The sequence below is a fragment of the Pteropus vampyrus genome, unplaced genomic scaffold (assembly GCF_000151845.1).
Source record: "Pteropus vampyrus isolate Shadow unplaced genomic scaffold, Pvam_2.0 Scaffold181, whole genome shotgun sequence".
Classification (NCBI taxonomy): domain Eukaryota; kingdom Metazoa; phylum Chordata; class Mammalia; order Chiroptera; family Pteropodidae; genus Pteropus; species Pteropus vampyrus.
The window spans coordinates 3401475-3473563 of NW_011888962.1; the positions used below are offsets into that span (position 1 = coordinate 3401475).

Genomic DNA, 72089 nt, shown 5'->3' on the forward strand with positions numbered 1-72089 from the left:
ATAACTTTATGCAGTAGGCAGTGTTGCTATGCCCACTTAAGAGAAATCAAGGCACAGAACAGCTAAGCAAATTTTCCCCATCCACACCACTAGGAAGTGATTGAGTTGAGATTCAATCATAGACAGTTTGATTTGGAAGCCTGAACCATTAGGCAAGAGTCAGTGTTGGGAGGATGTAGTGAAATAGACACTCTTCTGTGTGCTGCTGGTGGTGGAATAAATTGGCAACGCTTCTTTGAAAAGCAATTTGACTCTAAGTAGCAAGGATCTTAAAACCATTTATAGTTTTCGATCCAATAACTTCACTACCAAGATTCAATTCTAAGGATCTTAAAGATAGAGAATCATGTTAAGAATACTTACTATGTAATTACTTATAAAACTAGAAAATTAGACACAAACCTGTGTTCAATGAAAGAAAAGCATTTAAATAAATGGCAGTGTGCTCATAAAATAAATATACATATTTTAAAAACATTTAGTGACATGGGAAAATGCAGTAATGCTAAATGAAAGAAAGCAAGACATAAAATACTATGTTTATAGCATGGTCTAAGTATTCTAAAGACAAAAAGACTTGAGGAAGCATATCAAGATGTTCACAGTGATTATCTTGGAAAGGTGGAATTACAGGTGTATCTGATTTCCTCCTTATGTTTTCCTGTACCTTCTAAATTTTTCATAGAAGAAATCAATTTAAAAAAAATTTTATAATCAGGAAAAATCCAATGAACATTAGATTATGTTTTAACAGAATTATCTGGAACATTATTTTAAAAGAGTGAAGTTTATCTCTTTTCAGGAGATAAACTAGATATGGTTAGAGATACCCCCAATCTTATTCACTCAACACTAAGAGTTGTGGCTGTGGCCCTTGTTCATTTCTGTCAAAGGCAGAGCTCAGAGGGAAAGGGGCCGCAACTCTGTCCTCCTGAAAACAGAAGAGAGAGGTGTGGGAACTACTTGGACTTCCCAGGCTCTGAGCAAAGAATATCCACAAACTTAGAACCCTATTTGGAGAAAAGAAAATATATCAGCTTTCTTTCTTAAAATAATTTCATTTGATAAGCACAGCTGTAGTCTGAATAAGATATGCTCTATGTTTTATTTTTACAGCATACTACAGTGGATTTGAAGCCAGATAACATGAACTCAACTCTTAATTTATTAGCTATATGACTTTGGGCCAATCCTTTAATTAATCTCTCTGAATCTTAATAGTGTCACTTGTCAAATACGAGTAATAAAAGTACACAGCCAATCAATTTGAATGTGTTCGAATGTGTAAGAGTTATTTGAAAATGAAAATAATCCTAGATAAATGAAAATTATTTTTATAATTAGACCTTTCTCCCTGCCTGACAGGACTGTCATTGTTATTGGTGGAATAGGTTGCCTATTGTCAAAGGAAGGACAGAGGCTGCATAAACTACAGTTGTGCTGGATGCTAACCCTATTTCTTTAGAATGCAATCCTCTGAAGTCCTTATTGTCTCCTCTCCCAACCCGCTAAGCCCTTAGGAATGTGAGAAGATATAAGCTCCATTACTGAACTACAGCTTGACAACTCTTGCCCAATTTCAAAAGTGCTTCCTTCATGTGACCTGAATAGACTTTTAATGTAAGCAAACATTGCCTTTGAACCTCAAAGGACTATATTTGCTGTTAGTCATATGTTTGTCTCATTGGGGTGAGTAACAGTGTGTAAATATCCAAAGATTTGCTCCAAAAATTTTATGATGCACTTTTTCTTTAGTTAATAAGTATAAAGAGAAACACAAATAATTACATGGTAGCTATGTATGTTTTTCAACCAAATGCTTTTGTCTCATCAACTCTTGAGTCAAGCAGTCATGAGCAGCTCTGGCCTGCAATGAGGCAAGAATTCTAAAGCATTCTCCAAAGTTCTTCTAGCAAATTCAGCAGGCCTCTGAAACACTGGGAAACTTAACCTAACAAATGAAAGGGTATATGTCTAAGATTTTAGAAACACAAGATCTCAGCAAGTTTCTATGCAACCTATGGAAAGTCTGTAGACTTCAGTTTCTCCAACAATAAAATGAAGGTAATTTCTAGCTAAATTGTCTATGACCATAACTGTCACAGTCCTCTTAGTTCATGGCCTAAATTTTCATACTGAGTCTCTCTGCCTAGATGAAGTACAAATGGAATTCAAAGTTTCTCCACTTCTCCCTGAGTGTTTTTGGGGAGAGGTACCATCCTTTGGGCTTAAGGGGATCCCTGCCCTGAGGCCCACTCTTAAGAAGGACTCGGCTCTTCTCTGGTCAACTTTCCTCCACACAGATCGGGGAGTCTGCAGGGCCAAGTGGTGTGCCCACCAGGAGCTTGCCCCACACCCTATATTAGTCAACTCAGGCTATCATAACAAAATACCACAGACTGGGGGGCTTAAACAGAAATTTATTTTCTCAAGATTCTGGAGGCCAGAAGTATGAGATCACCGTGAGAGCATGGACAGTTTCTGGTAAGAAATTTTTTTCTGGCTTGCAGATGGCTATCTTCTCTCTATGTCTTTACATGACCTTTCCTTGGTGGGTGTACATTAAGAAAGAGAGAAAACAAACTCCCTGGTAGCTCTTCTCGTAAGGACACTAATCCTATCTGATCAGAACCCCATCCTTATGACCTCATGTAATATTGATTACTGTCTCAGAGGCCCTATCTACAAATACAGCAATGCTAGGGGTTGGAACTTCAACATATGAGTTTTGGGAGAGCACAAACATTCAGTCCATAACATCCCCACTCCAGAAGTTTCATGAGTTCCTGATATCCAAGACTCTAGAGTTTTCTGCCCAAAGAGCCCAGGCCACCTTACAGAACATCTCCCTGGGACTTCCCTGGAGATTTCCAGATGGTACATTGCCACCAATGGGAAGTACATGGAGCAGGGCTGGGGGTATACCTTGGACTTGAGGTTAGGTGAAGGAAGAAGCTGGACAAAGAATGAGGCTGGAGGCCAGGGGCAAGGCATTTGCTCTTTGTATACCTCCAATTTCTGGCACGGAACTCTGAGAAGTCTACATTCTAACCTGAACTTCCAGGTTGTTATGAAGGTATATTTGTCAACATTGGAGGATAGAAAATGTTTTAACAGTTTTTTTAGCTTCATCTATAACTTTTAAGTATTTAAAATATGGAAAGCGAGCCTCATTTATACCCTCTCCTGGTGCCCAACAAATGTGAGGAGCAAATCTGATGGCACGTTGTCCCAGTTCTCTCGGGACTCCTTTTTCAACTCCATCTCTGACGAATTTGCCAGTGTTAATCTGGTAATAAAGTTAAGGAGAGTAATATTAGTTTTAGTCGATCTGAGATCAGGTCCTTAACCCATTACTACTCCATCCTGACAGAATTTCTCTCATGATTCTTGTATCATAGTACTAAATAATATTTAATCCCGGTTTACTATATGCCAATTACCATTCTAGCACTTTGCATATATTAACTCATTTGATCCTTCCAGCAACCTGTGATATAATGTTATTACTATCCTCATTTTATAATCAAGGAAATACAAACACAGAAAGATTAGGAAACTTGTCCAAGGTCACCCAGCTAATAAGTGGCAGAGTTAGGATTGAACTAGATCGTTTGATCTTAAGATCCTGCTCTTAACCTTTCTGCTATAGCTCCCTCAAATAATATTTATTGAGCACTCTCAATATACCAGACCCAGTGCTATTGCTAATACTATGAGGTCAGTACTAGTATTTCCCCCACTTTACAAGTGGGGAAACTGTACTTGGGAAGATTAAGAAATCTATCCAAAGGTGTACCCCTAATAAGCCATGTTGGTAGATTTCAACAGGGTAATCTGATTCCAAGCACATGCTCTTAACTAAACAGCTCTACTTGCTTGATGACCTTTCCTTGAAGGAGAACACACGGATGGCGAGGAAAGCCTGACCATGTCATTGGGTCAGATTATGACAGTTACCACACAGGAAATTCATCTATGGTCAATGAAGAAATAGGCCGTTTTGAGTAATATAGCAATTTGAGGAAGTTAAATGGATTAAGATTACAGGTTGTGTTTCACATTGGGAAATATACTTGCATTTTTAGTTCCTGTGGCTTGATATGAAATCTCAGAGTGAATCATTACCATCACATTCTGACTTCAAGCATATCTTCGGTCCCAGTAAGATGAATGTATTCCTCAGGAATTTATAAGCTGTTTGAAACAGGTAAGCTCTGAAGAGAGCTTGAATCTGTTTCAATCTAATCCAACATGATCTGAGGTGTCTGATAATATAATAAATTCCCCTATAAGAAAGAAGTTTGATTTTGCATGGAAGTTTGTCATCTAGGAGGCTTTTCCTATGATTTCACAGTTCTCCTGCTTTAGGACATTGTTCAAATCCTCATCAGTATGATTGAAAATGGATCAGAAAACTTCATTCTCTGCCTCAACTCTGATCACCACAGTAGTCTGGCACCACAACAATGTTATTGTTGCTTTCGAGAACCCAGTGAATATTCACAGAGACATCTTGGCTCAGGGTGGATTTGAATGTTTTTCAATTCCTTTGTCTAGTGCAGGGTTTTGTTTGCTGATTTTCCCTGCCTTTGAAAATCCCGTTTGATTATGGGGAAGAAACTAACTAGAGTAGGTTAAAATATAAACTCATAGTTAATGCGAAAACAGCTTTAAAAACAGACTCACAGATATACAGAAAACAAACTAGTGATTGCCAGATGGGAGCGGGGGTTGGGAGACTGGGTTAAAAGGTGAAGGGATTAAAAAGTACAAATCTGTAGTTACAAAATAGTCTTGGGGACGTAAAGTACAGCATAGGGAATATAGTAAATAATGTTGTAATAACTATGTGTAGTGCCAGGTGAGTACTAAACTAATTGGGGAATCACTTCAAAAATTATATAAATGTCTAACCACTATCCTGTAAACCTGAAACTAACATAAAATGATATTTGAATATTAACTCTAATTGAAAAATGAAGATGAAAATGGAGAGTTTTAGCTCAAGAGAAGATGGCTGCACAAGTGGTGTGATTTCCCAGAAAAGATCCTGCATCTCAAAAAAAAAAAAAAAAAAAACAACCAAACGAACAAACAAAAACATATATACAACCTCTGTCCTTACCCCCAGAATAATGTCACACTTTAATTTCTTTATCTAAACAAAGCCCTATCTATGCTTTTGTTTATAACTAGAATGTTCTCTCTATCAGAAAAGACAAGTATCTGACTCAATTATATTTAAATTGCAAGTCCAGAATACTATAGATTAGGCTGGGACAGTGAATCTCAAGTTTTACTACATATCAGAATCACCTAAAGGGCTTTTTAAAACAGATTCCTCGCCTGCACCCTGAGAGTTTCTGATTAAGTAGGTCTGGTGTTAGGTCTGAGAATTTGCATTTCTAAGTTTTCAAGTGATGCTGATGCTGCTGATGCTGCTGGCGTGTGAACCATACTTTGAGAATCACTGAATTGATGGTTCTCAAGCTTTCTTCTCCACACTCATCTACAGGTAGGACACTTGGGATAGGACACTCTTCTGTCAGTAATACGGTATCACCAGGATAGTGATCCTGACAGCGCAATAAAAGCACATGGAGCTTTAAAAATATATCAGTCATGAATGTACCTTAGACCAAAGGACTCAGAATGCCTGGAGGAGGGCCCCAACCCTGGGTATTTTTTTTTTAATTTCCCAGGTAATTTTAGTGTGTAGCCATGGTTGAGAACCTTTGCCACCATGAGATCCTCTGGGGTGGGGAGATAGGGGAGGCAGATTCATATTTTAACACCCTTTCCCCAGGAATTTTTAATACCTCCCCACGGAGTAATACTTCTGCTCATTTTGTAACCAGGTTGAAAATCACCAGGTAATAATGCCTCAAAACTTCCAAAAAGCTAAGGCCTCACCTGACTTTCCCAAAAGCTAAATGGTCAGGGTCACATGTCTAGAATTCTTTTGTGGTTATAATTTTCCTTTTTTTTTTTTTTTCCTATGATTGTGATGCAAGACAGGGCAAATTTCCCTGAGTAGAGGGGAGACCCAGCCCTGCACTGAGAGGAGAAGAGGGTCCTTTGACAGAGAGTGTCAAAAGAATTCAACACACACACCAAAGTTAGAATCAAAAGGAAAGTTTATTAGAAAAAGGGGTGACACTCCACAAACAGAGTGTGGTCTCCTCTCAGAGGCTGAGAGTGAAAGAGGGAGGGAGAGGGAGGGAGGAAAGAGAGAGAGAGAGAGAGAGAGAGAGAGAGAGAGAGAGAGAGAGACTAAAGGCACTGAGAAGGACTCCAAGTGTTCAGGAAATTCCATTTATATGTCATTCTTTAGTTCCCATTTCCTTTGATATGGACATATCAAAGGGGAAAGGGGAAGAATATATATAGTGAAAAGGTAAGACTATGTAGAGTGAAAAGCCTGCTGTCAGTTCTCAGTCTTTAATCCATAGGTTCCCCTTGGTTTTAGCCATAGGGAATGATTCTTGGTTCCTGTTTTCCCCTTCACAAATTGGAGAATGAGTTGTTAGTAATCCAGCAGAAATCCTCCTTTGTTCTGAAGGTGTCCACCTGGCCTGGCTGCAGGGCTGATCAGCATATTGCAGTCTCAGTTTGTGGCTTTATTAACATTTTAATTATCTTGCCTCCTCCTTACATTAATTAAATAAGAAAAGGATAATAGCAAGTTGAGGACAAGCAATATGATAAAAGAGCTGGAATAAACGGGTTTGGTTCCTTCTTTTAGCCTTTGCTCCTGCTCCCTCTTTTACCCCTACATCCTACTTCTGCAATTGCTGAAACCTAAATCAGAGGGGAGGACTGAACTTCACTGAGGGCTGAGACAGATGACCTATAGCACTCTGAGAACTTTTCATACCTGAGCGCTTTTGTCACCAAGGATGTGGATGCCAGAAACAGGAGAGGTCTGGGTGGTCATTACAGAGAATGTCCCCTGGATCCTAGAGAGACTGGAGACAAAGCTGTATGACCTCTTATAATAATTGTTAAGGGTGGAAAATTTTCAAGTGAGCCAACTAGCTAAGTCAGCTATAGGGAAGAAATATCTTTAGATACCAGAAGTTGTCCTACTTGCTTGTGTGTGGTTTAGGAAGTGTATTGTATAAGATATAAAGATGGCCAGTGTCTGCTTCTGTAATCCATTTACTTGTTAATTTAGGGTGTTGTTCCGGGCAAAGATATGCTAACAGCCAACTTCCACTTCTGTAATCTGCTTGCTTGTTCAGGAGACCACCAGGATATGGCCTTAAGCTTTATCAGCTCCCTCCTCTGAAAGCTCGGGGCTGATCTCCTCTAGCCCTGTGTGGTAGAGAGTCAGTCGCCGGCCGGCTAATAAAGGCTCATAATTAATCTCAATTGGCTCCGTGGGTCTCAGAATCGTTCGGACCATAACATAATCTGCTCAAGATCAGATGTTAGACAATGACCCCAAAACCTAAGGTTTCCATTCCAATATTAACATTACCCAAGTGACTAAGGGTAAGGCACCTATCTTCCTAGAATCTCATGTTTCCTTACATACACAATGAGCAAATCACGCTAACCTATCTAGAGTGGTATTGTGAGACCAAATAACATTTTCTTATGTAATCAAAAGGGGAAAAAAAAGCTCATACCACAGCTGTATTCTTAGGTTACAAAATACTGCCATTTTTAGCTTACTAATATTTCTAGGCATCTAATTCTACCTTTATGAATACCCAGAAATTCTAGAGTTCATAATTCTGTTACTATACCTTTAATATATGCACATATAATTCAGCCTTCTGCATAACAAGTAGTCCATAAATGTTTGTTGACTAAATGATGAATAATTAATCAATTGATTAAATGAAGGTATTTTCAAAATCAGATACACCACTGATGTATAGAATCACAAGCTGTTATTCTAAATGAATAACTCAGTGACTATTTCCTTAGCTAAATTAATTACCATAGTCAATTATAACCCTGCATTAGAGATATTAAATATGTGAAATATGTAATAAATTTCTAAATTAATTAATTTATTCACGGCTTGATTTGATGTAACAGAAGCAGAAAAAGTGACAATCACATTAGTGAGATCCAAGGTTTTTTGCTATGCTGTGACCAGAAGAATGTCATCCAAAAACACATACCCTGCTCTACTTTTTTTTGTTTCCTTAGCATTTAGCACCTTATATGTTATGTAAGCCAATTGGCTCTTGGAGTTCATATCTGTATGGTAAAATATCAGGTTTTTTTCTTTAAACATCTACATTTTTCCATATGGTCTCATACTTGGTAATCCAAAAGCCTAGTTAATTACAGGGCCCAGGATGAAGCTCATCTGAAAAATATGCAGATTTTAGGTGACCTCAAGTTTAATGTGCATATAATGTGTTTTCTGAAAAAACCCAAACCAACATTATGTTATGTATGACCCATGACAACATACAGAATCTAGCTTATAGAAATAATGTCTTAATGTATTTTGCATTGATCAGAATGCACTTATACAGTATTATGTTCAATTCTAGACAACATTGTTTTGATGAGACACACACAAGCTGGAAGGATCTCAAAATGTGCAATCACTCTGGACAGCGATCTGAAAATTGTATCAGATAAAGAACATGGAACTCATTGTGAATTTTCATTTTAAAGGATATAAGTATTAGGATGGGCATGATAGTTAAGAGTTCTGGTATCCCAAAGGCAGTCTACCTAGTCAATTCAAGCTACTATAACAAAATAGACTGAGTGGCTTAAATAGCAGAAATTTGTTTCTCACAGTTCTGGAAGCTAAAAGTCCAAGATCAAGGCGCCAGCCTATTCAGTTTCTGGTGAGAGCTCTCTTCCTGGGTTGCATATGGATATCTTCACATGGCCTTTCCTCTGTGCATGCAGTGGAGAGAGACTTTTTTCTCTTCCTCTTCTTATAAGGCCACAAATCTATCAGATTAGGACTCCAACCTTATAACTTCATTTAATCTTTATTACCTCCTAAAATCTCTGTCTCCAAACATAGTCACACTAGGGGTTAGGTCTTGAACATATGAATTTTGGGAGGATGCACTTTAGTCGATAGCATCGTCTATAGTCCTCTAAAATAAACATACTGGAAGACAGGTTGTAATTCACTGTAAAAGTGAGCTAAAGTTGTTCAACAGTGAAACCAATTGCCCACTTTTTGAGGCTGTCCTTCCTATCACTGGAATTAGTAATTCAGTTTAAGGAACCATTTCTCCGTGGTATTAGGGAAGGGATTCCTACAACGAATGGAAGTTTAGAACAGAAGACTGCTAGGATCTCTCCAATTCAAAAAGTCTACCATATTTAAACTTTTAAAATGTTGCTCATCTACGAGATTCACCCCAAATTGTCCTTCTCTTATAGGATTGAAACCATATGTGGTTATTTTGGCATAAGAAGAAAAGTCTAATAAAAGGCTTAAAACAACAAAAATTAAACAATTTGGATTAAGTAAAATTTCACAATTCTTGGTTTAGCAAAGAGATGTCTGTGATTCTCATAGGAACTTTGCTTAGGTTTATGATTTTGTGTGGGGTTGGGAGGAAGTGGTTTAAGTAAACTTTTAAACTGCCTCTCAAACACTACTTGTTATCGGTTTTTAAAGAAATTTAAAGAGGTTAAATCTGATTCCATGAGTAAGACTGAAGGTGTCTCATATGTAAGATCATTTCAAACCTAGTCTTTGGTAACTTTAGGTAGAAAGAGCCAAGAAAAAGAAACTAGATTAAGAAAGAAAAACAAGAATATTCTTTTACTACTTTTCTTCCAGAAATTACATGGCCTCCTACAATGACTGCCAGATGTAGTAAATTTTCAATAAAAACTTTTAGTTCTGGGTGAACCAGAAATACTTGGCAACTAATACTATTAACTAATTCCTAACTCTGTTTAACTGTGAGCTTCATTATGGTCAGTTTTTAAAATATGATAGTTCAGCTTAATATAAAATATGTTTCGTGTTTTCATAAAAATATAAGTCAATAAACATAAGGCATGAAATAAGATAGTTGCAATTGATGCTTTACTATTTAGTAAAATGAGTTATTAAAGAATGTTAAACAAAAAAGTTATCAAAAACTATATTTATGATGAGTAGTGAATAGTTTCCATATAAATTAAGAACAATGTTCCTAATACATACACATCAGTCAGGAGTCAACAGTGTAAAATATAATTGTTACTGATGGCTCTTTTCCTCTCTCTCTTTTAGATCCTTGAATATAAGACAAAGAAGAGATCTCCCAATTAGAACATACATTTTATTGTCGAATCCTAGTTCACTAGCCTGTGTACACTTGTAGAGAAGGATTGTTGACTTGAACTCAAAGTAAGATTTAATTTATATGTGAAAATGACCAAGGCACTTTGAGAGTGAAGAGGAATTGTGCCAGGAAAACCAGGACATTCGGTAGCCATACCCATAGGAAACATGGTGGTTGATGCCCCCAACCTCCATTCCATCTCAAGTAATTATTCTAAGATAGTGGTCCTCAAAGTATGGTCACCCACCAGAAGTACAACTTGTACATCATGTGGCAACTTGTTAGAAGTGTAGACTGCTATACAGCCCTAGACCTACTGAATCAAAACTCTGAGGTAGGATAGGGTAGCAATATGTGTTTTACATGCCCTTCAGTTTGCTCCAATGCAGGCTAAAGATTGAGAGCTACTGGTATAAGCCAATCACAATATTCCATTTCCTTCATCAGTGATGGGTTTAGGAACAGGCAGGCATAAAGCCAGTTTGAACCAATGAAATACAAAGAGAGGCTAGTTTGGGATTTCTGGGAAAGATACATCACTTTCTCTTGTAGGATGGGAACAAAGGAACATATTGCCTGACTGTTGAAAATGACCTTGTGAACTGTAGAGCAGAGACGTAAAAAAAAAACAAAACAAAAAAAAAACAAAAAAACCCCCTGGAACTGTTTGGCTATTGGATCAGGCAATCCAGAAGCCCACCCAACCTCCAGATTATATGAAAGAATTAATTTGTGAAAATCATTTCTGTTTGAAATGATGTTCATTCCCACTTATCTTGAAACTACCTTTGCACTATACTTTCTCCCACAATGCCATCCTCTCTCACATTTCTCCCTTCAATCCGCACTACTTTTCACATGGTCAAATTCTACCCCTCCTTCAAAGTCCAATTGACTCTTTCCTTCATAAAGTTCACCCTGACTATTCCACCGCAAATTGTCTCCTTCTCTTTAGAATTCAATTTCACTTACTTCTGAGCCACTGATCTGTTTTCATTATATACTGACTTCCACTGCTTTCTTGCATGCCTTATCATGTGTAAGTACCTGCCACCTGGTATTGAGTGTGGCAGAATGCTCAGAAAATATTTGCTATAGATGGTGATTCCACTGGTCTATGGAGATGAGGTATTTGGTTAGCAACTGCCCCCTAACCCCAGGTCACAGACATTCCTTGGGTAGGACCACCATACCAAACCCTGACTTAATTATGACTCTAATCCTACTGTGGCCTAAAACTAGACTTGACAACTTTATGATATCTAGTAGCCAGAATCTCCAGGAGAAAGAGATACAAGTTACCAGATAAATGCTTGGCCACCTGCACAGAACAGGACATTACTGTACTGAGGGGTGTGGAATGGTCTGTGTGGTGATAGGAAATGGACTTGTCAGACCATCATTAGCACCCAACCTCCTTCTCTACATTTGCTCTCTTTAGAAACTGGATACCACCAATGTAGTTGTATTTGGTGTCAGGAAGCTGACAGTGTACATGAGCCAGAGGTTACTCTGGCTTCTAAGAAGACAGAATAGCTTAGTGTTTGAGGATGTGGGTTTTAACATCAGATCACTGGGATTTGACTCTTCATGGAGACTGCCGTCTATTTATAATCTTGGGCAAGTTATTTGACTTCTCTAATTCTGTTTCCCCATCTGTAAAATGGGGTGAAAGTCATACTTGCTTCAATTTCTGACATTAGAAATAAATAAGATCTTGTATGTAAAACACTTCACATCATTCCTGGCACTTAGTAAGCACTCAATAAATAGTAGTTATTATTAGTGATCCAATCTCTCTGTCACTCAGCGCTGGCTTCTCTCCTCCCTGCGGTTGTGAGAGGTGAAGCGCCTTATGCTTCCCTGTTCATAGGCAGAGCAGTGAATGAATAGTAAAGAGAGTAAACTGGAGTCTCAAATGCAGTTAGAGAGAGTAGGCTTTGCCCTGGCTTTCTGCCTGGCCAGCAGCTGTGGTGTAGCATCTGAATGTAAAAACTGACAGTATCCTTCTTAGCACAACACTCCTCACACCACCTCCCCAATGCAACATCCTATCACAGTTACACTCAGCTAAAAAGTTCTGTGGTTGATATTAACAACTTATATTTGCCAATGCTTTATAATTTAGAAAGCCCTTTCTCATCTGTTCTCTCATTTGGCCCTCATACCATCCTTGTGCTGTAGCCAAGGTCAGCCTTTGTTTATCCCATTTTATCCATTAGGAAAGTGAAATTCAGAGTGATTATGTGACTTGCCAAAGGCTGTATAGTCAGGAAGTTACAGAGCCAGGACTCAGCGATGTTCTGACTCCAACTTAGTCATCTGTCCACCCACTTCATGGCTGATGTGCCCTGCACATAGAATGAGGTTTTACAAAGAAAATCATAATGTGTATGTTTTACATGTAAGATTATTTCAGCCAAATGTAAGATAATGAAAAACTTCTCAGCTCCTTCTCTAGAATCCTTTGCTTAATGTTTAAGTATGTATATGGTTCTCAAGAAAAAGATGGGACAGTTCTGTCTTTCAGTTAGTTATCCAAAAGGTGTTTTTTTGGCATGCCTTAGCCCTAAACAATAAACAAATCCTATTTAACTTGAGTGTTCGCCCAAATCTCGAACTTCTTATGTTTGTTCAAATCAAAGTTTCCATATGTGACTTGTTGAATGAACTCAAAAAGGGTCTGGAGGCTTTTCCTTGAAATAAATGATAAAGGTTTATCCAAAGATCTTGGAGTTTACAAACTGGGAGCATAGCTAGACAAAAACACAGAAGAGTTCCAAAGAAGAAGGAAAAGTTAAAAGTTCTTATTATAAAAGTACATTCTTAAGAATTATCAGTACTGAATTCTTAGCCCTAGGATTGTGTTTTCAGTAGGCATTGCCATCTTCCCTTGAGGAGACAGACACATTTGCCTAAGCCATTATTTAATACAATTAGTACTGTATCTTTATCCAAATCCTAGGCAAGGGGCCATACAAGCCCACAAGATGTTTATAAAATAATTCATGTTGGTACTTTCTCACTTATCTCGTTTTAGTATAAGTATCAGACTTGGAGCCAAAGAATCTACTTTGTAACTGAAAAGTATTCTTTCAAATGAGCAAAGCTCTTGCTTCTTTACTAGTTGTATCAGAGTTAACAAAAGCAAAGTATGTTCAGACTCCTCCGGATGGTATTCTGGAACTAGACTGGGTCATTCCAAAGCTGCAGTCCCAATGCCTGATTTTCTTATCCTATGTATGTGTCTCAGAAGAGGTCACACTTGACTGTTGGTTGCACTTCTACATTGGTCTTTCCTTCTCCAAAGGCAAGCTTCCTGTGAAAGAAGGGAATGCAAGGTCACCAGTCCAAGGTCATTTGACAGGGTTTCCCAGAGGTCCCGGGAAATGAGAAGTTAGACTCCTTCCACTTAGGTTTGCATCTGTGTTTAATCTTTATACAGAGTAGCTTATTTCATTTTGAACTCTTTGCTCTCCTATAGTTATTCATTAAAATGAAATAAAATAAGCAAATACTAATAACACTAAGAAATTTCTCTAAATTCTCAATTTTAAAATGATAGCCATAAAAACTCTGATGTTAGAAGTCAGAATAGTGGTCACCAGAGGCCTTCCAATAGAGGGAAGCTTGAGGGGCCTTTTGGGGTTCTGGTCATGTTCTGTTTCTAGTTTTGGATGCAAATTACATGGCTGTATTCAGTTTGTGAAATTTTTCCAAGTTGTACTCTTATGGTCTGCTCATTTTTCTGAATATATATTATTCTTTGGTAAAATTTTTGAAATGGAGTCATAATATTGCTTAGTTTTGTTGCTATGAAATGAATTTTTCCTGTTTTCTAGCTTGGAAATTTAGTTACAACTTGATTTAAGTTCATATTTCATCTCAAACTTATTTTCCTAAGTGGATTACAGTGTGACTTAAACTGCTTTGAGATGCGTATTGAATTAATATACTTTTTAAATTCTCTTTGGTGACTTAGATGCTATTAGGTTACAAAGATTTTAACACATACAGAAAAGCTATCCATAACTCACCATTGAGTTAATAATTTAAAAAATTTTTCTAAGGTATTTTATGCTAATAACAAAAAATATGAAACCAGGGGACTGAACTCGGTAGAAGTAGGACCAAGAACATAGGAGGAAACCTTTTATAGGAATAAGGGCTGTTCTTCCTCTTAGGCAGTAGGGGGGCTGGGGGTAGGTAAATAGTTGACTGCTTACATGGAGAAAAGTGAAGGATGCTCATAAATGATGGTCTTGGTTTTTAAAATATGGCTGAAGGTCAAGGAATTGAAGATAGTAGTGTGAGTACAGTTAAAATGGTTAAGAGTTTTCACAGCTTAGGAAGATAAGAGAAATTAGGAAATAACTGACAAACTATGAGAACAAAGACTGGAGGTCACTGAGGACAAACTGCAGACTCAGTGGGAGTAAGATAGAAAGGTAGGTGGCTGTGGGTAGAGAGAAACTTACAAGCCAAAATTTTGCAGGTGGCATAAACTCATGTGATGACTGGATTCAAGGTGTGGCTACATCTGTGAGTTTCTGATATAGAGCGAAAACAAAGATCATTGGAAAAGAGAAGGTTGAGAAATCATGAAATCAGGGTGCTAACTGAGTCATTATCATGGATGCTCAAATCATTAGGTTGTTGCAGGACATGGGGATAGTTCCAAGGCTGACACAGAGTTTCGGAAACACAATTACGTACAGGCAAGGAAGTAAATGGTATCCAAGTCAGAGCCAGATTTAAGCAAATAGCAAGGCAGGCAGAGTTTGTCTTCAACATTTATCACCTTTGGTCTGTAGCATTTCTTCCTAGCTTTGTTCACTTACTCTCAAATAACCTGCGTCCTCATGTAGCCTTCTCAATGTACAGTTCCCCACCCTCTGCTTTTGACTATCTAAAATCCAAAATGGTCCAAAGGGATAAATGGAAAGTTCTCTATTTATATGCCACTTCCTGCCACTTTTCTTGGCATTTTGACAGGGCTTTCTAATGACAAATCCTTACCCTAAAAGTGATCACTTCATGGCCAATATCATACAGAGGTGTCTGCAAAGTTATTTAATTCTAGCTGAGGGGAGAAGAGCTCTTGCTGTTCTGAAAAATCTTTCTCCGATATTGATTCATTCTTTTAGTCTAGAATTCAACCATCCCCACGAAATGTGTTTCTTGGAAGTTAGGGCTGGGCTAAGCCAATACAAAGATATCCACGAAATAACTAACTCAGTCCTTTTTCTGACCAGTGTACAAGGCAGGCTAGTGTGCTGTGAATTACTGATCCCCTCTGTCTACTCCCTGAGCCAGAGAATATAATTTTTAATATATGCTATGATGTAAAAAGGTTTGGGAAGCATTGATATAGTAGACATTCAATAATAATAAAAGCTGACATTTATTGAGCACCTACTATGTGCCAACCATTTCCTACATTTTAACTCATTTAGCCCTTGCAGCAATCCTATTAGGTTGGTGCCATTATTCTCATTTTGCAGATTAAAAACAAAAACAAAAACAAAAACAAACTGAGACCTCAAGGTCACAGTCATGGGAAGTTGTAATACTTGGATGTAAACGCTGGCAATTTGGAACCAGAAGGTACACTTAACCACTGTAAATTTCCCCTAAATCAATGTTTGCTAGATCTAAATAAAATTTTTAATTAAAAAATTTTATGGAAGTTTGTTTTAAAACAACCACCCCGTAAATGGCAGAACTAGAATACAATCCAGTCACCCTCCCTCCGTTAGATATAGGATGACAGTAGAAAGAGCTGAACACAGAGGAGCTTTGTCTCTCCTGCAGCACCATCTCCAAGCTTGCGTGGGACTCCTTTAGCACTAGACACACAGCAAACTCACTTTTCTGTGTCTTTTAAAAATCATATGATAGCAACTAAGAGGTCATAACGTGTTGTACTCTATTCGAATCTTTAATATAATGAAGAATTTTCTAATTGTGCTACCATATGGGTATAATTTGTTCAAGTCCATTAAATCACTATTGTCCTCCTATAGCTTGCCATTCTTCCACTAAAGGCTCTGGCCTCGCCTGAAGGTCCATTTACCAGGTTTGGGGGTGGAGTGTGTGTGTCTGTGTGTAATGGAATCGGTTTTTACTCAGTATTTTTTATCACAGATTGGGAGGTACAAACCGCAAAGAAAACTAGTTTCTTGGCGTGTCACCAGCTCTGGGGTTTACTAATCAATCACGCTCAAACTCATTTCCTAGCTTAAAATATATATATCGCGGCCAGGTTCATTTACATAAGACTTGGACCGAAGCCGCCGCGGACATAATCTGCGGTAATCTCGTGTGGAGTCGCGGTCACCGAGTCCTTCACTTTCCCTTAGGAGTTCCCACGCCTCTCCCGTCCCCAAGGGAGGCAGGCGGTTCCTCGCGGCTCTGATTTCCCCCGGGAAAGACACGAGAGGAGGCCAAAGGAGCCACAGCGAGATGGAAGGGCGGCAGGCGCGGGTAGCACCCGGGCTTCAGTTCACGACCCCGTTTTTCCACAGAAAAATGGAACATTCCGCTTCTTCCGCCCGCAGAAGGGAGGTGGGGGAACCCTTCGCTCTTGTCTAGTAGAGGCGACGCGAGCGCAGGCACCGGAATCCGGGACGTCGGGAGTCGCGTTACGGGAATCGCAGCCGCCTGCGTCCCGCCCCCTCGCCGTCGGGCCGCTGGGCCAATGCCTGGGCGCGCTGGTTCTCTTGGGGGCCAATCAGCGTACAGGTCCCAAGTTCGGGGGCGGGGCGCTGCGGGGCGGAGTCGAGGGGGCGCCTTGCCCCGCAGCGGGAGGAGGGCCGCGTGCCGCGTCTGCGGGAAAGAGTCGGGAGCGAGCTGGAGCCGGGCTGAGGAGGCCAGAGGCCGGGGGAGCCAAGCGGGGGACGCCCCCGCGCAGCTGAGCGGTCGGTCGCGGTTGACCAGCCGACTGGCCCGATAGGACCTGGCGCCGAGGGAGACGTGAGCTGTGGAGACGCGGAGGAGCGAGGCGCCGCGGCCTGAGGTGAGGAGGGACCGTGGCCGAGAAAAAGGCCGCGTTGCGGGAGGGTGAGGCTTGGTCAGGGCGGGCGTGCCGTGGGACCTGGCACTCGTGGAGGCCGCCCTTCTCCGTGAGAGGGGCGTCCTGACTTGTAAGCCCCAGCCTGGAAATCCCCACATTCCTTCTCCCTAGTCCCACACCTCCGAATTTGATTTCCTCAACTTTGTCACCTAGCTTTCTCAACGCTAACCACAAGCCCTACCTTCAACACACCACACACACACACACACACACACGCACGCACTCTCCTTCCCTCAATCTTCCTTTTGAAGCCCCCGCCCCCAAATTTACTTCTGGATTATACCCCAGTTTGGTTACCGAATCCCCACTTTTTTCTTCCCAATCCCCTTTCCATTTCCCCTTAAATGACACTAACTGGGCACTTAACGCTTCATTTTCTACCCAGAGGTTAATTTCTCTTCCCCCAAAACCATCTTTTCATCCTTAAATTTAACGTTTCAATATTGCTGAAAGTTCACCATACTTATAGAAACATTCTTAATGTCTCTTCTTTTTTTGCCGTCTTATATGCATCGGTCCTAATGAATCCCACATGCCGCTGTATCCTAAAGGCACCACTAAAGGCACCAAAGTCCAAGTTTTTTAAATTTAACCCCCTCCTCTAATATTAAAGGTTTTTCCAAGCAACAAGGTTCTGTTTTGCAGAGATGAACAGCATTTTATTCATAAACCTAATCTGAAAACATATCACAGATTAAAAATTAGACTTGCTATTTTTGTTTTTGTTTTTTTCCTTCAGAAGGAAACTCATTTCGGTTTAATGCTTTAAGGTAATTATTAAAATGCTAGGATGAATATTCTAAAAGATTGGCGTATTTGGTTTAGTCAGTGCTGTAAACGCTTTAAACTGATTGCCGACTTCGAGTTGGAACTACTCTTAATTTGAAATTACTGACTCAGATCATCATCTGGGCTGTTCGCCATTATTTCGATTTCTTAAATTCATGTTTATTCCTGTGTGGAAGGGTTTTGGAACTATAAGATGGAATACTACGTTTATAGAACCAACTTGGATATTTAAATTGTGCTTTCCAGGTGTTTCTTTTGGAGGATAATTTTGAACACTTGTTTTTAATCACAAGTGGAAGAAAACAATTACAGGATAGAGAAAGTGCAAGAAAAGTAGGTTAAAGTTTGTAATGGAATTTTTCCTTCAAGTCTGCATTGATAAAAACATACTTGTTTAATTTTCTCATAGGTAATTTAGAATATTATAAATATTGCTGCTAGCTACTTTAATGCATTTTCTTATGCAATGAAAAGTGTGTTCGGTCTTCTCATTTTTATTTATAAATTGCAGTGTTTTCAATTTATTTAAAAATTTTCTCAAGGGCATTTGCTGTTCAGTTTAATATGAAGGTGAATGCCAGTTATTATATACCTGTGAAGTAAGGTTAAGAAACTTACCTATTCTAGAGAAGAAAACTGAGGCTCATTGTCCCTGTGAAACCTAGATCCGTGAAACCCAAACCCTATACTCAGATATTTTGTCATGCTGACACATTTCTCATAGAGGATGCACTACTACAGTTTGGTTTAGGAGCTGGTGGTCTCTTCATAACTCCTCTACAGGGAGAATTTTTTCCCCTAGAAAAGCTGTTTCAGAGTCTCTCATTTAAATGGGAGTCAGAATTCGGTGACTCTAATTAATACATTTGCAGCTTGGCTCCTAGAAAAGCATGGAATGTTTTCACAACCTTCTCCATTTCTTTGATTGCAAAGGCAGTTTGATCAGAATTGAAGTTTTTACTGACCTTTATTTCACAAAACAAATAATAAGCACTTACTGCTGGTTATAGAAATTCACAAAGATGCATGAGATGTCATCAGAACCTTCAAAGAGTTTACGGAAAATTGGGTTGACAAATGTGAAAATTACAAAAATAAAAGACAGTTTTAATTAAATGCAGAGTGATGCAGAAGATACTATAGATATTTAAATTAGGGAGTGATCATTTAAGCTTTGAAATAATCAAAAGATTTACCAGAGATCTGCCTTGAAAACCTGGGTAAGATTTGGATGAAGGGAGCCATTCCAAATAGAAGTCTATGGGAGTAGGGCTAGAAATAACCACAGTATATTAATTATAATAGCCGATACGTATGTAATGCTTGTTTTGTGCCAGTCACTGTACTGAGTATTTATGCCAGTATTTGTGCCAGTCACTATACTGAGTATTAAATGAATGTATTAATTCATTTAATCCTCATAACCTTATGGGGTAGATGTTGTTATCCTCCTTTTACAAAGAGGGAAACCAAGGCACAGATAGGTTAACTTGCCAGTGCCACATAGCTAATGGTAGATCCAAAATTCATACCTAGGTAGCCTGGCTTCAGACTCAGTTCTTAACCATGATACATAATATACTGCCTCTTTATTTAGTATTCTTGAGTGACAGTGACTAGAATAATATCGCCATACTAGAAGGTCTTAAAAAACCCACTCTTAATTGTCCATAATGAACCTCGAAATATGTTAGTCTGAGGATATCAAGACACATAAACAAGTAATTACAGTACAGCTTTATGAATCCTATTAGCGAACTACGTACATTGGGAGCAAAGATGTTTGTAATAGTGGGAGGAAATTCCACAGAGAAGATGATGTTTCATATGAGTTATAAACAGTGCAAAGCCGAGTCCAGGAAAAGATTCTAGAAGCAGGGAATAGCAGTTTGTAGAAGCACAAATTCTGAAATACCAAAGTGTGTTAGAGAAAGTGTAGTAGTTTGCTGTGGCTTGAGCTTGGACTCAGTAAGGGTGGCTAGTAGAGAATGATCAAAGGTAATACCAAATCATGAATGGCATGGCGAGGTCAAGTAAAATGAGGAGCTTAAATATTCGCTTTGCATTTGGGAAACACAAAAATAATTTCCACATGATTGTAGTAGAAACCAGATTGCTTGCTACTTTGTCTAGAAGTATAGCAGTGGGGCAGCTTGAGGGAAAAGCCTGAGTAGAGGTTTGTTTGTTTGTTTGTTTGTTTTTAGAATAAACTTTAAATTTTGGAGTAGAGAAATTGGACAGGCACACTGAAGCCAGTTTTTTAGGTTCTTAAATAGCTAAAATGTTTGGCATTATTATTCACCCTTTAAAAAGCTTTTGAGGAAAAGAGTGACAAGTTTAAAGTAGTGTTTTAGAGATTCACCCACCAATAATTATTTGGAGGGAGAAAAGACTAGAAGTAGGAAGGCAGTTTTAAAATTGAAGTGATCAGTGCCTGAATTAGATTGGTCATAATAGAGAGTAAAAAAGAAGAGACAAAAGGGAAAGATATGATTATGAAAGAGACTGTGTAACATTTGTAACTGAGAAAAGCTAGACTGTAATAGATAGGTAAAAGACAACATAGACCCTATTGATTTAGGCAATTCAAGAAGAATGGATGTGTTTAGATGGAGGGAAAAAGTACTGTGATTTTTAAAAGTGCATTTTTATGTATATATATGCATGTCCTTGAGCATGTGTATACATGTGTATTTTTAGACCTGTTAAATTTTTGTCAGAGGCAGAATATTCAAGACAATGATATCACTGGAATTACAAGAAAGGTCCCTGCCAGAATTCTTGAAATTATTTTGTTTGAAGGTAATAGCTGAAGTCTTATGTCTTCACAGATGTTGGTATTTTAAAATAATAGTAGATGCCAAATACTTTTGGGTTTGTTTATAGCCAGGAAATAAAACCTAGCAGAGAATTCAGTAAAGGAGACAGTAAAGTAGATAGATAAAGGAAAGAATCCAGTCACATGATACAGTCACATAGAAACTAGGAGAGCTCAGAAATTCAAGAAGCAGAAATGGTCAACAATGGGAAGTGCTTCAGAAACAACAATGGGAAATGATATTATCACAATGGCTACAATTTCTGTGACAGTATCACAGGTGTTTCTGTATGTCTAGTATATCTTACTGAGATTTAATGAGAATTAAGTTAGCTAATTGATCGTGAATAAGAGCTACATCTGTTGAAATGTGGTTACAGTATAGATTATTGCTATTAGGTAGATCGGTTTAATCATTACTTCTAAATAGTTTATTTCATGTTGGTCTTCTGCACAATTTGCTTTTGTTTGCATGTCTGTTGTATGTATTCCCCACCTCCTAACCCAAAGTAAACTCATCCAAGCTGTGTTTCAGTTAGCACAGCTCTGGTTTGTACACTAACATGCTATGCTCTGGGATTTTGCCATTAGTAATCTTTACTTGATAGAGTCAAAGATGATGTGTAGCTCATGTGTATGCTGTTTTCTCTGTCTAGAAAACCTTTACTCCTGTTTCATGACTGGGCTTTCTTAGACCTTGTCGAAATTAAGTATTCTCTTTGTTCCAGTAACACTGTGCATATTCTTCCTCTCTAAACTTTGAACTTAAGGGCAAGAACTATAGTATTTGTAATGTTTATTTCTTAAGCTATGATGAGAACATGGATAGCCATCACATCTTTAAACCTTTTATATGCCTAAAACAGTCAACGATAATTTGTAAAAGGCCTTCTTTTAGTTCTTAGGTCATAAGCTTACTCTGTATTTTCTTCTAATACTCTTACAATTTTGCTTTTGCATTTAGATCCTTAGTCAGGAGTGTACCTATCTGTGATCAAATAGGGCTCTTTATTTTTTTGCTCATGAAGTCAGTTGTAGCAATACTATTTATTGAATAATACTTTATTTTCCCAGTGATATCAGATCCATTTTTAACAATCACATAATAAATTCTTAAATATACTTGGATCTGTGTTGGGGAGGAAGAAACTTTTCGCTACCCGCCAGGTTCTTTGAGCTGGCCTAACAGTCAAATCTGTATGAGACAAATTAACAAGAGAAAAGAACTGAATTTAATTACATATGTACACATTAGAACCCATATATACGAGTCAAAAATCCCACATAAATGGCAGATTAAAGACAGAAAGGGAAAATGAGATATATATAACATTCTGAGCTAGGATCATCTTGGGGCTTCAGAGAGGAGAAAGATCATTGCAGGACTATAAGAAGTGCAGATGGTCATCAATTAGAAGTTTGTCTTGCCCTATAGATAGGTCATAAAAATTATTTTTGGTGATAACTCTTATTATGGGCAAGGCCCCAAACTTACATGTTTTAAGGGAGAGGTAAAAGTTTATCATGACACCATACGGTATTGATTGCATTCAGCTCAAAATAATTCACATTCCACAGTGGCACATTTTTGGGGAGGCCTGTTCTGAACCCCTACATCTGTTTCTGGACTTTTTGTTTTATACTGTTTTGTTTGATGTCAATGCCATATTTGAATTACTATAACTTTATAGTATGTCCTAATAGTACAGCAGGTATTCTATTTTTTTAAATTGGTTTTTGGCTATTCTGTTATTTTATATAAAATTTTAAGTTGGTTTGTGAAGTTCTATAATAAACCACTTTTCAATTTGGATTAAAGTTGTATTGCATTAATACATTAACTCGTGAAGAACTGATGTCTCTGCTATATATAGGTAGGTAGGTAGGTAGGTAGATATTCATTCCATGACATTTAGGTCTTACAAATGAACCTTTTAGTAAGGTTTTATAGTTTTCTTCATAAACTTCTTGCATAGTTTTGATTAGATTTTTTCTAGATATATTATAGTTTTTGATGCTACTGTGAATAGGATTTTTCCTCTTACATTTTACTGGTTACCACTGATGTATGGGAGAGCTGTTTTTTTTGATGATCTTTTGTTCAACTATTATGTTAAACTCTCAGTTATCCTAATAGTTTGGCATTTAATTATCATTCTTTTTCTTGATCAATGATCATATCATCTACAATTTTTTGTTTTTTCATTATATCTTATATTTTTAGTTAAGCACCTAGAAGTGTATCGAATAAGTGATGATTCCTAGCATCTCTTTTGAATCCTGACTTCAATAGGAATGTTTCTAACTTTTATCTTTAAGTACGATGTTTAGTATAGGTTTGTGATAAAGTGCTGTGGCAGCAACAGCTGCACTGATAACAGCTATTACCATTTATTGAGTATGTACTATGAGCCAGATAGATTCTAAATACTTGGTGTTGACTTATTTAATCTTCACAAAAGTCCTAGGTAGTATGTAGGTAGGTGTTGGTGTTATCCTCAGTTTTACACATTAAGAGATTGAAAGTTAGAGATATTGAAAACTTACCTAAGATCTTTTACAGAAAATAGAGAAGCTGGGATTTGAACACAGGCAGTCTGATTTCAGAGTCCTCTTCTTTGTTTAGACTTCATCAAGATAGGGATGGTCTCTTTCAGTCTTAGTTTTCAGACATTTTGTTGTTATTTTTAGATTTTAAGTGAACAGTTGTTGAATATTGCCAGATGCTGTTCAAGCACCTATTGGAATGATTGTGTGTGTACTGTTCTTCTTTATTAATAAATGTAGTAGGTAATGTTACTATCTTTTCTCATGTCGAACCATACTTGTATTTTCAGGCTAAATTCTTGTTAGTATTCATGGGTTAGTTTTGTTTTGTTTTCAAATACATTGCTAGAATAAATTTGCAAATACTTTAGGCTTTTTCACACCAGTATTTATAATAGCTTGACGATAGTTTTATGGTGTAATACTTCTTTGATTTGGTGTCCAACTGACTCTGCAATTTGTACTTCTGGCCAAAATGATGTAACAGGGATAAGATTAACCATCCTACCCAAAACAACCGTAAAACAAAAAAATACATGACCGTGATAACTAAGATACTGTACACTAGATGGTGAAAGGCAGTGATCTTGAGAGATGGGAAACAAACGAGGTGAACCTAATGACTGCACTAGCCTACTACCTTTAGAGAGTTTCCAGACCGTAGCACAGATAGGGGAATCCAGGCTAAGCCCATTGGACGCTCTGAGTTGAAGAGATGGTCAGGGACACCAAAGTGTCTAGAATTCACAGAACAATTACAGGTATCCCCTGCTTTTCGAAAGTCTGCTTTATGCCACTTTGCTCTTATGGAAGACCTGCATTAGTACCTGTTTTCGCTAGCTGAAGGAAATCCAAGGAGGATTTTTGCTTTTCGAAAAAAGGCAAAAGCGAAAATAGTGTTCAGGGTTTGTTTTGCGATGAGCCATCAGAGAGGCAGCACACACCCTAGGCAGCAAGAATGGCACTGCCATGCTCCTTGTGGAACTGTACTCAGATCAAGCACCACAGCTTTGAACTGTGTCTCTGTGAATATCTCTTCTTTATCTCTATTTTGTGTACCCGTTAGCAAGATGTGTCCTCTGGTAATTGCTTTTTTTACTTTATGCCATTTGGGCTTACAAAAGATTTCATAGGAATGCTTTACTTTCGAATAGTCGGGGAAACCTGTCCTGGAGAACTCTTGAAAGTTTCAGAGGTCTCCTTAACTATGCAGTTGACCAGTGCATGCATGTGAAGAAACTACTGAAGGCCTGGGAAAGAACTTCCTGAAGGGATTAGAGGTATCAGTTCTTTTGGTGCTTCCACAGGGTCAGGAATGGTACCTGTCCTCATCAGGCACATTGGGAATCATCTCGATTCATGAGACATTGGGCAGAGTACACAGAAGAGTCTTAGTAAGAGGGAATGATTTGCCCTAGAATAAGCACTGTTTCAGTCCCACCCAGTGTATCTTAAAAGCAAGATCCGAAAGGATCAAACTGTTTGCAAATAACTTTAACTGTGTCTTAGAACAAAGTTCAAGAGTATAGGAATACAAAAATATCCGACACCCAACAAATTAAAATCCAATGTTTCACATCCAATCAAAAATGACCAGGCATGCAAAGAGAATGACATTACAATGTATAATGAGAAAAATCAATCAAAACTAACCCAGAGCTAACACAGATGTTAGAATTCCCAGACAAAGACATTAAAACAGTTGTTGTAGCTTTGTTCTGTGTAGTCAAAAAGTTAAATAGAGTTATAGGAGATATGAAAAAGACCCACACTGAACTTCTAAGAGATGAGAAATATGTGAGATGACAAATACACTAGCTAGGATTAATGGCAGATTAAACATTGCAGAGAAAAAGATTAGTAAACTTAAAGATATAGCAGTAGAAATTATCATGAATAAAACAGACGGGAAAAAAACGAACCGAGTATCAGTGATCTCTGGGACTATTTGAAGCATCTTGATATACATGTTTTTAGAAATAAGGAGAGGCAGAGACAGAAATGTATTTAAAGAAATAATGGCCAGAATTTTTTCAGATTTGATAAACACTATAAACCAATAGATCCAGGTAGCTCAACAAACTCAAAGCCTAAGAAACATGAAAATTATACCAAGGTGCATCACAGAAATAGGATGCATACTAGATTTAGTCTGTGGACCATAGTTTGCCAGCCTCTGTTCTAAAATACTATTTAATTTACTTATGTTGCTTTATTGTCTGTTATGTGTTGAATTGTGTCCCCTCAAAAGAAATGTTGAGGTCATAACCACCCAGTACCTCAGAATGGTTACCCTAAATGGAAATAGGGCTTTTGCAAATGTAATTGAGATGTTTAGTTCCTTGCTATATTCCTAGCATCTGAAATCATACCCAGCATTTAACATATTTGTTGAATTAATAAATCCAACAACTAGTGAGCAGATACATAATATATTGGTGAATAATATACTGTAATTTAACCAGTCCCAGCTTTTTGCATGGACATAAGCTTTCATTTCTCTTAGGAAAATACTTAGGAGTGGAATAGCTAAGTATATGGTATGTTTAGCTGTATTCTTCTATGGTGATGTATCTTTTCAAATATTTTGCTCACTTTTTAAAAATTAATTTATTTTAATTAGGTTCAGGTATACCTCACTTTTTAATTGAGTTTGTTTTCTCGTGTTTTGAAAGTTTAAAAAATACATTTTGGATATAAAGTCTTTATTAGAAAGTTAAATTTTAAGTATTTTTTCCCAGTCTGTGGCTTGTCTTTTTATTCTCTTACCAATGGTTTTTAAAGAGCAGAACCTTTCATTTTAATGAAGTTTAGTATATCAATTAGTGTTGTATCTAAGAAATCTTTGCCTAATCCAGATTCTCAAAGGTTTTCTCCTATGTTTTCTAGGTAGAAGTTTTAGGTTTTCCATTTAGGTCTATGACTTATTTCAAATTAATTCTTTTAAATAAAGTTTTATTAGAACTCAGCCATGCACATTTCTTTACATATTGTCTGTGGCTGCTTTAGCACTCCAATAAAGGAGTTGACTAGTTGCAAAAGACTTTAAGGCCCACAAAGTCTAAATTATTTATCATCTAAGAAACATACAAGAAACGTTTGCCAACCCATTTTAGAAGATAGTAAATGCTCTTGAGGAAAAAAAACAGGAAAGGGAAGACCTGTATGAGATTAAGTAAAGGCTATAAGGAATTAATCTTTATGTATTGACTTTACAGTTTGAAGTTATCTTGTTACATTTCAAAGAGGAACCACCACTACTTATGCTGGAATTTAACCTATTGAGCAAATGTTAAAATGAATTTTTACACCTATGTGCATAAAATAGTTTGGCAGTTGAAGAGTTAGTAGCCTTAACTTACTGTTCCTGTTAGTAGAAGACAAAAGGTATGGTCCCCTTAAGAGATTTGCTTTAACTGCTTTTGTCAAATTCAACAAAAGGTCCTTTCACATTTCTGTGACATTACATGGACATCAAGGAAATTCAGATTAGGCATGGAGGAGTGGATGTTTCCAGGTGTGTATTAAAACAACGATAGGATGTTTGAATACTCATACAAATGTTTATGGGATTGTTTTCTACTGAAGTTCAGAATATATCTAAAATAGGATTCTTTCTGAAGACCTGAAAGCCTAATAGCAGGCAGAGATTTAAGAAGTACACATATAATAAGTATCATCAAAACCAGCTTTCTAAACAAGGCTCTTCTCTTTACAGTGAGACCCAATGAAAAGAGCATGACATTTGGAGGTGGAAGACTTGGTTTCAAATTCCTGCTCCTTCACTTAATAATTTTGTGATTTGGGTAAATAACTTATCCTATCTGAATTTTTGTTTTTCTTTTGTAATTGATTCCTGCCATTCCAAACCCATAGAATGTATAATATAGTGTCAGTGTAGGTTCATCCTTGGTAAAATGTATCATTCTGGTGAGTGATGTTGATAATGGGGGAGGCCGTGCATGTGTGTGAGCACAGGATATGAGGGAAATCTCTACCTTCCTCAATTTTGTTATGAGCCTAAAATTGCTCTAAAAAAACCCTTTAAAATAATAAAATAATCCCCCCCATTCACCTGCTTCTCTAGGATATTAGGAGAAGCAAGTGAAATAATTTATATGAAAGCATTTTGTGGAATATAAAATAGTATAAGTGAATTCATAATTAGTACGAATGGAATAGAACAGAATTGCATAATTTTAAAAAACAATATGTAGGCACAACTGACTTTTTGCACATTTATTCAACACTACTGTATATGACATGATGTAAAAGATAACTATATTAAAAATTTCCCCACCCTGATCCCAGCTCAGCTTGTTCAGTAATCATTTTGCCTTCTACTTGGCAATTGTAGTTCATCTACTGTTCTACAATTGTAGTAATATAACTATAGTAAAAAGTTTATACTGATATTCTTCCTCACATGCAATGTAAATCTGAATGTATTATTTGTGCTTTTTCATCATGTCCTTGGGTCAAATTTAAAAATAAACTCAAAAATCACAATCCATAGCTAATAAAAATATTTATAAAAGGCAAAACTATTAAATATTTATCGATTATAACTCCACTGCTTTTTTCCCATTTGAGAAAATCTATGGGAATCAAAGTGAATGAGAGTAAACAACTATAGATTTAATCTTGAATTTATTCTAATTTTTAAGTAAATCATTCACAAATTTCGTTACTTTAACATTAATAGTAGTGAATTACTTATGATGCATCTTATAGCTTCTCTCAACACATTACAGAGACAGTCTAGACGGTTCATTATCAAATAATTTTGTTACAGAATGACTTACATGATTAGGGAGTACAAAAAGTCAAGTTAATATTTATTTATTTATATTTAATAAAGAATACTGTGTTCCAAATGTACTATGTAGCCCTCATCAGGAAGCTAATAGTTTTATTTGGGAGAGAAAGTTTACACATTACTTTTAAATTTAAATTATTTTTTGACTAAGCACTAAGGTCATATGGCACAACATTGGAAAAGTGCAAAGAATATACACTAGAGAGTCTCCCTGGTGTCTCAAACACCCAATGGGATCCAATATTTGAACTTTTATCCTTCTAGAGAGATTTTATGCATATATAAGAAATTAGCGTGGGTTTTGTTATCATTTTTTATTTTGATTTTGCCCATAAATGATGAATATACTGTTCTGTACCGTAATAATGTATTTTAGATATCTTTAAGTATCTGTACATACAGAGCTTCCTTTTTTTTTATTGCTACACGTCTTCTGTGTTTGGATATGCCATAATTTAATTAGTCCCCTATTCATGAACATTTAGGTTGTTTCAACCTTTTACTATTAAAAACTGCTATATTGAATAATCTTGTACATGTGTTGTTTTGCTCATGTCTATGGATAATATACTAGCAATAGCATTAGAATCAAATGTATGTATATTTCAATTTTGATCGATAGTGTTAAACTGGCCATACACGTTGCCCGGGTAGGTTTTTGTTTATAATTGAGGTCTAATTTACAAACCATAAAATTCACAGTTTTAATTGTACAACTCGTTGGGAACGTTATGCCAGTTTACACAATAACGTGCAGTGTATGAGAATGCCTTTAAGTCATAGTCTCCCAGCCTATGTTGATAACTTTAGTTTTTATGTTTTTGCCAATAGTAGAGGTGAGAATGATATCAAGATAGTTTTTGTTTGTTTCTTTACTATTTTTACTAAGAACTTATGTACAAGTCAAAAATGTACAGCTCAGTGAATTTTTGCCATCATCCAGGTCATTTATAGAACATGTGCAGCATCCCAGAATGCTCCCTTTGTCCCCCCCCGCCCACCAAAAAAAAAAGATAACCACTATTTTGACCTCTCTCACCACAGATTGTTTGCCTGATTTTTGAACTTCATGTAAAGGGAGTCTTGTAGAGTTTACTTTTTGTGTGTCTGGTTTCTTCTGTATTATATGTGAGATTCAATGATGTTGTTGTGTGTGCCTATAATTCTTTTTCATTTCTGTGATTCAATTACTTGAATATACCAAAATTTATCTGTTCTACTGTTTATGGATTTTTGGTTGCTTCTACTTTTCAGTGATTATGAATAAAAATTTTCTGAACATTCTAGTACATGTCCTGTGGAGGAGTTAAGCACTCATGTCTTTTAGCTATATACCTTGTCTGGGTAGGTTTTGTTTGTTTTTAATATCTAATTTATAAACAATAAAATTTACTAATTTTTAGGATACGATTTGTTACAGTTCCCTATAGATCTGCATTTCGCATGTCTTATGAGCAAAAGCCCCAATTGCCTTTTTTCTAGACAATCTTTTCAAGGATGTTGGAAGATAGAAATGGTGTCTCTCCATAGAGCAAAAGACAGGTTTGCTTACAGCCTTGGAAATTAGAGATAATGTCTCCCTCCAGAGTAAAGGGTAGGCGTACTTACTGCCATTTGAAAATAATTGTGTTTCTTCCACTTCAGTAACGCAGCTCACTGTGGGTACAGGTGTTACCCAGTTCTCTTCACAACACTGTGTGGGAATTCGGGTTCAGGCACCTGACAGAAGAAAATGCTGATACTACTCTGACTATTGCTCCTGATATGAGTAATAAAGTCCTTTGTCTCTGACTCAGGAGTCTCATGTCTTCTGCCAGTATCCATGAAACTGGCAGACTTAACTAACTTGTTTCTTGCAAATAGAGTAAACTCTCAAAGCCAACACAGTTCTTGCCACAATTCAGTGAATTTTGATAAATATAGAGACTTGTCGCCACTGCAGTCAGATCATACAACATTTCAATCACCCTCAAAAGTTCCTTTTTGACCCTTTACTTTTATTATCCTTCCCCACCTCTGCCAACCCTTGTTTTTCTTTCTATCACCATAGTTTTGCCATTTGTTGAATTTCCTATCGACAGAATTTTATAGTATATATCCTTTTGTGTCTGGCTCCTTTCATTCAGCATATGCTTTTGAGATTTATTCATGCTGTTGCATCTATCACTAGGTTATTCCCTTTTGTTGATGAGTGGTGCTTAATTGTTTGGGTAATTGTTTATCCATTCACCAGTTGATGGACATTTGGGTTGTTTTCAGTTTGGGACTATTATGAATGAAGCTGGTGTGAACATTTGATTATAGGTTTTCGTGTGGATGTATATTTTTACTCCTTTTGGGTACATGCTTAGGAACGGAAATGCCGAGTCTTATGAGGTGCTTTTAACTTTGTAAAGAACTGCGGAATTATTTTCCAGAGTGTCTATCACCTTGTATTCCTATCTGGGTAGTTTTAATTTGCATCTTTTGTTATGAGTGAGGTTGAAAGTATTTCATATATTTGAATTATTTGTATTTCATTTTCTGTAAGTTGCCTATTCAACTCATCTTACCTGTTTTTCTACTGGGTATTGGAGTTTTTTAGTTATTTATAGGCATTCTTCATATATCGGGATATTTTTGTTCATACTATGAATTAACACACTTTTTTTTTCCATTTTGTCAAGTGACATATGAGGTTGTTTATGGTGGATTTTGCCATGCAGAAATTTGTCTCTCTGAAGTTCTCAATCTCAAGAGTATTTACTAACAGTGTAAGACTTCACATACAAACAGATTGTTCTTTTAATTCACCTTAAAGTATAAATTGTTTTCCAGCAACATTTTATGTAGTCACAACTTCAGTGGGAATAAAGAGAAATATTCTAAAGACTTAAATTTGTTTTCTACATTCTCATAAGAATTTTACCACCTTTTAGAAAACAGCTATACAATGGAAACAAAAGAGCTTTAGGAATTGTCTTAACTTATGTGTAATAAGAGAAAATATTTAAAATAATATTACATGTGTCTTTTACAGAAATATATATGCAAGATGTTGACACTGCAAACTTGGACAGTGCAAGCCTTGTTAATTTTTCTCACCACTGAATCTTTAGGTAAGGTTCATGAGATACCCTAGTTCTCAACCCTACAAATTAGGTTTATTGTATTGATATAATTATATAATTAAATTATGCTTAATCATTATATAATTATGGTTATATATTCATAGCATCGTTATTAAGGGAATACTGTCTTAAAAATGATTTTAAGAAATAAAAATGCTCTCGATAAATTATAATTTGCATAATTTGAGTCAAAGGGTCACTCAGTAATCCTACATGCTGTTTAGCTATACTCACAATAATTTTAAGATTGGGAAGGAGAAAATATATATATATTTTTAATAAAGAAACAGAAAATCTTTTAACTTTTAGCATTTTACTCCTTAATGGCCAAAGGTATCACTGAGCAGCAGTATGATTGTGATACCAGAGTAAAGAGGTCACCTAGAGTTGGTACTGCTCAAGCTGATCCATAGCCTGAGGCCTGTCTGAAGATTGATTATTACTGGTCCACTACGAGATAAGTATAGAAATTAAGAATAAATGTTTAGCAAGTCTTATAACAATTTGACATAGCCGTCATGTTCAAACATGTAATCAGTGGACTTGTCTCATGGAACTTAGTATAAAACGAAGTCTGTGAAAATTTGGGAAAACAAACTGATCCTTTACCACAGACAGTTTGAGAAGCACTGCTCTGAATCAACCCCTCTCCCAATCAAGGAATGCAGCAGCTTTTTGAACACTTTAAGGGATACAAAGTTTATGTTAAAAATCTTTCTCATTTAGAAAGTCTTTCCTTTTCTTTCCTTTCCTTTTCCTTTCTTCCTTCCTTCTTTCTTATTATTTATGCCTAAAGCACTTGGACTTCTTAGATGGTCTCCCATCCAAGTACTAACTAGGCCCAACCCTGCTTCGCTTCCAAGGTCAGACATTGGGCTTGTTCAGGGTGGCATGGCCATAGACCTTGGACCGTGGCTCCACCGGGGTGCGAACCCAGGACCTTCTGCATGTAAAGCAGATGTGATAACTACTACACTATGGAACCACGTCCTCTTTCCTTTTCCTGAACTCAAATTTTCCTCATAAATTTTTTCTATTAATCCTAGTCTAGAGTAGACACACTTTCTCTTCCCACTGTTAAATTCTTCAAGTATTGAAGGACTACTTTCATGTGTTTCTAAGCCCTCTCTTCCCTAAACTAAACTTACCTAGTTGTGATAATCATTCTTTATAGCACTTGGCTTCCAGCCCTGTGCAACTTCCAGCCCTGAGCATACTGATTACCCTCCTGAGTCTCCTCTTGGTTGCCCATATCACATTTAAAATATAGTATTTTACCACCTCTCCCACTTACCAGCTGTAAGACTTTGGCCAGTCACTTAGTATTTGCTTCAGTTTCCTGATCTATAAAATGGGGATAGAATGGTCCCTATTTCCTAGGGTTGTTAATGAGGATTAAATGAGTTGATAGAAGGCATTTGGACAGTTCCTGGCCCACAGTAAGCATTATAAAAACAATCATAATTATATATTATTGTAATTGGAATAAAACACACTTAAAAAAAAAATAAATATAATGCCAGAACTAGACATGATCTGAGTATAGTGATATTATTATTTTGATCTGAACATCATTTTTATTAAAGCAACATAGCTGTTTGCCAGCTAAGATATACTATAGTTTCATGTTAAGCTACTAGTCAGTGAAAATTCTCAGGTTGTTTTCACATGAATTACTTTTAAGCCATTTCTACTTCACTCTACATTGATTTCTTATCAACCTAAATAGGAGATATTACCTTCTTTTGCAAAGTTCATTTTATTAATTTTAGCCTATTGGTCTAATCTTTCAACATAGTTTTGAATCCTAACATCATCCTCTGTTGGCAGTCCTTCATAGTCTTGTCCTTTGCTAATTTGATAAGTGTGTATCTCTTTTTTTTTTCCCAAGTCGTTGATTACAATGTTGAAAATAACAGGACTATGTTATCTGTTGCTACCTCACAAATTACTCCAAAACTCCATGGCTTAAAATGACAATAATTATTGTTTCTCATGGTTTATGTGGGTCAGGAATATAGATAGGCACAACCAGATTGGTTCATCTTTGCTCTATGATTTCTGGGGCCTCAGCTGGAATAGTCAAAGATTGAGGGCTGGAATCATCTAAAGGCTCATTCACTTATACTTCTGGGTTGGTGCTGGCTGTAGGATGAGGGCTTTGCCAGAGCTGTTGGCCAGAATACCACACATGGTCTCTCCATGTGGCCTTGGCTTCCTTACAACATGTGGCTGAGTTTCAAGAGCGAATGTCCCAAGAGAAAAAGAGAGCTAGTCAGAGGTTTTTAATCATTTTAATGATCTAGCCTTAGAAGTCATATAGTACACTTCATTGCCTGAGGCAGACAAAAGTAGCCACACAGATCTGAGGGCCCCATTTCTTTGTGGAAGGTGTAGCAGTCACATTGTAAGAAGAGCACGTAGGATGGGATAAACAATTAGGTGTGACCATCTTTGGAAAATACAGTCTACCCAAAGGACTGAGGACAGGCACTTCTGCATACACAAGACCTCCCACTCTTTTTTTGCAGTCAATATTTTACTTATATGTATATATCTCATCAATTAAAGATTTATTAGTTCAAACATATGTCTGTTTTTATAGATCAAAAACAGCCAGATATCAGTGCGGCTAGATTACTTGTCTCTGGAGAATAGTAATAATGATAGGCTACCATTTATTGGAGGCCTATTGAATACCAGGCATCATAGTAGGTGCTTTACATAAGTAATTTCTAATCTCACAAAAACTCTTTAAGATAACTACTATTAACTTTATTTTCCAAGTGAGGAAAAACTCAGATAAGGCAGGTTACCACTCAAGTACCCATTAGCAAGTGGGATTCACTAGGAAGAGCTAGCTGCCTTAAAATTCTAGACAGTGAGGCTAGAGAAAGAGAATAGAATTATGCTACCTAGTTGGGAATTTAACTTGATGGGAATAGGTAGCCATTAAGTAATTTAAAATAGGGAACTGGCATTATCATTTGTGAAGAGTAACTCTAGCAGCAGTATGTAGGATAAACTGGAAGGACATCATACTGTGGTATAATATGGTTGCTTGAGCTTTAGCAGTCAAAATAGGGTTGGTAAGAAGAGGCTGACACACTAATTAAGAGTATAGAACCAACAAGACTCAGTGCAATATTGTTAAGTTGGAGGTTAGAGGAGGCTAATTAGAGATAATGAAGGGGGGGCTGTGATGCATATAATTTTAGACATGTTCATTTTAAAGTACCGTCAGAATATCTCACAGAATATGTCTTGTAAGCTATTGAAAACAAAATTGGAGCTAGGAATAGGGGTTTAGATGTCATTAACATGGAGTAGGTGATAGTTAAAGCATATAGTTTTATTTTTTATGCAATCTGATTTTTCTTTATAATATGGGATTTGATCTCATACACATATTATTAAAATTAATGTATTTGGCTATCTTATTCTTTTCTGTTTTTTAATTGCCCCCTTGCTATTTTTTTTGTTGTCTGAATTTTGATAGATGAACAATGTATGCTATTCCTTTATGCCCCCACCTGCACCCTCAGCTGCATTTAGGACTAGAGCGGAGCAGAGACTACCACTGCCTCTTTTCTGGAAGGTTTAATTTACACCCTCCAGAATGGAGGAACAGAATTGGTGGTGGAACAAGTATGGATCATGCTGCAGGCATTCTGTGTTTCCTAAAGCAAAATTAGAATATTATAGAAAGGGGTGAAGCTTGCCTAGGTTTTTTTTTTTTAATCCAACTTCATCTTCCTCATAATTTGTATAATTTCTTTACAAATATTAGCATTAAATTCTGACTATATTAATTTTCACTGTGTTCTTTTTCTGTGTCTTTAGAGATATTTTAGTGAAGATTGAGGAATTGCATAGATTCAAAATATTTTGTACCAGAAAAATTCAGTCCATTTTTATATTTTCTATTACTGTTCCTTTTCAGGTGAACTTCTAGATCCATGTGGTTATATCATCCCTGAATCTCCAGTTGTACAACTTGGTTCTAATTTCACTGCAGTTTGTGTGCTAAAGGAAAAATGTATGGATTATTTTCATGTAAATGCTGATTACATTTTCTGGAAAACAAACCATGTCACTGTTCCTCATGAACAATATACTGTCATAAACAGAACAGCATCTAGTGTCACTTTTACAGATATATCTTTATTAAATATTCAACTCACGTGCAATATTCGTATATTTGGACAGATTGATCAGAACGTTTATGGAATCAGAATAATTTCAGGCTGTAAGTTTTTTTTTTGTCTTATTTCAGACTCTGATGACTGTTGAGTTATATTTTTAATGTGTTGGTCTTTATGAAATGAACTAATTTGTCAACTCCGACTTTCGGACATATTTATTTTTAAAAAATAAGGTTAGGAGTGGAACTACAGTTTCATTACTAATATGCAGAAAAAGAGTAACTCAAGTTTTATATCTTTCCTGAAATCCAAGCATCTGTCAGTTTTCTAGGAAAATCCTTTGACATGAGACCCCCAAATAAAGTATTGTTGAAGTCAGTGAATTTATTCATAGTAACTTTTAACACCCCTTAATTGCTGCGAAAATGCTCATTAAGAAGGCGAATAAATAAATATTGGAGAAAGTCTCTCTTCTATGTCAAAAGAAATAAGTAAACAGTATTATCCAAGAGTGGATCATCAAATATGTGGATCAGCCAAAACTAATTTTACCGTTTGCTTTTCCATCAGAGTTTGGGAAGGCAATAGGAAGAGAAATATAAATGAATCATTTTTGCTTCTATTTAGTTGCTTCTTACTAACATGCAAATATTACTGTTAAAAATATACTTAATGGAGAAATCAGTCTGTTATTATCCAGTTATAAATGAAAGTTCATTTTATGTAGAAAATTAATTTGGAACATACTAGTTAATGACAATTATGATAGAAAATATATTACTGTCTGAAAAGAAGTTCACATTTAAATAAAAAAAATTATTTAGGTACCAGTCTTTCATTATGTTCATAGTTTTTGCTTGGGTTTCTTTTTTCTGTTTAGATTTTAAATGTCTCGTGTAGTATATGGATTGTATATTAATTACTTGTGGTTTTGAAGCTTTTTGAAAATTGCTAATTTTTCCCTTTTAGTGCCTCCAGAAAAACCTAAAAATTTGAGTTGCATTGTGAATGAAGGAAAGAGAATGATGTGTCAGTGGGATCCTGGAAGGGAAACATACCTGGAAACAAACTTCACTTTAAAATCTGAATGGCAAGTTATTTTAACTTTGTTGTATGTTGAGTTTATTAAGTTAGTCATTTGTGCTGGAATTTTTATTTTGTCAAGTAGTAATATTAAGTGCAAATTTTTAATATTTTATTTAACCTTTTATTTTAGAACATCTGAAACATAAAAGTAGAAAGAATAGTATAATAAATCCCCATGTACCCATCATCCAGCTTCAATAATGATCAGCACATGACCAGTCTTATTTTATATATACCGCACCCCAGATTGTCTGAAAATAAATCTCAGATATCATATCATCTCATCCATAAATATTTGAATACATATGTCTAAAAGATTAGGACCCTTTTTAAAAAGACATAACTACATACCTTATTAAACCCAGATATAATCGAAAATACTTTAACATGGCCACATTTTCAGTTAGTATTCAAATTTCTCCAGTTGTCTCATAAATATATGTATTTTTACATTTAAATCAAGATCTAAGTAATCTCCATATATTGCAGATTGATATGTCTTGTAAGTCTCTCTTAACCATAGGTTCCTCCACCTGTTTCTCTTTTTTTTTGCAATTCAGTTCAAATAATAGTTATTCATTGTTTAACATTCCTCTTTTTTTATTTTCTAAAAATTGCTATTAGATGTAGACACTTGATCAAATTTGGCTTTGATTTATTTTTTAAAAAATAATAAGAATGATGTGTACTTCCATCAGGGACCACCACATAATGTTTGATTGTTCCCGTATTTTTGATACTAAGATTGAGCAATGGTTTCAGGTTTCATCAGCCTGATCCATTCATTATAAAATTCCCCATTAGTTTTTTCAAACACAAAAATTAAAAGAATTTTACAGTGAAAGCTTATACATACCCATCAACTAGTTCTACAGTTAATATTTTACTATATTTGCTTTATCACATATCTATTTACCTATGCATCCTTCTCTCCATCTATTAATCCATCTTTTTTTATGCACTGTAGAGTGGGTTGCAGACATTAGTATACTTTACCCTTAAATACTTCAGCATATATGTATATACACATCATTAATGAGGTGTAATTAACTAGATGTTTACAGGCATTTTTTTTAAGTTAAATTTACATATATCTTAAAATATACTTAAATATCTTAAATGTATCATTTAATGAGTTTTGACTACTGCATACACTTGTGTAACTCAAACTCTTGTCAAAATATAGAACATTACTAACACCCCAGAAAGTTTACCACATGCCCCTTTCTAGTTAATCCTAGCCACCACCCTGTCCTACTAGACAATTACTTGTCAGATTTTCTTTCCTATAGTTTTTTGCCCGTTTCAGAATGTCATATAAATCAGCTGTTCCCAACATTTTTAGCACCAGTGACCAGTGCTCCTATGAGAATCTAATGCCTGCCGATCTGAGGTGAAGCTGAGGCGGTGATGCTAGCACTGGGCAGTGGCTGCAAATACAGATGAAGCTTCCCTGGCTTGCCCGCTGCTCACCTCCTGCTGTGCAGCCTGGTTCCTAACAGGCTGCAGACTGGACCGGTTGGTACCAGTCCGCAGCCCTGAAGTTAGGGACCCCTGATATAAATAAATCAGGCAGTATGTACTGTTTTGTGAAAAGTTTTTATGATTCAGCAGAATATTTAGAGATTTAACCATGTTGCTTTCAAATAGTTTTTGACTTAAAGGTTCGAACAGTCATCAGTGATTATTTTTTGAGGTACAAAATAGTACTAGTCTTTTTGTTTTTAACCGAAAATACTTAAAATTTCCTCTCATCAACAATTGGTTCCCTGAGGTACAATTCATATAAGAGAAGCAAAATGGTGTTAGTATTTCCTTTTATTAACCATTTTTATAATGCATTGGTTTCCTAGTATCTTCCAAAGGTAGATAATGAGGAGTTTTCCCCTCCTTGTGAATTCATATTTAAAAGTATTAGATGTGTTTCAATCCATTCTGGTAATAATTCTTGATACTTAAATTGTCCCATCTTTGGTTAGCGGGAACTTATTCAGATTGGCTCATCCTTTTAACATAGCTTCATTAGTCCTTGATAATCAGCTTCCTTCATCTGCTATGACATGATTTTCTGGTTCATCTTAATATATTTCTTGCCCCAGACCTAAAATTAATCACTACTTTATAGTAGCCATGGTTCTATTCCGTATGAAATGCTGTTTAGAGACTACAGTTTGGGTGATAGGGCAACTTGTTGCTACTGGGTTGTCATTGTTTTTAGGCCTTTTCAGTGGAATACTAAACAGAATTTTTAGATTGTTTTTCTTTCACTAAAAATATAGTTAAATTACTGTATTAAAGATACTTAAAATAGTTCCTTTCTATGTATATACCACCAATTCAGTACAAGAGTTCCTATGTTTCATCATCTACTTTTTGGATTTTCCTAAAAATGTAAACTAGTTAATTCAAAAAGTCAGATTTATAAAACAAGATATATTCACAGAAGTTTCAGTTCCCTGTCTCCTATACCTTATTTCCTCCCTCCCCCTAGAGGTTACTTGTTTTGGTTTTGATTTATCCTTTTTATTTTAAAAAATAATGTGTGTATATATATTCTTATTTTATGCATAATTTAATTTATAACATGTATATACATAATTTATGCATAATATATAAGTAAATATAGTAATAACACTTAAAACTTTCTATAGTGATAGAAATCAGAAAGTGGTTGCCTGGGTTTGACTGAAAAGAGACTGAAGGAATTTTGTGGGCTGATGGAAATTCTTATCGCTATCCTCCTATCTCGTCCGAGCATATAGTGCTTAGAAAAAGCGTACTGTGCTTAAAGAAAGACATTGCTAGTACATTAAGGAATCTATTTCAGAAAAGTAAAGAAATGGTAAATAGATCAAAAACAGGCCACAGGAAATAGATAATTTTTGGAGACATGCCAGTGGGGATAGAGCATAATATTCTAAATGTAATATTTTTGGAATAAAATTTGAAAATTTTGTGTTTAAGATATAGGTCAAACTCATTTTTAAAGAAAAACGGGTTCATATTTAAGGAATTTTGTTTTTAGTGTTCAATAATTTATTTCAAACTTATTGGAATTAACTTTATTTTAAGCAGTAATAATCTGGGTCTCATCAAACTCTTTTCAAGTAATCTTTTCCACTAATTTATTCAAATCTATTTTTAATAACTGATTTCTTCCATTTTTGTATTTAGGGCAACAGAGAAGTTTGCTGATTGTAAAACAAAACGTGACACCCCTGCCTCATGCACTGTTGATTATTCTCCTGTGTATTTTGTCAACATTGAAGTCTGGGTAGAAGCAGAGAATGCCCTTGGGAAGGTTACATCAGATCATATCAATTTTGATCCTGTAGATAAAGGTAGTTCTAAACCTGAATTTGAGAATTTATTAAAATACGCAGTAGTTTATAAAGTAGTTTTTAGATTTTAATTAATGTAGAAACAAGCATTTATTATCTTAGTGATTTTTATACATTCATTTTATCAACATTAAAAAATAATTTGGAAAAAGAAAAATATCCGTAATACAACCACACAGTTATTTTCACTTTGAATGTTATCTTCTCGTATTTGTCCAGGTATCATTTTACAGGATTATAATCATAGTATACATGTTCCATTTTATTCTTTTTTAAAAACTGAATATATTATAAATATTTATCTTTTGATAGCCGAACTAGAAAAGGTTAACAAATGTAATAAATTGACAAGGAAAACAAAAGATTTTTAAGAAACTTTTTCTTTCCGTTATAAGAGTATGGCATAGCATTGTTTTCAGAGAAATTAGTTCATTTAGTGAAAATAAATGAATATTGTGAAATTAAGAAAATATAAAGAGTATATTTGAGTTTGTATAAGAAGTTGATAAACATTAGGATTTATTTTATTCTTCAGTGAAGCCCAATCCACCACGTAATTTATCAGTCAGCAACTCAGAGGAACTGTCTAGTATCTTAAAATTGACATGGATCAACTCAAGTATTATGGGTTATATAAGACTGAAATATAACATTCAGTATAGGACCAAAGATGCTTCAACTTGGAGTCAGGTAAATCGAAAAGTTACTGTTTATTCAAATAGTCTTTCTTGTAACCTTCTAACCTAAAAGTCACAATCATTTTCTGAATGTCTTAAGTGAAATATTTTGCTTGACACCTCTTCTAGATCTGTATTTCAAGCAAGGGCAAACAGGAAGACATCCAGATGGAAAATATAGTTTTGCTAAATACAGTAGCTTTTAAGTAAAATATGGAAGTGATGGAAGGTGAAAAGAACACAGATAATAAAAAACAAATCAAGTGAAGGAGTTAAAGAGATGATATGGATAAGGTAGAGGAGGGGTTGACAAACCAAGTCTGTGGGCCCAATTCAGCCAGCCATCTGTTTTTATCAAGTTTTGTTGGAACTCAGCCACAAACATTTGTTTACATGATATTTCTAGCTACTTTTGTGCTACAGTGGAAGAGTTGAGTTGGTGCAACAGAGACCATCCAGCCCACAGCCTAAAATATTTACTATTCAGGCCTTTATAGAAAGTTTGCCAACCCCTGAAGTAAAAGGAGGGATTGATGGAGAACTTGTGAGACTGAAAAGGAAGAGGACAGTGTACCCAAAGATGATGCTGTCAGCAAAAATACTTGGAGCTTTTTAAAAGTCCCATCACCATAGCTTTGAGCTCTCCATACTATTCTTCCTTATAACTCCACTTATCACTAACAGTGTGCTTTTGTTTTGTTTCTTGGTTTGCAGTAATGAGCTCATAAGAGAATTGAGCCATGACCTTACTACTTCTGTCCTCCATTCCACATATCTAAAGGGCTCAGAATACGATTAGAAAAAGCAATAAACCAAAATGAATTAATGCTTCATGTTGTATAGAGAAAATACCTGAAATTCTTCAAAATATTTTTTAATATCATAGAATCTTAATTCTTTGGTATAAAAAAGACTGATACCTCTTTTGTATATTGAAATCTCAGAATAGTAGAAAGAATCAGTTAGTTACCTATATGTAGTCTGCTCTTTTTTCCTGAAAACAAAGTTTGTCTGCAATGATAGCTTTTCGTTTTCTTGATTGGACTAGATATATCTTCCTTTTGCCTATCCAGATCCTTCTCCACCATCCTCTTTATCTTGGTATGCCTACCTGTGTGGATTCCATTTGTGGGTTCCTATTTCTTCTAGTTACCTACTGAGTATGGTTAATGGCAGGAGAGATAGAAGTGAGATCAGCATATTTGTTTTTCCTGCTGCTTCCTCCCTTGAGCTTCCAGTGTCTCTAAACCTCAGGTCACTGCTCCTCTCAAGTTAACTCTGTCTAAACCCTTCTTCCAGGTTCTGGTACCCCCCCCTCATCCCTTTGGGCCCCGAGGTGGTGACAGCTACAAGCTCTAGAGTACTGACTGCACCTAAGGTTTCCCTATACTCTGTCCATATTCCCTTTAGTAAACCCTCCTTGATTTTAATTCTAATTGGAACATGCCTTTTTATTTCTGTTGAGACTCAGTGTTATAGGCCATATGGAAGAAAGAAAGAAAAATAAAGAAAAGAAAGGAAGAAAGGATTAATAGTAGATGTTTCCATACTTCCCAAATCTATTTTCTTTACTCACTTTGACTGCTTTTTGACTTGCATTTATTTCTCTCCAGAGCTCAAGTTTGTTAGTTTTGTTTCATTAAATTCATTTCTGTAGTCTTATGCAATTTAGAAGACCTATAATAAATACCATTGGGTTTTCTGTTGGTTGATTTTTGCTGTTTTCAGATTCCTCCTGAAGATACAGCATCTGCCCGGTCTTCATTCACTGTTCAGGATCTTAAACCTTTTACAGAATATGTGTTTAGGATTCGTTGTATGAAGGAAGATGGTAAAGGATTCTGGAGTGACTGGAGTGCAGAAGCAAATGGGATTACATATGAAGATAGTAAGTAAATAAGTATATGAAGAAATGAAGCTGTTGGAATTTGGGCTGCTTTTAATAATATAGACCTCATTGCTTATTTTGTGATCATTTTATTCAAACTGCTATTTGATACTTTAATTTTTAAGGACATTAAGATACAAAATTTAGTGAATTGTTGATAGTATAAATATTTGATACCTAATGAAATAAAGTTATCATGGAATAGTGTCTTAGATACCATGAGAAAACCATTGACTTAACAGCTCATAAGTCTAGAACATTTTATTAAAGGACAGTAGTCCAGAGATATCTCTAACTAGAGAATCATATCCTGAATCATTAAAATCACACTATCTAACAGAATACACCTTTGACCCTCACTATCAAAGAGATATTTGTACTATATATTCATTTTTACCAGCACTTGATAAACCCCTGGAAAAGAGTCCTGATGTTTTGGTTGGTTGGTTTATTTTCATTTCCCCTTTTTTTCGCCATGATAATACAGTATAAAGCTGTCTACATAAAATGGTGTATAGTCCCAAGTAAGAATCTCTAAAGCAGCTAATGTTACTTCTTTAGCCACCAAGAAATAGTCCTGTGGCATAAATATGTTACTTTTCTCATTCTTTATTAGTTAATGGCAGCAATCCTAGCTTTAAAATCTCTTCTACCATCTATATTCCTTCACTTCCAGCTCTACTAAAGGTTTAGATAGTGAATTGAAAAGCAAAAAGTAAAGTACCCTTCTCCACTAAGAATTTTTTCTCATTCTCATAACTGCCAGGAGAGAAAGCCAGTCCTGCTATTATTGCAGGTTTGGGAGTCCTCAACCAGATTCCTTTGTCTTACCTGGGAATTCTTAAACTGGATTCTTGGGGCCTTAAAAGTATTTGGGTCAATTTGGGTGAGTTCTTGAACTACTTTAAAATATGGACAAAATATGCTGGTTACTGCCCGTGTGCCTTTTCTGGGGAGATAGTACATAACCCTTGTCAAATCAAAGAGATTGCCAGAACCCCCATAATTATGAACCATTAACTTAGTGAATGAAACCACTAGGTTCACTCTGTTGGGAAATATTTCTAGCCCATAAAATTTATAATCTCCTGTTCTTTACTCATGTATTTTTGAACTTATGAATTTATATCTATTTGAACCCCCTGTACAGGCAGCCTTTCCCCAGCTTTTGCTCTTTTTACTGTTTTATAAACTGTAATAACCTCTTCAGGATCAACATATCACTTAGATTTAATTTATGTCCTTTTAAAAATTCTGTTAAATACCACATTTTGCAATTATAATTTTTTTAAAAAAATCAGTTGATCCTACAGGAATTTTTAAGACCTAATTACTAGCACTTAAAACTTGTTTTATACAGTGCTTTTTTCCACATGGACGGTGATTATCACAACAATCTTGTGAATTCATTTGTTATATTCTATTACACTGAATCTTCCCAGCATAAGGTAATAAACTTACACTATATTTTACTGCACTTACTTTGTTTTATAGTCTCACATTTGTATATTGGGTTTTAAGCATATATTTAAGTATGATTTTTCAATTTTATTTTTAGCAATAAGAAATAGTGATACATCTTTGGTTATTGCTTAGGATATATTTGTAGCTTTATAATTTTAAGATTACAAAAGAATTCCAAAATATAATCTAAATCATCAAGCTATCACCCTGACTAAAGGAAAACCAGGCATATCATGCTGGGTTGGAAAAATGCTCGTATAAAGAAAGAGAGACGCCATGTAAATGAAGGGCAAGAATATTAAGAACAAAGTAAGAGAATAATTTCCAGAGTTGTATTTTACGGTTATAATAAAAACTTTTATTTTGTCATTTCTTTAGGACCATCCAAGGCACCAAGTTTCTGGTATAAAATGGAGCCATCCCATACTCATGGCTATAGATCTGTACAGCTTATGTGGAAGGTAAAAAAAATGCATATTTATATTCTTTTGTCTCATGTAAATACATTTTATATGGTGTTATGAGTAGAGGCTTTTTTACTTAAATTTTTATTCATCTTAATATCACAAAGCATTTGATAACTATTTTTAACAAATAGAAACGTAAAACTTTGTATATACAGCCTAGAAGTCAGGTTCATTAACTACAGGTAGTACCTCATAGATACTTCACAGTTTTATGAAAGTTCTATAAGAAGAAGGGACCTTGTCTTCCATTGAACTTTTCTGAGTGCCTCCGAAAATAATAAAAGTTTAGGGTAATCAAAATGTATGCCAAAAATATAAAATTGTTGTGCACTCCATAAATGTATATAACAGGATCATTCTGAAAACAAGTAGAGAGAAAAATACTCTGGTGTAAAATGATTTAGGCCTACATAGTCACAGAGTAGAATTGTATATGGAACTAAAAGCTAACAGAATGATGCTACTTTCTCTCTCAGCCTAAGTCATGCTTTTACTCTTAATTCAATATGTAGTTTTACTTTAGTAGTAAGTTCAAAATAAGATTGCCAGTCCCTTTAAATATTTAGAGATTTGACCTAATAGCAGAATTTGTGAACGTGAAGAAAAATGATTAACTTTATTCAAGATTTATGAAATATAATTTTAAAATATTTTATTACAGACATTGCCTCCTTTTGAAGCCAATGGAAAAATCTTGGATTATGAAGTGACTCTTACAAGATGGAAGTCACGTTTACAAACTTACTCAGTTAATGACACAAAACTGACAGTAAATCTCACAAATGATCACTATATAGCAACTCTGACAGCAAGAAATCTGGTTGGCAAATCAGATGTATCTGTTTTAACTATCCCTGCCTGTGACTTTCAAGGTTTGTGTCTGTGAGATGGGACCTGATTTATGGATGGGAAAAGGTGTTTAGGTATGGATAGAGATCCTGTAAAAAACATTAATATTCTAAGACCATCTCCTCAGTATCAGCGATGATCATAGTTTTAGAAGTCAGTCTGCAGCCAGATTTGTTCCATCATTACATGTCTCACTTAACCTTTGCTGTAAGCTCCTTAATAAGCATTTTCTGATTATGTATTTATCTGTTTTTTTAAATATTAAGATTTTGGGAACTTTATATACATATGACTTAAATATATTTTTTGTAGCTTTCAAAGAAGAAAAAATTGCAATATGCATATAAAACAGTTGAAGAATTTTGGGAAAGGAAGAAGTTTCAAATATATTGACTGTAAATTATAATAAAGTGCTTTTATTCGTGGAAATACATATTAAATAGATCACATGGTCATAAAAATGAATGTAAAATATCACAATTTCAAATTTTTAAATGTTTATTAAACTTTGTTTTAAAGCTACTCGTCCCATAATGGACCTTAAAGCATTTCCCAAAGATAACATGCTCTGGGTAGAATGGACTGCTCCAAATGAATCTGTAAACAAATATGTACTTGAATGGTGTATATTATCAGATAAATCGCCCTGTATCCCAGATTGGCAACAAGAAGATGGTAATGTACACCGCACCTATTTAAGAGGTATACCTAACTTACACATTTAAATTGATATACTTTTTCTAACTCTTTAGACAAATTTTTCTTTTGCATATTTTCTTCTGCTTTATAGGCATTGTGGTCAATTGAAGGGACTTCTAATTTATCACAGAAACCAGTTATGTCTAGTTTACTAGATGTGTGACTCTCAGCAAGTCACTTAACCTTTCTGAATTGCAGGGTCTGTTTATGGACAAAGTGGGGTAATACTTTCTTTTTTGTTTTGATCATTAAATGAGTATTCACAAAACTGTAAAGTAATAGAAGTATAAGAATCCATTCTCTCCTGTTAACCCGTTGTATGGTCTCTATCTGATTTAACTCCCTCATCCTTCAGTGAGAAAATACTTCTCTAGAGCATCTGATGACTTGCTAACTTCTCACAGTTGTTGAATAGGGAAAACAGACCTAGAACTCAGATCTGCTTATGTATTTTAACTGAAAGTACAATGAAGGACAGAAAGTAATGATATTATGGAGTTCCAAAATGGATTGTTCTGTTTTTAGAAGTATTACTTATTAAGTGGTATAACAACTTTATGAGAAAACAAAACCACTCAGCTTTTTTTTTTTCAGTAAAGTATAACTATTAGAATCAGCCATGAATAATATGATTTATCAGAGAAAAGCTCTAAGCAAAGACATAGACGCCATACCAACAAAATAAAGTTTGTAAGCTTTATTCATAAAATAGGCTGTTTAGCCCTCATTAACCTATTGTTTAATATATAATTTTAATAAACTTGGTCATCTAATTTATCAACCTTATTAAAAGCATAGCAGAACTAGAGAGGAGACAGATTGGTAATAACTAGTCAATAGAAACTTTTTAATAAAGCATAGCACAGGCTTTGGAGACCTTCAGGTTGTGTAGTTAGCCCCATATAGCTCAGTAGCCCTGATAACATCACTGTATTACAGCAGAATATAAAAATTATCTTCTTGATACCATTGAATTATCAAGAAAAGGTAAAATTACTCTAAGAGGGCAAAGGAGCATATATTCATGAATAACAGTTAAGGAATTGTAAGTTATGGTTGAAGGTGTAAAGTTCAATATACCTTCAACAAACACCTTTTTTTCTGATATAGACAGATAAAATGATGTGTAAAGAAAAATTTTACTATTGCATGCTAAAGGAATAGATAGATTACTTTGTTAATTAGGGAGATTATAAATAAAATATTCAAGATAATTTTTTCTTTTAAAATTGTGCTACTTTCTAGGGGGAAGTAACAATTCTTTTTTCCCGAGTCACCTGACATACTAGGGCCATTAGTGCTTTCTCTAGATCTTATTAGTGGCATCTTGCTCATTAGGCAGTTCTCAGAGGATTAGGTAAGCTAGACAAAAATTGTCAAACTATAAGTAAGACTCAAGATAATTTGAGATCACTGTTTTATAAGTCATAAGTATAAATGCAATTATTATTTTTATCGACAGTATATTTTTTTATCCACTGTATTGGCAATAGTAACCTTTTACTTTCATAAACCATTTTATTCTATTAAGTTTAAATCCAGTATACAAAAGGCAATGCTAAAAGAAAGTTCAATAGTCATGAAATTATAATGTAAAAATAATAGTGGAATTGGACTTTCTCAGTATAGAAAAAACAATGCTTAATCTACTATTCTTACTTTAGGGAACCTAGCAGAGAGCAAATGTTATCTGATAACAGTTACTCCAGTATATGCTGATGGACCAGGAAGCCCCAAATCTATAAAGGCATACCTTAAACAAGCTCGTAAGTTTAAACTCACTTTCTTTGAAAAATGTTGAGCTTTGTATTAACAGACATTTTATCTCTTTTAAATAAGGGTGTTTCATTATGTTCAAATAACTATATGATAATGATTTTACTGAATCCTGTTGATTTTCAGTTAGCAAATGCCTTTATTCTGTTCCAGCACCTTCCAAAGGACCTACTGTTCGGACAAAAAAAGTGGGGAAAAATGAAGCTGTCTTAGAGTGGGAGCAGCTTCCTGTTGATGTTCAGAATGGATTTATCAGAAATTATACAATATTTTATAAAACCAATATTGGAAATGAAACCGGTAATAAAACTATATCAGTTATTAAGAATTAGATTATTTTTCTTAAGGTTTTTTAAAAAAATTTATTATTAATTTCAAGTAAATAAAGTAAATAGTACATTGGTTAGACATTTATATAGTTTTTGAAATGCTCTTTATCGCCTGATCTTTCTTGCCTCTGGCTCTACACCTACTAATTTTAAGGCTTGCTATCTTATACATTTTAGTATAGCATATTATCCTCAGAAAAGAGACACCTGAGAATATGCCTTAGGTTGCTTTCGTGGTCCTATTAAAGAAATACCGTGTTGTGCTTATAGGAGAATATTATGCCAGAGTTATTAAAGTTGTTTTCTAGCAAAATATATTTTTATTCCTTTTTAATACTTTCACAATATCAAATATAGGCCAAATGAAGCAAAAAGATTGAATAGTTGAATAAAGCACACTTATTGATTTCTTCCAGCTGTGAATGTGGATTCTTCCCACACAGAATATACACTGTCCTCTCTGACAAGTGACACTTTATACATGGTACGAATGGCAGCGTACACTGACGAAGGTGGAAAGGATGGTCCAGAATTCACATTTACTACTCCAAAGTTTGGTAAGAAATAATGGCATTTGGTCTTTCTTTTTTTCTTTTTCAAGTTTAATCAGACTAAAATTGGACTTAGTTTATATGCTAAATTTTTGTTAAAAGTGCATCTTTGGATTCATAGAAATGAAGTGTTCAGAAATTATGACATTTATGTTGTTTATCTGGTTTTGGTTATTTAAGCTGTAGAAAATATTTTTCCTCACCTTTTTTGTTGTTTCATTAACTGTTTCTGACTGATTTCACCTATACCCTAATAAATCTCAAAAGAGTTTGTGTATCTTTATAAATGGGTTCATTTTTTTTCACTAGCAACACTTGGATGTGGTCTCTTTCCTTATTTCCATTTATGGTTGGGGCTGGAAAAACTAGTCTACTCTTGTCATTTCCACTTCCATACCTCCAGCTCAGCCTTCAGCTTGCTGAAACCACTTCTACCACTCCACTCTACTGAAACTACTCTGGCATCACTCATAAAAGACCTCTTAGTTGTCATATCCAGTGCATGCTTTTTACTCTTCGTATTTTTTTCCTGCACTTCTTAGCATTTGACTCTGTTGGCTTCTCCATCCTTAGAACTCCCTCTTACCTTAGTTCTTCTAACATTTTGTTTTTCAAATATCACTCTCCTGATACTTCCTTCTGCTACTTCCTTCTTGGTCTCCTTTTCTGCTCGGCTTTTAATTGTTTATATGCTCCAGAGCTTTGTTCTTGGCCCTGTTTTCTTATCTGTCTATTCATTCTGCCTACTCCCTGTCTATGACTTCAGCTATCTTCTCTTTCTCAAATACTCTTTCTTTCTTCTATGCCACCACTATCCAACTGTGCCAGCGCCAGAAATTTGGATGCAATTGTATGAAATTCTTTTTTGTTTACGTAAGCCAAGTAAATATCAGGTCCTGTTGATCATGCCTCTAATTACTGCTTGTGCAATCCCTTTCATAATCTCTTTCGTTGATGCTAAGCTTCTCACCATTTCTCTATCTTTTACTGTCTTTCCCAATGCCTTGCCCTATGTTAAGTCCTCACTTTCTCTTGTTTTGGCTGTAATTTTAGCCTCCCTAAAGTAGTCTTAAGCTATATTCTTTCTTGTTCTTACTACATTTTGAAACATTGTAGAAATTATTTTATTACATTTGCAAGCTCCATGTTCCTCGTTTGTTGAATTATTGCTGAATGAGAGAATGAGTGAGCTACTACAGTCAGTACTAGTGAGTGGCAAGCAAGGAGCAAAGCTTCATCTGTATTTGTAGCTGCTCCCCGGCACTAGCATCACCTCCTCAGCTCCATCTCAGATCATCAGGTGTTAGATTCTCGTAGCATCAGTCCCTGGTGCCTTTTGCTGAAATAGTAAAAGATTCAGAGCTTTGCTATGATGGCCAATAATGAACATAGTTTCTGGGAATTTAGACTATACAGTAAATAAAATACAAAGAAGAAAAATCACACCTAAATCCAAGTTATCTTTTAACATATTTGTATATCGTAGTCTTTTTATGCATACATTTTTTTTTTTTCAAAAATTAGATCATGCTTATTAGTATTATTTCATTATCTGCTTTTTTTACTTACCTCTATTTTATCAATCTGTTGTGGCTTCTTCACATGGCATTGGCCTTGCTTCCAAGGACCTTACAGCTTACTTGAAGAAATATGGTATAAGTAAACAACAAAAAATGGAGAGTCATTTGGGTCACGTAGACAGTAAATAGATTTGAATTTAGAGATAACAGTAGGGCGGAGTTTCATCTTCAAAGATTTTGTGCAAGAGACGATACTTGAGTCTTGAAGTTAGGATGTGAACAGATAAAAAGAAGAAGGCATCTTAGAGAAGCACGCACAAAGGCCTAAGGCATGAAACATAATAAGCAGGAATAAAGGAAAGGTTCAGCCTGAATTTGATTTGTACATTAGCATTCAAGAGTTACTGTTTGCCAACCTATAGTTTATTCCTGAGCATTGATCTGATTTCTTGATTTCTATTAAGCTTTGTAAGATGTAAAGTTACTTACAAAGGATATGTGTGATGGAAAGATAGGACTAAATAAGTGAAAGTGATTATATTACCTTCATATGTTTTTCCTGTAAACAAATTAAAAGGAAACTGGAGATGTTAACCACAAGCAACCATAAGGCAAATCATTCAAAAATATCTCTAATATAAATTATCCCAATTAATGATTCATTTGATTAATAAGACCTCCTTTAAATGTAGATAGGGATTCCTGTGGTAGGAATCTTAGGCTTATTGCTTTTTTAGTTGATAATATTCCTACTTCTGTTACTCTTGTGCCTATTAAGATTCTCCTAAAATTCTTAGCCCTATAGCAGATATAGCATCTTTTTTGAAAATAGTAAATAACTATTAAAATTTTGTCTGAAGGTTGTTTTTATTTCTTGTAGAAGGTTCCATTTGTAGTTTAATTATTATGATTACTTTGCAGCTTTTCCAATTCTACCCAGTACCCATGGAACTCAAAGATTGTGCTGAGTGCAGATCATAAGTATAATAAATGGTTAAGTTTGAAAGCTCTAACTTACCAGGTAGATTATCCAGTAAACTGAACTAATCTTATTCCCCCAACCAACATATATAGTGCTTACTATGTGGCCAGGTTACTGTGGGCATAAGTGGCTGAGATACAATTTACCAGGGAAAGAGGGGGAAAAAACTTTTAAGTTTGCAAAGGCTGTAAAAAAAAAAAAAATCAGGATGGTATTTCATCCTTTTTAATAATACAGGCATACCTTGGAGATATTGTGGGTTCAGTTCCAGACCACCGCAATAAAGTGAATGTCTCAATAAAGCAAGTCTCACGAATTTTTTAGTTTCCCGATAGATATAAATTATGTTTATACTATAGTCTATTAAGTACATAGTAGCATTATGTCTAAAAAATGCTAGCAGTTATCTGAGCCTTCAGTGAGTCGTAATCTTTTTGCTAGTGGAGGGTCTTCAATTTGTTTTTTTAAAAAAAAGGCAATATCTGCAAAGAGCAGTAAAGTACAATAAAACACGGTATACCTATAATCTGGTTGGGGAGCTTCATTATTTCTCTTTAGCATATGTGTCAGTAATTATTTTCCTTCTTACTCATGTCTTGTTTTTTAGCTCAAGGAGAAATCGAAGCCATAGTTGTGCCTGTTTGCTTAGCATTTCTATTGATAACCCTTTTGGGAGTATTGTTCTGCTTTAATAAGCGAGACCTGTAAGTACCCTTATTCATATTTTTACATTTTTCTCCATCTCTATTGAGCTATAATTTACATGCAGTAAAATTCATACATTTTAAGTGTACAGTTTTACAAAGTTTGTAACTATACAGATGTATTACTACCACCACAGTCAAGATAGAGAAGATTTTTATCACCCTTAAAAATTTCCTCATTTTAATTTATCCCCTCTCTCAACCCCTGGCACAAGGCAATCACTGATCTGCTTTCTGTGATTGTAGAATTGTGTATGACATCTTTTTTCACTTACCATATTTTTGAGATCCATACACTAATATTTTTCCTTTTTGTGTTGAATAGTATTCTCTAGTATGTGATATATCAAAATGTGTTTATTCATATATCTGTTATGGAAGTTTAGGTTTATTCTTTGATTTTGGCTAAAATGGATGTTGCTTTGAACATTTGCCTACAAATTTTTGTGTGTTCATATGTTACCATTTATCTTGAGTAAATACCTAATAGTGAGGTTCCTGGGTCATATGGTAAGTGCATATTTAACTTTATAAGAAACTGTCAAACCATTTTTCAAAGTGGCTATACTGTCTTATATTCCCACTAGTAATGTGAGAGTTCCAGTTGTTCCTTATTGTCACCAACCCTTAGCACTGTCTTATGGCTGTGTAGTGCTATCTCATTGTGGTTTTAATTTCATTTCCCTCATAACTAGTAATGGATCTTTACATGTGCCACTTATATCTCTTCTTTTGTGATATGTCTTTTGAAATCTTTTAGCCATTTTTAAATTGGGCTGTTTGTCTTGTTAATATTGAGCTATAGGTGTTCTTTATATATTCTGATTATAAAATTTTTGTCAAATGTATTTTTTGCAAATTCTGCTCTGTGGCTTACCTTCTTGTTTTCTTAACTGTGACTTTAGAAAAGCAAAAGTTTTTAATTTTGATGAAGTCCATTTTATCAGCATTTTTTGTTTAGTGGTTCTTGTGTTTTATGTTCCATTTAAGAAATCTTTGCTTAACACAGTGTCACAGGTATGTTCCATGTTTTCCTCTAGAAGTTTAATCATTTTAGCTCTATGTCTGAGATCTCTTGTGAATTAATTTTTGTGCATGCTGTGAGGTCAGGGTCAAAGTTCATTTTTTCTCATAAATATCTAGTCATTCAAGCATTATTTCTTGAAAAGGTTATCTTTTCTTTTTCATTGGATTGCCTTGATACCTTTGCCAAAATCAATTGTCCATATAGCTTGGATCTGTTTATGGACTCTCAGTTCTGTTCCATTGATCTATATATATATTCATGCCAGTACTATACTGTCTTGATTATTATACCTCTGTGTAGTAAGTTTTGAGAGCAGGTAGTGAAATTCCTCCAGTGTGTTCTTTTTCAAAATAATTTTGGCTAGGTTCTTTGCCTTTTTATGTAAATTTTAATATCTTACCAATTTCATTAAAAAAAAAAAAAAACCCCTGCTAGAATTTTGATTGGGATTTTATTGAGTGTATAGATCAATTTAGGGGAAAATGCAATCTGAACATGAGTTTACATGTTTGAGTCTTTGAGCTCATGAACAGAGTATATCTCTTTACTTATCTGGTTTTTAATTTCCTTTTGTAATGTTTTGTAGTTTTAAGTGGAGAGGCCTTCACATTTTATGTTAAATTTATCCTGAGTATTTATATTATCGTAAATGGACTTAGTTTTATTTTCTAATTTTCATTGCTGGTATACAGAAATGCCATTGATTTTTTTTTTTTTTTTTTTTAAATTTTGTTTACTGAGACCTTGATAAATTCATTTACTCTAGTAGCTTTTTGGATTCCTTAGGATTTTTTACATACACAGTCATTCTGCCTGCAAGTAAAGATGGTCATCCAATCTTTATGCTTTTAATTTTTTTTCTTATTGTGCTGGCTAAGACAGCCAGTACAATGTTGAACAGAAGTGGTAAGAGCCAACATCTTTTTTTTAATTCTTGGTTTTAGGGGAGAAAGCATTCAGTCTTTCTGAAGAAGTAGCATTTCCTCTTTAAATGTTTGATAGAATTTACAAATGAAGCCATCTGGGCATGAGATTTTCTTCATGGGAAGATTTTTAATTAAAAACTTAATTTCTTTATAGATATAGGGCTATTGAAGTTTTGTTTTTTTTAATCTGGTAATGAGTATTTTTCAAGGAATTCATCCATTGTTTGGTCTCTTAATTTAGGTTGTTAATTTTATTGCTTTTTATTTTATGTCCAGATTTTATAGTTGTTCCCATAGGAGAGTCATTCTGGTAAGATCTTGCTAATTTTTATTTTTGAACTTATTCTCAAGATGACTCACTTCCTCTGTACTTACGTACACTAATGGATTGCTAACTTTGGGCTATGAAATATAGTCAGGTGAACAAACAAGTAGGTTTTTTATGATGGAGATGTCCTGAATTGGGTATTTTTAATATCGTTGGTCTTTTTGAAAAATCACATTTACCATATTTTATCTGATACCTATGTGAAATTTTGTTCTCTTGATTCTTTTAGTTGGAAATTGAACATTTTTGCTTTTTTTTGTTCTTGGGAAGGGATGTGCCACATTTTGTGACCTGGCTAAAGTTTTTAAGTAGTTTTTATACAGAATTTGATTTCAGAGTTTTTTCTAATCGAATATTGATTACTAGCTTTAGCCTTGTTAACGGTTTTTCATTATGACTAGGATTAAGATCTTTATGCATTTTAAATAGTATTTTTCTACTGATTATAAGGAAAATAGTTTTTCGTTGGCTTGAGATACAGTAGGTATTGTTTACTTAGTTGGTATAGTTCTTGAGATTCTTACATGAACATGTTTAGAAATAGGGACTCTTCGTTGTATATTACATGTGGTTCTACATATGCCTTCTTTCTTTTCTCTCCAGAATTAAAAAACACATCTGGCCTAACGTTCCAGATCCTTCAAAGAGTCATATTGCCCAGTGGTCACCTCACACACCTCCTAGGGTAAGATAAAATGTTTGACTATGATACATAGGGATATTAGGATACCTTTGTAGAGTTCAGTCATAAGATAATCAGACTGAATTGAAATGAAAACATAATAGTACATAAATGAGAATTTTAATCAAAATTTCAAAATACCTACACTTTCTAGGTATTTAATGTTTATTCTGATATTCCTGATATCAGATATTAATATCCTGATATTACAAATTGAAAACTTAGAGTGTTAATACCGATATGTGACAACAATGTAAGGAAAACATTTTGATTGGATATTAAAATCAAATTTAACAGTCTTCCACATTTTAACACTGATGAAATGATTTTTGGAAACGTATACTAAATTCTTTGAACTTCCCTAAATGGGAAATGATTTATATATATTTTCTTATCCTTGAAATTTGACATATTAAAATGTGTATTTTATATTCTATGAAACTTCAGTCATTTGAGTTTGATTTTTCTTAATGTTTTCTGGTTTTTCTATCCAGTTACTTCTAGGCTACTTAGTCTAGGCATGAAATATGAAATACTGTTTGTAGACCATTAGCTTATCAAAATGTAACACCAACAATATTGATTTGGAATTCTGAGGAAATACAGCCTGATTACTACTACTTAGAATCATTTCACAATATCTGCAGTTCAGGTAGTTGACAGTGATTTGATGATGTAGATTATCTCTGCACCATTAAAAGTTATTGAGAAATTTCAGAGATGCTTTAGCTCTGTGGCTTTAATATTTGCCATATATATTTTGGAGTTTCTAAACATATGCCATAGGTAATAACCCATTTTCTCTCTTTCTTAGCATAATTTTAATTCAAAAGATCAAATATATTCAGATGGCAATTTCACTGATGTAAGTGTTGTGGAAATAGAAGCTAATGACAAAAAGCCTTTTCCAGAAGATCTGAAATCGTTGGACCTATTCAAGAAGGAAAAAATTAGTACTGAAGGACACAGCAGTGGTATTGGAGGGTCTTCATGCATGTCATCTTCTAGACCAAGCATTTCTAGCAGTGATGAAAATGAATCTGCACAAAATACTTCAAGCACTGTCCAGTATTCCACTGTGGTGCATAGTGGCTACAGACACCAAGTTCCATCAGTCCAAGTCTTCTCAAGATCCGAGTCCACCCAGCCCTTGTTAGATTCTGAAGAACGGCCAGAAGAGCTACAGTTGGTAGATAATGTAGATGGCAATGATGGCATTTTGCCAAGGCAACAGTATTTCAAACAAAACTGCAGTCAACATGAAACCAGTCCAGATATTTCACAATTTGAAAGGTCAAAGCACGTCTCATCAATCAATGAAGAAGATTTTGTTAGACTTAAACAGCAGCAGATTTCAGATATTTCACAGTCCTGTGGATCTGGGCAAATGAAAATGTTTCAGGAAGTTTCTGCAGCAGATGCTTTTGGTCCAGGTACTGAGGGACAAGTGGAGAGATTTGAAACATTTGGGATGGAGGCTGTGATTGATGAAGGAATGCCAAAAAGTTACTTACCGCAGACTGTAAGACGAGGTGGATACATGCCTCAGTGAAAGACTAGTTCTTGTTACAATTTCAGCAGTACCTGTAAAAGCTAAAAATATTTTATCTGTGATTTCAGATAAAAGTAATCTTCACTCATTGAAGATGACCATTTGCCCTTAAGGACAAGAATGTACTGTCCTCCCACATGGACTATTTCCATTCCAGAAAATCTGGGATTCTACTTTAAGCACTACATAAACTGACTTCATCCTCTGAATAGCTGAATGACTTTGTGCTGTTTCAGGATGTTTGCACTGAAGTAAAACAGAAAGTTTCTCTGAAATTTGTAAAGTAAAACTGTATTACCTAGAAAACAGGATATTTAAATAAGCATTGATAAAACTTAGCATGGCTATACTGGTTTTAGTGTGAATAGCCATCAAATACAGTGACTTAGGGAGAGAGAGAGGAACCAAGGTCTAGATCCTCTGTATCAGCTTATAACATAATTTTAAAAGAGGTCCGGGTGGCCTAACTATAGGAGCTCAACTTTTGTTGTCTGACAAAAAAAATTGGGGTTCATTTATAATTATACCAATACATAAAATATTAGTTCTCTTCCATTGGTAATGATGCTGCCAGTTACTAAGAAAAGGAATTTCTGGAGTTTTAACTTGGCAAATTAATATTAATTTTTGCATATAATCAATCCAACTAAATTTCCCAAAACTCGATATTGTTAACATCTTTGAAAGTCCATTTCACAAATTCAGTAGAGTACCCAGCTAAGAGCTTGGAATGAATGCCAATCTTAAGCATTTAAAACACTCTTTGCCATTTATAAAGACTTAAATTGTTAACCTTTTCTTTATAAACATTATTGACCTTAAGATTTCAGAGAATTCCGGTTGATGAAGCACTTTATATAATGTCTTCAGCTTAAAATGTGTTTTAATTTAATATGCTTTGTTTTTATGTTTAAGTAGGCCAAGACTGAATTTTTTTTTTTTCCTACTGGTGTTTGAAGCAAACTAGGTTAGAGGACTTGGGCAGTATCCACCAAAACAAAACACACCCCAGAATGTACATATTGATCTTAGTGAATATCAGTTACTATTTTAATATCTGCCAGTTCTGAGGTAGGTGGAACTTAGTTCTACATTGTGATTTAGGAATATTTTAAACCTCTTCCCACATGTTCTGTTCTGTTCAAGAGATAAGTGAGCCAGGCCTCCAGAGTTTAATGCTAAACTCACTTTCTCATTTATGCTATCTCTCAGCCACAGCGTTTGATGAGGCAGGGGCTAAAGACAGAAGCTAATAAGTTAGAAATCATTAGTGGTTAAGCACAGCTATCAAGTAAGTTTGAAGAAAATAGGTTTTGTTTTTCTGTCATTTACAGAAATCAGGCCAAGTTAAAATAGTTTGTAGAGATTATTGAAGAATAAAAGGCTAAGAAAAATTAGTATACATTTTCTGTTGAACTATAATTCTACTCATTATTCTCTCAGAATTCTGTTCACATTATACATCTTATTATACTTTTCCATTGTATTCTTGCCTAATACTTTTCAGAGTTCTTTCACATATATGGTCTTTGTGAGGAGAGCAGATGCTTTATTCTTATATATCCAGTTCTATTTTAGGCAAAACCAACATGAGATTGGTAGAATGACAGAATTGGAAGTATATGAGGAAAATTAGGCACAGAGAGACCTCACACTCACACTACAAGGTAATGGCATACCACCATTTAAGTTGGTCATCAAAGGCTGGTCCAAAGCAGCATTAGATTTATCTTGTTAAATGTCTGTCAAAAAATTTACATAACATTTTTCGTTTCCTCAAGTAGTCATGTTATTGTAATTGTTTAGTTGTAACTTTCCTCATAACAAATAGCAGTATTAGAAGATAGAACATTCTAGTGTGAAATTTGTACATGGAGAAGAGGTAGTTAGAAAACGTAATAGGAAATGAGCATGAAGAGTCATTTAAGAAATGATATCATATAAGCAAATTTCTCTGTTGAAACTTGTACGGAATATGGTGCAGTGAGTAAAAGCCTCCCGGCCACAAAAACACTTTAGATGAATGGATATGTGGTTACTGTGCAAAAACCCCTTCAGGAAATTAACATTTGCCTCTTTGTGGACAAAACTAATTCACTGCTTCTGATACAGTTGCCCTCTTGTAGGACTAAAAAAAATTATAGCCAAGCATAAATGACATGTATTGCTATTATAATTTACTACTAGTTACCAGTATCTTTGGTATCCTACTTTCATCCCTCATAAAGGCATGATTCTGCGTAACTATTGGAAAAATAACTTCAAACCCGTTAAAAATCTAAAAATTAAGCTTTTTTCTTAGTTTTAAACATAGATCAGCCAACACTCAGGGACATACCCAACATATAAGTAGAAGCAGGAGGAAAAACAAAATCATTTACATGTTCCGTGTTCATATCTATTTCTACCTAGTTCGTTTAATTTCAACCTTATTCCTTGGTAACAGATTTTACACATGAAGTCATTCAATGACCCTAGCTTATTGTGAAGTTAAGAGCCAATTAAGTTGAAATACTTTTTAAATTTAAAATGGAACATCTAAAATAGCTTTTTAAGTAGAAATCAAATTCTGAAAGATGTCTTTTTTTTCTGCCCAGGGTTAACCAGTTAATATCATGACATAAATGTAGAGGTAGAATAATTATATAGTGGAATTCCTTAAAATATTTCTGTAACTGGTATGTATTGACCAAGTGTAAATCAAGAAGGAGAGCTCTTCGATTCTGTTACACGGGCGTACCTCAAAGATATTGCAGGTTCCAGACTACCGCAATAAAACAAATATCGCAATAAAGCAGTTAGGAATTTTTGGATTTCCCAATACAAATAAAAGTTATGTTTACACTATACTGTAGTCCATTGTGCAATAGCGTTAATAGCGTCTAAAAAAAATGTACATACCTTTTAAAAAATGCTAACCGTCACTTGAGCCTTCAGTGAGTTGTAATCGTTTTGCTGGTGGAGGGTCTTGCCTGGATGTTGATGAAAATGCAGTATCTCTGAGGTGCAGTAAAGAGAAGTGAAATAAAACAAAGTATTCCATATTCCATGTCATTCTCTTGTTTAAAAAACAAATTTCTGAATCATATAGTTGTTTCTATAATATTGAAATGGCTAAAATGTCCAAATAAGCTACATAAAACTTAAAGTTCAGTTGTTAAAAACTATTGGGGTAGCTTTCTGTTATAGGTCATGTTAGATTCTCTTGCCCAGGTAAGATTACTTTAAAAGCTTTTTTGCACTTTTCTGTAAATTAAGAGAATGTGGAGCCATAAAATGGCAGGGTATTTATATTTAGCCTAATGTTGGGCAGTTTCGTACATTTCAAAGAAGGTGTAAACTGCAAACCTACAGCCTAATTCTTTGGGCTGGTCCTTGGCAGCAGTTCCTTTTTAGACTGTTTATAAACAGAATTCAGATGTAGGTTGAAATGAAATTTTTCAAAAGCAAATATAATATCTTTTGGACTAATATATTTTTTCATCATATGCTACTAGTATGTGCATTAGTATGATAGTCTGGTATACATTGCATTAAAAGAAAAAAGAGGCAGCTCTGGATGAGCTCTTCTGTTATCCACTTGTTCCAACATTTTTAAGAGCTTTTTATAGTCATTAGGTCGTTCAAACTGGTTGGTTTAACTTCATTACCCAGTTCTTTAATACAATCAATAGATCAAGATGAAAATGCATTTAAGGCCATGGCGATAAGATGTTCCAGACCTTTTATCCCTTAAACACAAGCTTTGGATGATAACTACATGTTTCAAATACTGTTAACATGAATACCAAAATGTGATGTATTAGAAATAAAGGAATATTTTAAAAGGTAGGTATTTGAAAATTCTTTAGTCTTGATGTATATGTATGTTGAATGATATACTCTAAAAATAAGTGTGCGATTTGCTAGTACTACAATACAGTGATTATTAGCATTAGGTATGTCTCCTCTTTATATCCTAGCTGTGTCCCATTTACCTGTAAGTGCAGTCCATTCAAGTTCACTTGCTGTTTTATCCCCACCTAATCTCTTATGGAAGGTTTGTCTAGAGAGTGTACTGTATGTATTTTTACCTTTGTAGCGCATTGCATGTGCTAATTGTAACCACAGCTGTTGTTTTAATGTTGACATAACTCTAAATGTTACCGTAAATGTTCTCATATATCAGCTTTAATCCTTTAAGTAAATTTAAGAAATAAATACTTGTTCAAATTTTTCGTGTGTAGTCACTACCATTTCATGTCATTACAAATAATAGTTGAGGTAACAATATTTTATCACTACTGGTGTTGGGTCTTCATATAAACTAAACTAGATGCTTTACGAGAGTTCTGTGGCTTTTTAAATGCTCATTTAGCACAATAGAAAATGATTTAGAAGAAAATACACTATCTCTGCCTTAATAACATATAGAATGGACTTGGAGATGGCAATTCATTTACCAGTTTTTCAGATTTACTAAAATAAGTTCTAGAAGCCTACCTCTCAGTGGATTTTTCTCCTATAAATTGACAAGGGACCAACCAAGTACAGAGGTGCTGCACTCTAGAGTCTCCTCTTTGTCACAGTGAGGCATAAAGCCCATTGATAGATACACAGCACCTCAATGCTGCCCTGAGGTAGTTGAATAGTAGTATGTGTAACTAACTTAGTCAATTCCACCTGGAAGAAAATCAGAACTTTTAGATTTGCTTGTCTTAACATTGTGATTTATATCTAAAATATTCAGAATCAAAATCCATAAACCAAAAAGCAAGTTAACCTTCCCATTATATATATATATATATATATACTGAAGGATATAGAAATACATCTTGCCTGGGGCTGTGTTCTTTTGTTTAAAATCTATTTGGCTATGGCTCTTAGAGGCTCAGCCTGACTTTGTGGTTGGTACCTCTTACCCAAATTTATATTATGATTCCAGTCCATCCTGCTTCCAAAAAGATTACAGAGCTCCTTCAAAGCATTGTTTCCCTAGCCTAGAGGCAGAAAAAATTTTTAAACTTTCTTTTTAAAGTAATATACTCCTTCCATGTTTTCAAAATATAAAAATTAGTACAACAAACTGTGTACTCTTACATACACATGTTTAAAGTGTATCGACTGGACTTAAACTAGTTAGTACCAACAAAAGAAATAGTAGGAGAAAAGGAGAGAACTGAGGTAGGTGAAAAACAGATAAACAGAGGGAAGCACAGGCCACCGAATCAAGGTAATAGCTCATGTCCCTGTCACCACTCACTTAGGTCAGTTCTTGGCTGACCTATAAAGTCCTTAGGCTACAGCTTAAAACAGTTCTATCTCCATTGGTTTCTCAACAGCTTAAAACAGTTCTATCTCTGTCGAGGGAAAAAAAATCTACCTTTAAATTCAAAGTTAAACATTTATTTTTAAATTATAGTTATTTTCTCCCAACTGCCAAAGATTCTTAAAAGATGGGAAGGCATAGCTTAGTTTTAGAAATCTGGAAATTCAAAACCTGATTTTTTTACATTTATTCCTTCTGACTATGGTTATGTCATTTCACATGTCAAGAAAGTATAACTAGAATTGTCTTATCATTCTCGAACATTTTCTATTGAGAGTTATCCCCCACTTACATGGTTTTTAGTTATGCATTTTATGAAATTGGAATCTTAACTGGGATAACATGGTGAGATATATAGTGGGAATTCTCACACAAAATTAAAAGGTGGGCGGGGTGGGGGGGAAGGGAGAACCCAACTCAGATCGAATGTTTCTCCAACTGCCTTATCAGCCAGGGGCTGTGGATGGTCCTTTCAAGCCAGAGCAGCCAGAGTAACAAGTGATCAGAAGTAGTTTATCTCCTAGAACACTTGTTCAAACAGTGAATGAAACCCACCTTTTGAATCAGTCTAGGCTGCCTTTGCTGGGATAATCTTCACGATGGGTCTGAGATAAAACATAAGCATACATCTGGATCCTGTCCCTATAATAGGGAAGTTGTTTTCCCTTCAGGTTAGACTAGAGCCAGAAAAAGCCTGTTGACTAGCGATAGCTTTTAAATGAATTATTATAAATTTCTCTGGAATTGGTTCTATACATTTCCAGCAAAGGGATCATGCTTTTAAATGAATGGCCTAAAAGAGAATATTTAAGTAAAAAGATACTCAAAGGCACTGACAACAGAAAACATAATTCTGTAGAAGCATTCAAAGAATGAAAAGGTAGCCACTCTTAGTTGTAGGTCAAAGTTGATGTGGATTTTGCCTGTTGTTTAAACATAAACACTTGGGGTACCCAGCTTGCATCAGAACCTGAGAAAGGACCTCTAAGTTCTATGTTTAGAATTAACTAGAAATACTCATGTTGCCAGAGTGAAAGGCTGTTTCCTGCATATCCAAGACATTCCCGGTCACCTGCTGGGGGCCACATGCTGGTGCAGGGTGCATAAAGATAATACCATCTATGAAATGCTTACTTTACTTCATTAAATCCTTAAAAATTTATGAAGCAAACATCAGAACCATTTAGACTCAGGTCAGCCTATGACAACCTGGTTCATAATAGTTGACAAATAGAATGGAGTTCCAGCTCTAACCTGACTCCAGAGCCCATTTGTACCAACACTGTGAGTACCAACTGTACCCAACTACTTTTAACAAAAACCTTGATGATTGGCATGCCCAAGACCAGTTTATAGAGTAATGCATTTCCTTTTTCCGGACCTTGCTAACTTTTCTTCCCGAGTTTCTTTCCCCTTCCTTGTCTCTGCCTCCACACTACCATCTAGTGGCCTCAAGCTTCCCTTCCCCAACTGCCTACTTCAAAGTACCCTGAGCCTTGAGCCCAGAGCAGTGTTTCTTAATCCGGATCCCTACTTATGCTCTCATCTGAGTTAGCTCTGAAGACTTCTCGCCCCCCAACATGTGCATTAGCTCTAATCACATATGGCAATACCTAAAAGGGAGGTAAACGTGTCCTTTCCTGAGCAGAATGCATTTTAACACAACTCCTTCAGTCTCATTCTTTGGCCAAAGAAAAGATCCTCTAATGGTGGAATTGGGCACACTGCAGCCAGTAACAAAAGGAGCTAGGGACAGGGTACCTTTCTTGAGTGCTCACCATTGCACTCCTCCTTTGCCACGTGGTCTGCCCCAGACTTCTGGGGCTGGCTGCTGAGTGCACATACCCATCCCAGCCTGTTAGACAACCTCTGGGTCTTCTTCGATGTGGCTTTCAGCTGCTCCCTCCCATCTCCTGCCCACCCACTAGGGAGCAGCATAAAGGTCTGCTGCCGTCCAGCTACTTTGGTCCTGCTGTGCCTCTCTTTCCAGCTTCATATAGACGCTTCTCCAGATACACATGCTTTAGTTCCCGGAACAGACTATGCTGCTGCTCATCTCCCAGCCTATAACAGTTTCCTCTCCTAAAATGTTCTGGCCAAAATCCCTTGTTTAGCTGGAAAATTCTTACCTATTCACCAAGAACAGACTCAGATCCTCCTGGGTAAGATCTTCCACTGTCCTCCTCTCCCCTTCCCTTGTCCCTGGCAGCTTTCACAGCACTTGGTGTATATATAAGTGCCTGGCAAATCTTGCTTATAGGAGAAATGGATGGATGAATAGATAGAACAAATTTTTTAATTTGTTAATAAATTATTTTATTTTTAGCATGTGTCTCAGGTTTCATTTTACCTAGAGTTGCATAGCGCCGTGAGCGGTCATAAATTTGCTCTCTTCTCTACCTCCAACTTGAAAGTATTTCCTGATTCTCATCCCCACCCCACCCCTACTAATGGCAAAAGCTTTTTTTAGTGCAACATATACACTCAGTGAGTCAAAAAAATAATAATTCCAAAAAAAATTAAAGCCAGGATGGATCCTTACAGATCATCTTATTCAATCTCCTCATCCTGTAGACAAGGAAAATGAGAAGACAGATCTTGTGAACTTTCCAAAAAATTCAACTGGGAGGGCAGATTACAAAAGAAAAAGAAGACAGCCCTGCCCTCAGAAGTTATTGTCTGGAAAGGAAGATGAAATAGACACTTAGAATCTGGCTTAGCTTTTAAAAAGTACACATCACAAATAAATACAGGCCACACAAACCAGGCTCCGAGTTACTTCTGGGCTTAAATATAAGGCAGCCCTAAATACAGTGATAACCCAATTTCTCATGAAGATCCTAAAGAAAAATTTTTGGACAACTTGGATGTCAATTTTAGAGATGCTGATTAAATGGTCAGATGTCTATCTGTAGTACATATTTTAAGTCAGACTATGTAGAATACAGGAACATAAAATATTTTTTTCACTGATACTTCATAAAATAATTCTATCCAAATCTTCACATGCCCTTGGACAACAGGGTCTCTCCTTGTCATCACCAGATCCCCATTCTGAATCAGCACAGTTTTCCACAGCTCATCTCTGTCACTTCCATCTAGCTCTTCGAGACTCAGCATGATAAAGCTGTCGTTGGAACCAGTATTCCAACCCATAAGTATCTGCACATCACTTGTATGCAGTGAAATCCAATATATTTAATAATGAGATCATACCATGGGTATAATTACTAAATCTTTGTTTTTTGCCTTTGGCTCTCCTTTTTTTTTGTCTCTTCTTCTGGTGATCTCCACATGCCTCCCAAACTAGTATGAATGAGGTCATTTTGGTGAATGGGTTCTTTCCCAAACAGAACTCTGATTTTCAAACTAAGTAAGGGAGAACATGTAATATGAGAAACTGTGAGGATTACTATTACAAGACTTTTCAGGGAAATGATTTTGGGGAAAACACTCATTTTATATAAAGGCAAAAAGCTGTTTTCATCAGGCATGTCTTCCTGGAAGAAAATTTTCTGTGGAATTTTGAAGAAGTGATGATGGGTTTGGCCTAGTGAAAAGAAGAGGAACCAGTCAGCATGTGCTAACTGTTCTCAAATTAATGTTGCCTCAGTTTTCTGGATCAGACTAAACTATAATATTTTTGTCACATGAGATTTAAATTTCAGAATTGGGCAAAAGGATTTTTGTTGACCTCTCTGAGCAAGGCCCAGACATTACCTGCCCTGCTCCTCCCCTTGCCCCAATGTGTGATTCCCTCGAGCAATCAAAGATCCTACCCTCCCTCCCCCACCCCATTGCCATAGCTCCATTACTCTCAGCATAACCACAGTCGGATTGATCTGCCCTCTAGTCAAGTACTAGCGGGAGGTAGTCCTGTACTTTTTCTACTTTCAGGATAGACATAGCAACTCCTGAGGTGACATCTAATCATAGACTTCTGACCTCACCTAAGGAAGGTTCAGTAGAGATATCCAATTGCAACCTTTTCACTGAATTTGAGGCACATGGAGTAGGTTTCTCTCTCTTCCAATAGAATCATGAAAAGCAAGCCAGACACATTTCAAAACAAGGAAGACTTGTGCAAATAATTCTGCAGGTATCAGAATCTCTCCTGATCCCATGATAAATGCACTGTCATGATTTGATGTCAGAGGGCCTGCCCAGGGCCTCCCATAGCACAAAGTGAAGTGGGTGGGACAAATGAGCTTGGTTACAAGGCTGGGGCTAGGATGAGACCAGAAAGGCACCCAGAGCACACAACTGAAGGAAGCACTCAGTGGGTGTGCACAACCCTAGGGGTGAGCAGGTGCTTCCCTAGTCCCGGCCCTGCTTGGTGATGATATAGCCAAAGGTGGGGGAGGGAGGGCTTTCTGTCATCACTTGAGACTAGGAGTATTGCCAGTTCTCCAACTGGGCAAGTGGGATGACTTAGAAAATTATTCTAGCACTTGAGTGAGCAATAAATGAGAGGGTAAAGGCCGAGATAGGAAACCGATAAAGAGAATTTCTCTGATGCTGATGAAGACAGAAGGAGGTTTAGACCAAGAGAAAATAAGAAGGCAAAGGCAGTTCATGAGACATTTCAGAAGCCACGTTGCCAATCAGGAGAGAGAGAAAAGAGGTATAGCTGGGTAAGTCAGTCAGAGAGGCAAAGCAGAGTTTACCCTACTTTTGGTGCTGTGGACAATATGTCCGAGGAGAGACATTCTCCAGACAATGAAAGAAGCCTGGCCTACAACACCAGGTCCCTGTCTCCCCCACCCCCTCGAACTGGAAAGTTTCTGTTCTGTGGAGGCCAATTTATTGATTTCTGGGATTCATGCCCATGCTATGTTTCTGCCTGTGCCCAAGTGCTAGGGAGGGTAGAACTACAGCAAAGGAAGGTTTCCAGAGTGTGACTAGATGAGGAACCTCATGAGGTGTCTCCAGGCAACTGTTAATGGGAAGAGCTGAGGAATACCTCATTTCCTCTTTTAAGACAATTGTTCAGTGCCCCTGCACGGTCAACATCTGCCTTCATCCTTCCTTCCTGTATTCCAGCATCAACTGCTTAGCCTCCCCAAAACACTGCTGCTCTATGACTGCAGGCCTTATCTGAGGCTCCATTTGTGGCACCGATAGGGGCTAGGAAAATGTGGAACTCCTGACCCAGACCTCCCCAGGTTTTCAGTAACAGCCAAGTTCACACCCCACCCAAGTTCAAGCTTCCCCAATCACACAGATAGACCGACACAGAAATGAATAGGTTACCCTTTAGAAAAAGGATGGACTTTGGAGGCAGACAAACCTGGCACAACTTCTCTCTCATTCCCCTCATCTATAATAACAAGAACAAGCATACATCAATATATTGGGCAACCTGGAAGAAATTAATAAATTCCAAGAAACAACCTATCAAGACTAAATCATAAAGAAATAGAAAATCTGAGCAGACCAATTCCTAGTATAGAGACTGAATCAGTAATCAAAAACCTCACAACAAACAAAAGTCCAGAATCAGAGAGCTTCACTAGTGAATTCTACCAAACGTTCAAAGAAGTATTAATATCAATTCTTCTCAAACTCTTCCAAAAGACAGAAGAGGAGAAAACATGCCCAAAATTCATCTTATGAGGCCAGCATTCCCCTGATACCAAAACCAGACAAGGACACTACAAGAAAATTACAGGCCAATATTCTTGAAGATGCAAAGATTTTTAACAAAATATTAGCAAACTGAATTCAATGATACATTAAAAGAATCACACACCATGATCGAGTGGGATTTATTCCAGGGATGCAAGGATGATTCAGCATGTGAAAATCATGTGAACAAAATGAAAGATACAAATCATATGACCATCTCGATAGATGCCAAAAAAGTATTTGACAAAATGCAACATCCATTTATGATTAAAACTCTCAAAATGGGTATAGAGGGAACATATTTGACATATATGAGAAGCCCACAGCAAGCATCATACTTGATGGTGAAAAGCTGAAAGCTTTTCCTCCAAGATCAAAACAAGGAGGCTCATTTTTGCCACTTTTATTCAACATAGCACTGGAAGTTTTAGCCAGAGCGACTGATAAGAAGAAGAAATAAAAGGCATCCAAATCAGGAAAGAAGTGAAACTGTCACTATTTGCAGATGACATGATATATATAGAGAACCCTAAAGACGCCACCAAAAAAAAAAAACTAAAAAAAAAACTAAAAAAAACTGTTAGAACTAATTAATGCATTCAGTAAAGCTGTAGGACACAAAATCAATAACAAAAACCTGTAGTGTTCTATACACTAATAATAAACTATTTACAATTGCATCAAAAAGAATAAAATACCTAGGAATAAATTTAACTAAGAAGGTGCAAGACCTATACACGGAAAACTAAGACATCAATGAAACAAATTAAAGACACAAATAAATGGAAAGATATTTCATGCTCATGGATTGACAATATTGTTAAAATGTCCATACTACCCAATGCAATCTAAAGATTCAATGCAATCCCTATCAAAATTCTAGTGGCATTTTTCACAGAAATAGAACAAACAATCCTAAAATCTTCAGAAAGCAGAAGAAAGCTAGAGGCATCACACTCCCTGATTTCAAACTATATTACAAAGATACAGTAATTAAAACAGTATGGTATTGGCATAAATACAGAGACATAGATCAATGGAACAGAATAGAGAGGACAGAAATAAACCCAGGCCTATATGGTCAATTAATTTATGACAAAGAAGCCAAGAATATACAATGGAGGAAAGAACAATATCTACAATAAATGATTTTGGGAAAACTGGACAGCACGTGCAAAATAATGAAACTGGGCCACTATCATACACCATACACAAAAATTAATTCAAAATGGTTTAACATAAGACCTAAAACAATAAAACTTGTAAACTAAATTCATGCAAGCTCTCGATCACTCTGAAAAACACTGAAATTAACTGTGAAGATAGAGGCATTAGGTGCTTTAAGAACACAGCTTTCTTTGACCTGAAATTTACTGAACCCTGCCTGGTTCCAGCAATATCATCACATTAGCTCTATTTTTTTTAAAGGAGAATAATAATAATCAAACCTACCTCACAGAGTTGTTGTGAAGCTTAAATGAAATAAGATGCATAAAACTTTTAGCACAATGACTATGTGTCACTATGCTAAAGTGGTCCATACTAAGTGCTCAATGAATGACATTTAATCTTAGTAAAATTATGTGGGGGGTAGGAAGAAAGAACGCGGAACCTGGATTTCTAAGTTTTCTTTCCTAACCTACCTCAGAAAGTCTGAACATCAGTTAAAGAACACACAACGGATGGGAGTTTTGATTACCGAAAGGTAGGAAAGATCCCAGCGCTGTTGCACCAAACGTTATCTTAAAAGGAGTTCAACGGGCAGAGGAGGAAAGGAAGGTACCTCTGCCTGCACACCAACCCCCGACTTGCCCTCAAGAAACTCTACAAGTACCTGTCTCTCTGTCACACTCATCTTCAAGTCCATACCCTGGGTAATTACATTTCCTTCACAGCTCAAAACTTCCTTCACCATTTACTCTCCTGATGGATGAGCCTGCCTCACAGTCAAAATACTATAAAAAATGTTTTAAAACAAAACAACAATAAGCAAATCTGTTATTCACTGGCCGCTTACTCTGTGCCAAGCACAGTGTTCAGATCAGAACAATCATTACTTGTACTTAATCTCCCCTTAAGCATATGTAGTGATATTGCTATCTCCCCCCATTTCATAATGAAGAATCTGAAGCTTAGGGAGGCTGAGGAGCTCATGCAAAGCCACAGGTGAGCAGGCAGCAAAGCGGGTGCTGGAAACAGTCCCACTGCCATGCTCCAGCTCCAAACCACCAAGCTCTACACTAAAAATCTGAGGTCGCCCCTCACAGGGCCACCAGGAGCACATTAAATGACGAAACCTTTGACAAACACACAGCATAATACCTGGTGCATGTTGAATAAACATGTGCTCTGCATTTTCAGTTGCTAAATCTGGCAGCCCTCCCAGGGCACCTCTCCATCCCTCAGGCATCCGGAGCTTTGTTTCCCACCATCTGTGGCTCCTCGCTGATGGCCAGCATCCTGGCTTCCACGCACAGAATCAAAAGTGCCTGGAAGTTACACACCCTGGAGGGAAGCACTGAGGGGTGAGGGGAGTGAAAGCCCAGGCCTCTTGAGTTGGCTGGGACACACTCTGGGGCCCCAGTCACTTACCTTCAGCGCCCCCTGCCACTTACCTTCAGCGCCCCCTGCCACTTACCTTCAGTGCCCCCTGCCACATCAGGCTGGACTACCTTCCGAGACCTGGTCTGAAATTTCACCCAACTTAGCTTCTTAGGCTTCCCCATCAAGCTTCCCTCACACCTTGACCAGTTTCTCTCGGGAACGCACCCATAATAAATTAGTTACATCTGAATTTACGTCTCAGGTTTTGCTTCTGGGGAATTAACCTCAGACACCATCGCCAGCCACACCTGCACAGAGGCAGGCTTCTCTACTCTGAACTTATGGGCCTGGCCTTCATCTGGGATGAGAGTGGGAGATCTGCAAGGAGGGGCCCAGGTGATGTCGGAGGCAGTCGCAAAGGGTTAGACTGACTGATTTACCAAACTCAGAAAAGCCCATGGGGATTCTGTTTCTGCATCCTGTGTGACAGCTAGGCTCCAGTGGAATATGGACTTGGGCACCCACAGCTGGACCCTCTCCGCCTTGCAGGTACTGCCCTGCTTCTCTGCCCACAACACAAGCCTGGAACCAACTGCCTCTAAGGAGACAGCATCTCCTTGTTTTGTTCCATATTCCATTTTAAAGATATTGGCCTCTACAACGATTCCCACTTAGATGCCAGTGAGGGTTTTAAGTTATGACATTCAACTAGAGATATTCTATACTCTGGCATAAGAGGTGCAGTTTTCAAGGCCAATGAGTTTTTCAGGGACCAAGAATTGCAGGGGGACTCAAAAGATGCTATTCGGACAGCAGGAACCTTTTGTTGTGTTGGGGTTGCTCTTTTTAAAAGTTTCTGTTTGGGTTTTTTGTTTCTGTTTTTTTTTTTTTTCTTTTCTTTTGTCATTTGTTTTTTTGTGGTTTTTGTTTTGTTTTGTTTTTTGTTTTTTGGCAGGGAGAGATATGTAGCAAGGGGACTTGGATCTGAGAAAGAGAGAGAAGTGTGAACTATGATGAAAAATATTTATTTGGGTTCAAGAGACACTGCCTTTGGAGATTCTTCCTTTGGTTAAAGTATAAACTGTTCTTGAAAATCAAACCATAAGATGTCATGGAACTGTCAGCTTAGCAGGCTGTTCTCTTACCATCAGGAAATTAACATCCAGCAAGCTTGCCATTTTTCCTGGAATTCATGTTTTTTTCCTGCAGAACAACATAGGCTGGCTGCTAAATCATATCTTGGGAAGGGCTGAACTTACATGCAGACTCTCAAAGAAAAAACATTCAGCTTAGTGTCTAAGTAAATATTTATCATTTGGAAAGGCAACTGGAAGTTTTTTCCATACTTTGGATGGTTTCTTACGAAAAAAGATTTGGAGCAAAGAAGCTCAAGTGTATACTTGTCAAGTCATGGTTCTGACCAGCCAGTACCTTGGCTGTCCACTAACTGGGGTGCTCTTCTATAGAATGCTGAGCCCTGAACTGTCCTGAATGTCATGTTAACACTTTGGAATTATGAACTGAGACGGAAGTTCATTTGGACTTGGCCCCATGGGCTTTTCAAAGGACCTGGCTCCTTTCCCAGGGGCTTGTTTTTGCGGTTCTGATAGGCCAAGACCCCCACAGGCAGTCAGCCGATGGCAGCCCCCAGGTCTGCTCTGAGGCTTCTGTCTGGGAGCCAGCCCATCTAGGGAACGATGTACCCTGGTCAGCCCTCTGTCCCACAGGAGACGGGACTTGTTCCTGCAGAGCAAAGCCTGTGGGAATCCAGCTGGGCCTAGGACCTGGTGTGTCTAATTCCGGGTGGCCATTAGCAAGCCCACTGGGCCACACACAGGGTCAAGTCCTCGAGGCAGCTTTGTTAGCAATAAGATGACATCTTGATATCTGTCTGGGCTTGGTTCCTATCTGGCTCCCACTGGACTCTGGTCTCAGACAAGGCTAGTCCACAGGCCAGAAACACTGAGAAGTAGATGAACACCAGCATCCCAAGGGAAAATTAATAGATGGGGAGCAAAGCTTTGGTTGGGGCCTTGCTGATGTGCTTCAGGCTGAGCCTAGCCCCAGTGAGCAGAGGGAGATATATCTGGGTACTTAAACGTCCAGTCTGGTGTCCTTGCCCCCATCCAAAAATCATCTGTTCTGAAGGGATTGCTTTCTATACCTCTAGAAAGTGCT

The 72089-nt window shown here is 36.1% G+C and overlaps 1 protein-coding gene across 2 annotated transcripts; it reads left to right on the forward strand.

Annotated features, from left to right (window-relative positions):
• Window positions 1–17046: 17046 nt before the first annotated feature.
• Window positions 17047–60648, forward strand: IL6ST (interleukin 6 signal transducer). Of its 2 annotated transcripts, none has more exons than XM_011371050.2 (17): window positions 17047–17298; window positions 27228–27315; window positions 31348–31426; window positions 35382–35687; window positions 36553–36673; window positions 39844–40010; window positions 40546–40700; window positions 42416–42575; window positions 44418–44500; window positions 45168–45378; window positions 45875–46057; window positions 47719–47820; window positions 47984–48130; window positions 48576–48716; window positions 51820–51916; window positions 54801–54882; window positions 55694–60648. In XM_011371050.2, exons 3-17 carry the CDS (start codon window positions 31363–31365, stop codon window positions 56429–56431), a joined length of 2757 nt encoding a protein of 918 aa, XP_011369352.1. In that variant the 5' UTR covers window positions 17047–17298; window positions 27228–27315; window positions 31348–31362; the 3' UTR covers window positions 56432–60648. The 2 variants fall into 2 exon arrangements, with proteins under 2 accessions (XP_011369352.1, XP_023392955.1); XM_023537187.1 differs by having other exon boundaries at window positions 35382–35477; window positions 55694–56431.
• Window positions 60649–72089: the final 11441 nt, after the last annotated feature.

What these genes read in the sequence shown, in the direction of transcription:
- IL6ST (XM_011371050.2), top strand. Translation starts at nt 31,363, where the DNA reads ATGTTGACACTGCAAACTTGGACAGTGCAAGCCTTGTTAATTTTTCTC. An exon ending in TCTCACCACTGAATCTTTAG is followed by an intron (nt 31,427 to 35,381) that starts GTAAGGTTCATG and finishes GTTCCTTTTCAG; the next exon opens with GTGAACTTCTAGATCCATGT. An exon ending in CCCTGCCTGTGACTTTCAAG is followed by an intron (nt 45,379 to 45,874) that starts GTTTGTGTCTGT and finishes TTTGTTTTAAAG; the next exon opens with CTACTCGTCCCATAATGGAC.